This window comes from Cupressus sempervirens, chromosome 10, assembly GCF_028749045.1.
Source record: "Cupressus sempervirens isolate cs-2001-9-10 chromosome 10, ASM2874904v1, whole genome shotgun sequence".
In the NCBI taxonomy this organism is placed as follows: Eukaryota; Viridiplantae; Streptophyta; class Pinopsida; order Cupressales; family Cupressaceae; genus Cupressus; species Cupressus sempervirens.
In genome coordinates this window covers 24,861,513-24,933,601 of record NC_143127.1, presented here as the reverse complement: position 1 = coordinate 24,933,601, position 72,089 = coordinate 24,861,513, and the positions used below count along the sequence as shown (strand labels likewise).

At 34.3% G+C, this 72,089-nt stretch overlaps 1 protein-coding gene across 1 annotated transcript; it reads right to left on the bottom strand.

Moving 5' to 3' along the window:
• Positions 1–14,433: 14,433 nt before the first annotated feature.
• Positions 14,434–56,560, bottom strand: DPE2 (disproportionating enzyme 2). The gene is made up of 22 exons (XM_089807427.1): positions 55,692–56,560; positions 30,108–30,252; positions 29,854–29,909; positions 29,556–29,683; positions 29,087–29,216; positions 28,778–28,974; positions 28,489–28,567; positions 28,318–28,356; positions 28,077–28,196; positions 27,573–27,674; positions 24,394–24,477; positions 24,017–24,259; positions 23,744–23,869; positions 23,188–23,262; positions 22,873–22,944; positions 17,750–17,869; positions 17,312–17,409; positions 16,935–17,094; positions 16,714–16,812; positions 16,382–16,579; positions 16,123–16,216; positions 14,434–15,372 (listed from the first exon to the last, which is right to left on the bottom strand). The coding sequence occupies exons 1-22, from the start codon at positions 56,043–56,045 to the stop codon at positions 15,116–15,118; spliced, it is 2,976 nt and encodes a 991-aa protein (XP_089663553.1). The 5' UTR covers positions 56,046–56,560; the 3' UTR covers positions 14,434–15,115.
• Positions 56,561–72,089: the final 15,529 nt, after the last annotated feature.

Sequence of the window (72,089 nt, the reverse complement as noted above, 5' to 3'; positions counted from 1 at the left end):
TGAAAGTGTTTGGTGCATTGGTTAGCCGAAAAGGCATGACTAACCACTCGCACAATCCTTCCCTTGTCTTGAAGGTATTCTTCCACTCATCTCCTTATTTGATGTGAATCTAATGGTACCCACTCTTCAAACCTATCTTTGCGAAATACACAACTCCACTCAAACAATCCATAATATCATCCATCCTTGGCAATGGAAATCTGTACTTGATTGTGATCTTGTTGATAGCCCGTGAATCTATGCACATCCTCCATTCTCCATTCTTCTTTGGTGCTAATACTATTGGTACAACACATGGACTCTAACTCTCTCAAGTCAGCCCCTCTTGCAATAACTCATGCACTTGTTTGTTTAACTCTTCACTTTCTGTTGATGTCATTCTATGCACATCCTTATTTGGAAAATTGGCTCTTGGAATCAAATCCATTTGGTGGTTTATCTTCTTCACTAGGGGTAATCCATTAAGTACATTATTTGACACAATATCAGGAAGCTCTCCCAAAAAATTTGCAACTTCTGCAAGTACCTCCTCTACTTCTTCCTTAACATCATTTGGGATTACAACAAAACACATATGCTCATGCTTCATTCCTTGGAGAAACTCCTTTCCATCAACAAAACATATTCTGGTAGCATTACATACATTTTCTTCTTTCTCTTTCAATGGCTTCAATTTATGTTTCACTCCATCATTTGTCAGACTATAGGTATTTTATCACTCATCATGTACAACACACATGTCAAACTGCCCCGTCTTACTTAGCAACATATGACATCTATCCATAGGTATGATATCACAAAGCACCCCATCTTAGTAGCTTCCAATCTTGAACTTCACTAGGCACTGCTCATTGACCATGACCTTGTGGTCATCCTACACCTAGGAAATACAATATGGATGCGAATGTTTCTACCTCTTGAGATTTAATTTGGTGACCATCTTTTCTAACACCAAAATTTCAGTACTTCCACCATCAATGATCATATCACAACACTTATCTTTACATTTGCACTTGGTGCAAAATAAACTCCTCCTTTGATCTGGTTTATTCTCACCACTCAACAAGACTATCCTATTAACTAGAACTTCTCCTCTTTCAACATCTTTAGAAAGGGATGATTTGGAATCTTCATCAACATGTGCAACTCTGGCCTGGCCTTCGATTGTTTGTTCTATCATTCCTTAGCGTTGGGAACATTCAAATGCTATATGCCCTTCCTCTCCTCAATGAAAATATTTTCCACGAAAACCTCTTGTTTCAGATCCTTGCCCTATTCCTCTTCCTCTTCCTCTCTAATCTTTGTTGTTTTGTTCATGGAAGTGATTGGAATTATTTCCTCCTTGGTTTTGACTACTACTATTTGCCTCATCCTTGTTCTTTTGATCATCATTTCAACCTCCATATAATGCCCTGCTGGGAGATCCTTGGAACAAGCATAAATAAAAGCCAATACATTTTTTTAAAGGCAACAAGCATGGATCCGAACAACATCAACATGCAATCGATCAAAAGATCATAACAATAGACTTAACCAAGCATCTCAAGCCACCAACAATCTCCAAGTGTCACTACTTACTGATGAGATCAATAACTAACTATGAAAATTTAAGCAAACAAGAAAAGTCTAATCTTTGATCTGTCAAGACCTAGGAAGGTGTGCAATCTAATAAGATGTCCACGACACCCAAACACACTTCCCAAAGATGCACAAAAAGGCTCTCTATCTTTCGTGCGAGGAAGTACAAAAGTCATACTCGTGCGAGTGAACACATATTCGCATGAGTGAACATCACACCTTGTGCGAGCAAGTATCACGCCCAGTGCGAGGAAACTATCCTTTACACGAGTGGCCACACGGTAATATAAGAGAGTACCTAGCCACACGAGCTAGTACTTTCTCACGCAAGAAAACACTAAGCCTCGCATGAGAGAATGATTTCCTCGCACGAGGAAACACATCTCTGATGCGAAAGAGGATGACAACAAACATAAAATGCATAAATGGAAACATGGTAAGAATCATTCCTCCACACTGGGGAGTACCGAAAATACATAAGTTGAGGCTCAGACACTCAATAAAATAGAATGAAAACGATGTGTACATGAAGGAGAATTAAATATCTAACCATCTACTCCATAGCATCAAGTGTAATCATGCAAAAAAGTAACATCGCATCAAACATATATGTGCATAAATCAACTATCTCAATAAATTGAAATAACATAAACCACATGGAAACATGCTCCAGAAGATACGAAGAACCATTTGAATATCCAACCAGTGGTAAAGGTAGCTACGCCTTCCAACCACATGGAACTCGTAAGCCCACTCTCATCGTGTTGATGGAGATAGTGATCTGACCTCAAACACACACAAAACAATCATACAGTGCTAACACTCGCACCAAACAATATAGAGAACTAAAACCAAGATCATGAGACAATGTAATACAACGGGTCTTCATCAAACACTTTGTGAGTCTACTATGTAGGGACTCTAGTGGAGAGTAGATCACTTGGCATCACAGAGCCCAAGCTAAACACCATATGGAAACTCTCCCTCGAGAGGCCATAGTGCTATGTCCTTGGATGAACCACGTAGACATTTGGCCCTCAGATAAATTAATAGGCACATACCTTCGGGTGAGTCGTCTAGGTACATAGTATTTTCTTATCTTAGTTTATTACCTATGAATTCATTTAGTTATCTCTTATTAGAAACTTCTTCATGCATACCATGTCAGGAACACGACTCAGGGTTATGAAAGAAGCCCCTCCACTTGCCTACCCTACATACCCATGCTCATCACATGATGAGTGCCCATTGGTAATGCAGTTTCCCAACCCAACCCTAATGAATATAACTCAACCAAAAGCAATCGACAGTTTGGGTCTCACAAGAACCCGACAAGTACATGCTCATGTGCTCCTCTGTGGGCACACCAACTACACGATGATCATAAACAACAAGGGCTAGATGAGAAACAAATAAAATACCAAGTATCAAATCACTCAACTGAACACATGGCCGAGAGTACAGATTCTACACAAATCACAATGCAAGAAGAAACATTTATGGTCAGATTGGATTCCTCGCAAATAATCTAGGTCCATGAATAATATCAGTGCCAAGAAACACCCAAGAAAATTGGGTGGTACACAAATTGAGGCGAAGTCAAAACCACTTAAAAATCAATGTTGATGAAAATCAACAGAATTAAAACCCTTTACGTAAGTGAGTATAAAAATGCCAAATATCCAAAAAAAATTGGGTTCGGAGTCCATATCGAAAAATGGCCAACATGACAATGGAAAACCCCCAAAGCAAAAAGCCATAAATGCTCATACCTGCCCAACTAGTTAGAGCTAGCATACGAAAACAAAGGGGAACACAAATTCTCTGCCTCCTAACATAATAGTACCAAAACCAAACTTAGAAATGGAATCAAAACAAGAAAACGAAAGAGCCCTACCTGGCAGCCAAAAGAGAAAAATTAGGAACGCTCATGATAAAATAATTACTCTATGAAAGCTGCCCAAAATCACGACAAACCAAGGTCTCCCCAAGCTGGATCCAACGAAATCAACCACGCGAGAATCACACACCCGTAGCTCCCATAATAAATAAAACAACAATTCCTCCTTACGAGTATTTGAGATTTTGCTCTCAAATTTCTAATTCGAAAAGTGAGAAGTGAGGAATAATCCCCTTTTTGGGGATATATATTCACTTTAAAAGTGGAATATTAAAATAGGGAAATAACAGGTTCACTAAAATAAATCCCTCTTTAGCCCAAACAAAATTAGATAATTCCAATTAAATGGAATTCAACTACAGCAAAATTGTCAGTAATTAAAATAATAAAATCAAAACCCAAAATACCCTTAAACATCAAATCGCAATTTTCCTTAATACTTTTTGTGACGAAATGCAAATATCTAAATGCACAGAAATAATACGGGTCTCGTCACAAATGCAAATGAATCTGGATTTATTAAATCCTTGGAGAGTTTAATTAACAATTAAACAAGATATGTCACTCATACAAGGATGACATTTGCTAGGTATAAACAACTGAATCACTAACTCTATGTGCCACTTGTTGGGTGGATATTTTGCAGTCGACAGTTTTGGGTAAAAATCTAGTCGTAAAATAGAATGACCAACCACAACGTGTGAGACAAAGTCTCTCCTGCCTTAAAGGGAAGGCTCCCCCTTCTCATCGTTCCTTAGATCAACTCAAGGTAAGCAAGAAGTCGAGAGATTTTATAAAATGGGTGTTACCAATATCCTTTCTTCTTATCTTTCAAAAAAGAATCCACTTATAGAGCGAGTAATAGGCAGGGTGAATTTCTAACTACACTTCTATCAAGAGCTGGAAATAGTGATACCGATAAAGCTTCACTAACTCAAAGGCTAGCTGTAAATGTACTAGTTTGGCTCTAAGTCCAATCGTATTTCTATATGGAAAAACTTTACAAGTAGGGCACAAAGACTCCTAAAAATAAGAAAAACTTAACTATTTTGCGAATTAAGAAAGAAGTATAAGCTATTGACAAAGCTTCTAGCTATATATTTCCACAACTGCTCTCAATCAAAGCTTCAGCTCTGATTGCTTCTTAAATCACTATGCTCTATTATTGAACACACAATAATAACATGAATAAAAAAAATAGACACAAGTTACAGTCAAAGCTTCTAATTTTCTCTATCACAATTGCTTCCAGTCAAAGCTTCGAATCCAATTGTTTCTTTTATTTACTTTTCTCCCAACTTTGTACTACACAATCAAATTTATGCTTGCACAAATGTGGCATAGCTTTCTTGCATACAACAAAAGATGATTTTTACAATGAGGGGGCACTCCTTTATATAAGCACAGGAGTTGAAAAAAAGGTGGAGGAAAAAGTGGGAGCAACTCAGCCAACTTTGACTTAGTCTAACTAAAAGAGAAAATATAGGATTACATGCAACTGCACATACAACTCGCATAACATCTTTTACATACACATGTAACTCGCATTACATGTAATTACACATCTTCATATAATACATCCTCTTCAAAACATAAAAGAGGAAGAAGAAAGAAGAAAAACAAAAGAGAATTGAAGCAATCTTAGGGATTGTCCTGAAAGACCTTACACTTGGCGATGCATTCTTGGATGATCACATGATTGGGAGTTCCTATATTTTGTGCTACTGCATTCACCTTGATAACCATGGTGTCATGTCTTTTGATAACCTCTGACTTTGATGAATTGTCTACTATCATGTGGAAACTTAATGTGATTGAGTTTTTCTTGCTCAAGTTGTCGTGAATTGTAGATCAACAAAAATTGGAGTCTTTGACACTTTGAAAACTTGCTCGATGGTGTTCAAATGTAAACTCGGAACAAATTTCTATCAACACCTTTAACTCTCTCTTTTTTAAAGTAAAGTGTTTGGCGCATGAGAATGCGTGCAAACGTAGATTGCCAATTTGTACAAAGTGATTTGGGCTTTCAAGATGTCATTGCACGAAAAATGAATTGCATGTAAATGCAACATGCAACAAGGGATGAAGGATGAGATTGAAAACGAAGGCAAATTGTAGATGAATTTCTACATGTAAGTGCAAATGGAAGATGAGGTGGAATGCATGGAAAGATGCAGAAACATGTAATTGCTCATGAAATTGCAAATGCATATGGAGGAATAGAAATAAAAAATGAGATTACATGCATATGCGGATGGTGAATGAGATGGAAAATATGTAATCACATTTGTCAAATGAGATGTGAAGTGTTGTGACATGGAAATTGAAAGTGAAATGTGATGATGCTTTCGCATGAAGTGAAGCAAAAACAAATTCTTAAGAAAGAACTTGTGACTTCTCCAAAGTGGAGAAAACCAACAAGTAAGCACAAAGCACAAAATAAACACATGCCTTTGGCAAAAGATTTAAACATGTCAACAAGGAAGCCTCTTCAACATGCAAGTTCGAATTTGGAGTTTGGAAACAATTTTAAAGTGTGAAAATGAGAATTTTCATCATTTTTAAATTAAAAATGCACTTTTCATGGCATATATATGGACAAATGTGCAATTTTAAGCTAAAATATGCATGGAAATAGCGAGATAAGCACAAATTGATGAGCAAGTTTGAAAATGTCCACTTACTTGGAGGTTAAAGAGCCAAAATAGCAAGTTTTATAGACTCGAAGACCAATTTTTTCTCAAATCCAAATTTTTAAACAACTTTTTAACTTTTTCCATTCTTGCATTTAACAAAAATTAATGAGCAATGAAGGGTCGAATTTGATATGAAAGTGTCAAATACATGGTCCCCAAAGACAATATCATGCACTTTAAACTCAAAAACAATCCCACTTGATCAAAGCCATGGGTTGGAAATGCATTTTTTTGAAGTTTTTGAACAAACACATGACTTTTTAATGCAAAAATCTGGGCGTTTTTGAAAAAACGTGGCCAAAAAATGCATGTTTTTAAGTCATTTTTTATTCGTGAATGCAAAAATGACTTCCCCAAATGCATATACATGTATCAAAATGCAAAAAAATGGCTTCAAAATGCATAAAAGTGGATTACAACCCCGATTTTTTGGATATTTTAAGCAAAAACGTGATTCATAAAAGGCATGAAATAAATTCATTTTCGGCTTCAAAATGCAAAAATGTGAGCTAAGATGTATTGCAAATGATTGAATATGCCAAAACTCCTTTTTCCCTTGCAAAAATGTCATTTAAATCACTCAAAATGATTTATTTAAAGATTTTTCCAAAAACATGCCCTTGGAAGGTTAGACAAATTATTTTTTAGCAACATAAATCCATTTTCAATATTGGAAAATCCATGGCCAAGCAAAATCGACCCTATTGGAGAAAATCTCATACAAAACCATCAAGTAAATCTCAAGTTATGATCAAAATCAGATTATTGGAGGGCAAGAGTATGTTCTTCAAAAATGAACTTTTGGAGGGTCAATGCATGTATTAAAACATGTTTTTTGATTTAAAAAAATGAATTTTTTTGAGTCACTTACATATTTTAAAATGTGCATTTCATCAAAATTGCACTTTTTGGGTGCCATTACATGTTTTAAAATATGCTCATAAACAAAACAGACCTTTTGGGGGAGGAAGCATATTTTAAAATGCATCTCACTTTCAAGATGTACAAGCATAAAAACTTCACTTTTGATGCAGTAGCATCAAAAAGGTCCACTTATGATAACCTTTTGATGTAATGACATCTAAAAGGTCCACCACAGTAAACTTTATATGCAATGACATGTAAAATGTTCACTTTTGATGAATTTTACATATTATTGCATATAAAATGTCCACTTATAAAGATTTTAAGTTATTTGATTCACTTAAAATTATAAAAATGTTATAAAATGGGTCATAAACAATATTTATTTGTCATATTTAGAAATATAACATATAAACATCATTTAAAAGTAACATTTAATTTTTTGAATCAAAAATTAAACTGAATTTATATATTATATAGTTACTTTAAGTGAAAAATTTAAAGTCAAAGTAACTTAAAAACATAACAAAAAGTAAATAAAAGTTATATTTTTCAAAAAAGTGAAAGTCAAATTGAAAATATAACATCATATTTTTAATTCGTGTTGTTGCATTCAAAAGGTCCACTTTTGAAGCACTAAAATGGGCATAACTCTTGACTAACAACTCTGATTGACCTCTAGGTTAGATCGAATCGAAGGAAAAAAAATGAAAGGCATGACATGAGTAAAACCAAAGGACTAAAAACAAACACAAACTCAAAAACAAAGAACGGACGATGAAGGCTTCAAAAACCAAGCAAAGGCTCGATGGAGAGCAAAACGAAAAAGACTTGACGAAAGCCTTTAGTAAAAAGATTCATTATATCAATTGGTACTGATTGATTGATCAATACTAACCAATTAAATAACAAACTAAACTCAGAGAAATGTGAAACTAAGCTTGAAAAAGTTTTGTGATGTTACCAACATTTTGTAGTGACAAAATGCATACCACCACTATGAAGGATATAAATCTTGCACATTAAACAAAATGATCAAATGCAATTGCAAATAATCATACAACTAAACTGATAAATACATTATACCATGTAATTAACCATTCATTTAATTACATCCAAATAATCTATTTATATCACTAATTGCATCATAAAACATCTCAAAAAAAGAATGAAGCAAACATATGTAGCATCAAATCATAGTATCCAAAATCCAATAAGTCCATCATATAATCATAAACAAAGTATATGTCCAAACACAAAATAACCAGATATCATCATAAAGCATCATGTCACTTCAATAAGCATCATCATACATATATGATTAAACTAAACAACATAGTATCTAACATCTATGATACTAGCAATCAAAATATAGTATTTGACCATCAGGTCATCTCGAATGTCATCCAACATGAGTATCAAGATATCTATTGAATCCAAAATATAACAAAGTACAAAATGCAAACACGGGAGGCAATACACTCCATAAAATCGACTGTCAAATCTTCTACCGCAACCTCTTCCACTATTCTTGTTATTGAACTTTTTGCTCAACTTCTCAACTCTTAGGAAAAATTGGTACACTTCCTCAATATTGATCATTCAAACTAGACTCAGCTCCTCCTAAATGCTTGGCCTCAACCCATTAAGATAACGGTAAACTTTTTCTTTATCAGCTTCCACATGGTTCTAATGAGAACTAGGTAGAATTCTTCAAGATACTCTTGAACAAATTTTCCCGCTTGCTTCAACCATTGCATTATCTTAAGTAGATCAAGCTCATAATCCACATGAATGAACTGTCACTTCATTTTAGCTATCATTCTATCTCATCTGGTAATTGTGTGTAATGCCTTACCCGAAGATCTTTGGAACAAGGATGAAATACAAGCCAAGAATTTTTCTTTTACAAGTATGGATGCACATGATATACAATATACGAGGAATTTTGTTTTTACAAGTATGGATGCACATGATATACAATATACGAGGATCACAACGGAAGACTAACCAAACATCCCGACACCAATAGATCTCCAAACACCACTACTGACCAAAATGACTGACTACAGAAGGCGCACAACTGAATTCAAATCGAAACATTATGAATTCAAAATGTAACACCAACAAATTGAAGAGCACCTAAGAGGGTAGCCAAAACACTTGCCAAAACGTTTGGGTCAAACTGAAAAGTGCCCATTGTCTGCTCGAACAAGTTTTTGCAAATACCAAGCGATACTTTAAATTAGCATTGGGTGATACTTTCCAGTATCGTACGACCTTCCCAAAAAGCGGTGCGACACTTTCAGCGTTTGGGTGACACTTCTCAAGAGGGCGTGCGATACTTTACTAGTATCATACAGGGGGTGTGATACTTTCTAATATCACACAACATTTCTCTAAGAGACGTGCAATACAATCAGGGATTGCATGACAAAACTCTCTTGGGCATACGACACCTTATTGCATCGCCCCATGCTAACACATGGTCGCCCAAGAAACCAAGAAAAACTCTCAAGGAAGAATTACGAGATAAAACAAGAACTTGAAAGCTCCACACTAGAGAGTACCAGATCCACAATTCAAGGCGTAAATACTCGAACACAATACGGAAAGACAAAAATTACATCTAAACATTTAATCAAGCAAAAAAGGGAAAGTACAGAAGGCAATAACTGAAATAACATCGCAATGAATGGTACAACCAAACTAAGTACGTGATTCCTCCCAACTATAATCACATCATAAGACCATTGTGGGCCCTAGCCATCCCCCATGCGTAACATCTCAGACTAATGATCAAATCATCGGTACTATCATATAAGGACATCACTACTCAAACATGCTACAACATAAGCATAAGGATATCTAACATGCTAAAAGTAAAGCATATGATAATCATATAAATACTGATAACATCATCCATCATATGTTAATCATCATCATAAGTAAATGCGTCAATAACTAACATCATCTAAACATGATAAACAAGCATTCTAATGAAAGCATAAATCACAAGAAAGCATACTCTGAAACCCAAAGTACCAAGTGAAAACATCCAACAACGATCACACTGGGATAGTAAACTGTCTCTATACACTGGTTCCCAACAGTGGTATAGGTAGCTATGCCTCCCAACCACATGGAACCCGTAGGCCCACTCCCGCCATGCTAATGGAGATAATGATCCAACCACAAACACACATAAAGCACAATGTCCATGGCTAACACTCATGCCAGACAGTATGATGATTGAAACCAAGAACATAGACAATGCATAAGCTACAGGTCAGACACTCAATGGGCTACTAAGTAGAGGTTGACATCATGGAGATTCATTTGGTATTGACAAGCCCAAGCCGGTACTGGTAGCTTTCCACTTCCCAACGAAAGGAGCACATCCTGAATCCTTTTTATTATCTTTAAGTTTTATTACCACCCAATATTTAAATTGAGTTATCACTTGTTTACAAAGCTTCTACATGCCAACCCTCAGGAAATAGACATCAGATTGCAAAGATAGAAACCTCCTTCATATGCTATCCTACCCTACCCATGCTCATCTAACGATGAGCGCCCGTAGGCATGCAAATTCCCAACTCAACCCCAATGATCATAACTTCTGGAAGTACCACGGAAGATCAAGCCTCGCAAGTCACCAGACAAATGTAGGCGCACATGCTCGTGTGTGGCGCACCACCATCACAAAGATCATAACACAAGGGCTGGATGAGAACATAAAGCAAGAAGTCACTCAACCGAAATCAGACTCGGGAGGACAGATGTGACATGCATCCCAATGCAACATAAAAGTGCAATAGTGGTTTGATTTACATCCAAATGGGTCATCCAAATCCACGACCAATATCATGCCAGGAAAACTCAAGAAAACAAGGCGATACACAAAACGAAGTAAAAATTCCAAAAATTAGAAAACTTCAAAATTAAAACCCATTTGGTCTTTGGGTACAAAAATCTTGAAAATCCAATAATATTTGGGTTCAAACATCATATGCAAAAATGGCTAGCATAACGGTGTGAAACCCCAAACCCCCATCCCAAAAAAAGGAAAAATGTTTAGACCCGACCAACTGGGCAGAACCAACAAATAGAAACGGAGGGGAACACTAGTTCTCAGGTTCTAAACAAACAGCTTCCAAAAACAAAACATGAAATAGAACTAAAAGAAGAAAATGGTAAGGCCCAACCTGACAGCAAAAGGTACAAAAACCGAAAACAACTCAATAAAATATATTGCTCGTTGAATATGCTGAAAATCACAGCAAAGCAAGATCTACTCGAGCCAGATCCAACAAGAGTGATCTCACAAAAATCTCACGCTCATAGCTCTCAAAACGAGCACAAAAGCAATCCTTCAGAAAGAGGATTGCAGAAAAGCTCTCCAATTTCTAAATTGTAAAATTGAAAAGTGAGAAAACAAGTCCTTTTTTCAATACTTATTTACTTTTCGAGTGAATAGTTGATTAGGGCAAATAGCCAATTAGACTAGCTAGAGTTCAAATTGACCCAAACGAAAAAATGTTATTCCTCGTAAGAAAATTTACCTAAAGCAAAGCTGCCAAAAATTAAATTCAATTAGATTTAAAGCCAAAAAATCCAAAATCACAAAAAATCCCTTAACTTTCACGACAATGCGAACCTTTTAAATGCACAAACACGCTCACTAGTCTAATCACATAATGCAGATGAGGTTAGATTTAATAATCACCGATAGGTTTAACATAAACAATTGAATAAGGATACGTCGACCATATAGAGACAACATTGGTAAAATATGAATAGCTGAATCACTAACTCCATATGTCACTGTCAAGGATATAATTTATGCACACTAAAACACACGATCAAGTGCACTTGCATTATAATATCATAGCCGAAGCAATAATGCATTAAATAACTAATTAATTCATTTACATCACTCACATTCGCATAAAGCATATAGATACAAGAATGAAATAAATAACCATAGCACAAAATCCAACACATGACATAATCAAAAAACATGTTCAAATAGAAGATAATAACATATCACCATAGATCTACTATCATCTCAAAATAGCATCAACATGCAAATATGATAAACTGAACAACACAATAGTATAACATCTATAATACTGAATCGAAGTATAACATTCGACCCTTAGGTCGTCTCAAGGTACATATAATAAGAGTATCAAGTATCTCTCGAATCAAAATAGACAAGGTACAGACTGCAAACATGAGAGGCACTACATTGTGTCCTTCCCTCTTCTATTTTGCTCCAATTCGATCTCCTTCCACCAGATCTTCGCATGACCTTTCAGTTTGGCCTTTGCAAACTTGACCCTAACCAAATCTTCAATATCTTCATATTCAAAGTATTCCTCCAATTCACTGATCCAATTGATAAATTTCTCTGGGTTAAAATTTTCTGAAAATGTGAGAACATCAAACTTAGGTCTTTTCCAATCTTGTAAATAGCCTTGAAAAGTCTCTCTTCCTCTGGGTTCAAAACTTCATCTACTACCATTTCATCATCATTCTTTAATTCTTCTCTTTCATCATCTCCTACAACAAGATTCATTCATATGCACACATGTTCTTGCAATGCTTGTATTTGCCTCTGAACGGCTCCAAAACCCTCAAGTGTAACACCTATGAGTCTCCCACCACGCTCTCTTCATGGAGGCACCTTCGTGCTTTCGTTGAATCCCTAGTGCAAATTACCTCACAATCGGCGATCTGTCTACACACAACTCAAACTACAATCCCAATGCAACTGCCTCACAGGCAGCAATCTGTTTACACACTTCAGAACTTTTGCTCTAATAACACTTGATGAAGAGTGCTCCCCTTAATATCACAACACATAAAAGAAACAAAGAAATAACAACAATTTGCAAGAACAAAATATGTGCTTATAATCGCCGCAAATATGGAATTATAGAATTTTGAAATACAATATGCAAACCCACATGGGTGCCTTCCTTACAATAATTTGCAACACAGAACTATGAACTATCACCCAAAGTTGTCCTAGAAAATGTGCGGACATTTCTTAAATAGGTATTTTTACACCACTCGAGAAGTTTCTAGACATAAAACCCTAACCCTTGAGACCGACTAACTCTAAAATTACATAGAGTCGATCTAATACACCTTTGACACTTATTTTGAAAATTTTGGTCAGCCCAACTTTGGAAGACCATAACTTTTGAACCGTTGCTCTAATTGGACTATTATAACCATTTTTATGAATTCTCAGTTTCCAATCTACAAAGTCCAACTCGCGCAAGCCCAGTAGACCCCATTTTAGAGCTCATTCGGGGCCTCTAAGGTCCTCAACAAGGAGCCTGAAGTTTTTATAGTAAAATTGCACGCTAAAAATCCGCAATAACTCCATGGATACTCATGATAGGCTGATATATCCAAGATGAACATCCACCTCTGAAATTAGGACATTGCAAGCTCGTATGACTGACTTACTAAGTAGCAAGCCTTTAGAAACAACTTTGCACTGAGACAACCCTTATTCAAGAAACAAAAAAGAAATATTTTTTATGTGATGCAAGATTGCTCTTACACCTAGGGTGCTCCTACATCAGTCTTTTGGCCCTGAAAGGCATTTTTTTCATGCTAGCAAATATTTTGTGATGAACTCTTGAACAAAAACATTTTAACTTCTGCCACTAAAACAAAGATTATTCTAATGCAGAGATTGTGCAATGCAAGAATTCCAATTTGCTGAATTTGATTTTTCAATGCATGCTTGATTTCTTTCTCTACCTCAAATTGAATTCAAATTGCCCTCCTCTCTCCCACTCTTTTCATCTTGTCTGGGTCTGCAATTCATTCATTTATGCTCTAGCTCTCTACTATCCTGATGATGGATCCTGAAGTGTTGCACAAAATGTTGATACTAATGAAAGCTTACACAGTTGAATCCAGAAATTGCATGTATTTAAACCACTCTAGCTTTAGGCATGGTTTAAAAGTTTGATGCAACCTGCCTCTTTTTTATCTGATAATCACAAATCATTTCAAAAAAAAATCTTTGTTTAAGCATATAAAGCAACCAATTACAAATGGTTAATTGTTATTGAAATTAAAAAGAACCTACCTTTTTTCCACTTAAGAACAGTCTGAAATTGAATGTGTCACGAGAAATTTATGCACAGAAATTTATATTCTGTTTAAAGCTTTACTAATAAAACTTCCTTTTAAATCACTTTTGACCATCTCAAATTTAATATTCCTGTTCCTGACGGTTAAAGTAAAAAAGCCCTGTTTGTGCATGAAAATTCAATACTCGTAAAACAATTAACCATGTATCTGTTCCTATCATTCTAGTAGAATAAAACAGCCACCAGGCACAAGCAACCATATTCAGGAGTCCTGCAAGATACGTTAATATAACATATTTATCAAGCCTTACAATTGCACTTAGCTTAAATTTTGGTGTCCAGTATATGCTCGTTAAACAGTCAAGCATATATCTCTTCCTAGCATTTTGGTAGAAAAAAACTGCTCAGGCACAGATAACTGCATACCCGAGTTGAACACCATAGGGTAAATAACATATTTATTAAGCATTGTGATTTGATGTGTAGTGCACTACACATGAATTTATTTGTTGTCCAGTTCACAATGAACTCAGCCACTGTAATTGAAATTGATGATCCAGGATCGCCATGGCATGATCTCAACAAACTTATTTTCTATCAGAATACGTACCATTTTTTGTGAACATAGCTTTAATAATGGTAGGTACCATCAACTCTCCCCAAGTGAAAGGAACTGAAAATTTTGAAAAGGTGAAGATCAGCAGAACCATTTTGAAGATTTGAACTGTTGGTTATTGAAGAAAAAGCATGTCCAAGACCACCTACTGGAACTGCTTTTCTCTGTCAGCATTGCCACATGTGGTAACCTCTCATGTACATGTACTTCTGAATGCATATGTGTTCATAATGAGCTTACATTGCAAATAACCATGCTCAAGTAATGTTTATGTTATTGAGACGATAAGCTGATTCAGATTGACAGGTTGACAATATAAATGCCTTCATGATTTTATTCAAAAAATGATTCCCTCCTTGTCATAAACTTGGTGGGTTTTTTGACCAGCCGTAAAATTCAAGCATGCATGACCATTTGCATGTGTATTTTCCATTGAATCGGCCACCCCTTTTGAGTTAACAATTTCATCTAGGTTACTTTGGAAATCGCATATTTTTTCTGTTGGGTATGATCTTCCACCACTCTTGATGAGGTCTTTAATAATTTTTTGAAAATTTTCATCTGCCTGGAGTGTCTCCAAATTGACATGGACACCTACAAAGAATTAGACCACAAGTAAGCTTCCTTAAGGACATCGACAAATTCTAGCTCCTCAAACAAAAAGCTTAGCTATTAATTCAACAAATTCAAGGGAAAAAGCTTCTTCCCTCATCATCTAAGCTTATCAATAAAAGTCAGATACCAAGGCACAAACAATGTTATCAAATCTGAAACATGTATGTCATTAGCAAAGAGAATGCATAGGACATATCTTCTCAATATAATGAAATACAGATAAACCAGTTCTGCAAAGATGCCTGCAGCTGAATGTAATCTTTAATCTTCCTTTGGCATGGACAGTACAACGGCCAACCAATCTTCTGGATATAACCGATTCTTGCAGTATGAAAATGTCTAATAATATGAACATAATTCTATGTAGGACATATATCTACTAGCCTATAAGAGTTGTAAACTTGTAATTTGTATCCAGAAGTTGATTCAAATGCTGGCTAATGTTGCCAAGGCTAAGGAAAAGGGTCACTTTCATGCACGGTCTAGACTTGTCCAACTACCAAATCCCACTTTCCCTAGATTTCCTGACTAGCATCTTCCCATTTCCATCTTCTCAGAATAGTTGTTAAATAATAACAGTCAATCTTCTGTAACTGGGTATTCCTATATTGGACTCAACTAAACATTACTTTTTCCTCTAAAAGATACATCCTCACCAGGCAGGGTAGGGCAGGACAGATAATACAAAGGTAAAAAAGAAACCTCACGAATATTGAACATTATACTTACGAAATCGCCAGTAATGTTTAGGATTTGTTGGGTCATTAATTGTCTCCTCTGCTGTAGGTCGTTTGGTGTATTCTTCCTTCAATGCTAGAATATCCTGAAAAAGAAGATTATTTACAGTACACTTACATGGAAGTATTGAATGTCAGGAGAAAGCTACAGATGCAATCCAACCCCATCTAACAACAAGGAGAGAAATAATTCATAAATGAAACAATTAATTTGTTCTTATGCCATAAATATGAAAAAGTTTTAGTTTTACCTGTAGTGGAAAAATTGCCCATATAGAGGGAGCTTCAACATGCTGCTGGATTATTGCAAGTGCTACTTTAGGATTACACTTAGCAGGTGGTGCTTCACTATATCCTAGCACGTTCCTAAAGAACCGAATGCGTCTTCCTTCATCTTCTTCCCACCAAGCACGTAATGTAGAACAATCATGACATGATGGCGCACACACCTAATGCATTATATTGCAGAATATCAACATTTTTGTAAGAAAAACACACCCCCATTTCAAATTTTCTCAACAAGCATGATTGACAATTCAGCATCCTTAAGTGTGGTTTGATATTCATATAGCCAATTTCTTACTGTCATATAAGGATAGTTTGCAGGGATACCAAACTCCAGATCAGGTTCACTAGGCATTCGTTGAATGCGTAAGCCAATCAACCCCAATTCTTGCATAACCTGGACAAGAAGCATAATAAATGGATTGATTCTAGACTTAAAAAGCAGGATAAATACGTCAAAGATAGTACTACTATTCTCTAAAGGCGCAAAACACAATATGCTAAATCATGATGACCTACAGGATGTACACAAGCTGGAATCAACCCAAGATCTTCTCCACATGCCAGCATGTCAGATGAATTTAATAGAGCAGGAAGGGTTTTCAATGCATTTTGTCGCCAAAGCTTCTCTTGCCGATGAAAATAGTAGTCATAATACAATCTTTTCAAAACATTTTTACTGAAACAGGAAGGAAGGATTTTCAGTCCCTAACTTAGACAAAATTCAAGTGATGAGTAAATTTCAAATTGTATCTAATAATAAATATTATTCCAAATCAAGAAATATGTCAATTTATCTGCTTGGGAAGAAAATGCCATGGAGAAACATAATAGGGAGCTGCGGCATCATTAAAGTAACTTCAATTTTAGATTGAAAGCCACAAGCTACAAAATACCTGTGATCATCTAATTCCATGAAACTGGTGGTTTCCTCAAGATTGAATCGAGGGTAGAATTTCCTTGGATCTTCTAGATCTGTAATCAGTACTATCTCCTGAATTTTTGAAACATACAGAAATGTGAACATTAATGGAGGGTTGTACAAAAAATGGCTTACATACACATACATATAGCATGTAGTATGCAAACAGAAAATGACTTTGTGCATGTAAACATGACAACAAACTAATGAGTAGAAGTGCCAATCTAGAAAGACAAATAATGTCGATAAAATGGAGTGACAGTGACAAGATGCTAAAATTTGAAAATAATTGGACCTAAAATCAATAATCGTTTGAACTTTCCAATTGTACATTCTTATTTATCTTTTCTGTACTCTATCGCCATTTATTTCGCATGTGTTATGCAATAAGGGATGTTATAAAATAACTTACATATAGTAGGTGAAACAGGCCTTTCCTTATTTGTTCAACTTTCTCCAACCCTTCTGTTGTCCCTTCGTTTGCCTTCAATTCAGCGAGGATCTTCTTTTCTGTATTATACTGTTCCTTAAACTGCAACAAAACAAATCTTAACAAATTTGTGTAGGTCTTCCTAATAAGTTACAACACAAACAATGGTTATAAGAACTATAATAGAAACCAACAACATAACATTCTCCCAAAGGGCTCCTCCAATTTGATCATACAAATGATAAAAGATAAACCAGCTGAAAACCAACACAGAAGCACCAGTTAGCACACTTTTGTAAACAATTACACTAGAAAGCTTGATATTGAAAAATGAAATCCGCTTACAAGGGATTCAATTGTCTAATTCAGCACTTTAAGGTTTCTTGATATTGTGTTGGAGGAAACTATGAATACAAAGCATGTCCTTTGTTTGAGGACACATTTCTTATACCATTTAACAACTACACACAACGAGTCTCTATGATTTTGAATCCCATGAGATATCCAGGTACAATACTCTAATTAATAGAGCCTAGATATGTTATATGCAGAAGAAAAGATAAAAAAGACTATATAAATGAAAAATAGCATTCACCATGTGACGCACAGGAAATGTAGCAGAGCTTTGAGAGAAACCTGTATCAATCAAGATTTTCTGTACATGGTGCACAACTTAAGAGATGTATGGCAGTCTGTCTTACTAGATGCCCTTTTTATAAGCTTAATACTAATCTAAATATGTATGCATAATTCAATTGTACATACTACAAAGGGCAGAAAACCTTTTCAGAAGATAATACAGTGGCATTCCCAGAGGTGACTGTTTTCCTTCCATCAATTGATGCTGAGTAATGTAAAAACATAATAGTGTACCCAATGTTGTATGGTGCCACTACAGATTTTTTCCCAAATGCCCAAATGCCACTCAAACAGTCGATTGCAAGTTATTAAAGACCTCTGGATGAACTTGTGTGTTACTGTCGATCATTAAGGATGTTTTTGCATTCCCACATTCCGTGGAAGATGGCTGGCTGTCACCATGATTTCAAATTCAACCAAATTCTATTCTAGACCATGTGAATGGGATTTGCAGCATCATTGTTGGTGTATTTCTGGCTGCTGCTAGGATCACAAGAATGTATGATATTTATGAGTGCCTTTCAGATATTATGAGTTGTTGAATTTAGATTTCACTACCATGTGGTTAAAATGTCTTCTTATGAGAAGAAACTTGAGCACCCAGAGATAAAACACTATGCTTGCAATCTATGTTTCACCTGAGTTTCCAGGATGGTAATATTATTGCAGATTTTGGGGATGGCCAGGGATAGCAAGTGGTATATATGTACCACAAGGTATGGGAAACATGATGGCAATGCCAACAAGACAGAACATGTGTTCGAGTGGTTTCCCATAGAAAACAAATTAGAAACAATACTCTGCAAACATTTTTTTCTAAACCCTGTTTTTAAAATTTCCAGAAAAAATTGAAACCATATCTACTGATTTCTCCAAACGTCAAGCAGAATTATAGAAATTTAAGATGACCGTGATCTCACCTTACAACATGGGCGACACCACCAAAAGTTTACTTTGACAAGGATGCAACAAAACTAGATCATGAGTTGTAAAGAAACCTGCTATTAGAAAAGAAATGACAAGGATGAAATTGTGCAAGATTTGGCTATGGAGATAGCCACTGTAGTTCTAGAGGCCTATGGGAAGAAACAAGATACTTGAAAGATCGTTATAACAAAAATTAATTGTTTAATTGTTTAATCTCATTGTCATCTCTCAATAGTTTGAACTCTTCCTTGAACATCTTAAGCACATCCCCATGCCATAGATTCTTCTTCTAGCTTTGTGAACCAACATATGGATAACCCTCTAGCATCACTAGAAATGCTCACAACCAATAGCCTGACTTCTTGGTCACTCGCTATCCAAATGGTTTTGCACATGTTGCAATTTCTCACAAGATTCTCAAACCCATTCCCTATAAACTCTGAGAAAAGAGAAGAGTTTATATCTTTCCACATTCGCACTCACCAAGGAAGTCAACATATTCCTTATCTAATTTTGTCCTCGAGAGTTGTACCTAGGTAGAAGATTTTCAAACCCATTCCCTATAAACTTTGAGAGTTTATATCTTTCCTCATTCACACTCACCAAGTCAACATTTTCCTTACCTAATTTTGTCCTTGAGTGTTGTACCTAGGTAGACTATCTTGATGTCTACATTCTAGAGCCTATCTTGCACTCTCGGCCACATGCGAGTCTTCTACAAATCCCCTTTAGTATCTCTTGGTGCACTACATATATCTTCAACCTTGTTCTTGCACTCCATTCCTCAATGAATATTTGGTTTGATTCCTCCAAGATGAATAGCCCCTCGATGTGCTGTACATTACCCTCAAATATCTCAAATTAGTATGGAGTTTCTTTCTTCATTGTCCTCATCTAATGTTGACTATATACATAGATTGTTTGCCCAGTTAGCAAAATATTGGTGTACTTCATCAAGAGTGCTAGGTGTCTAGCAATTTCCTCCCACTTGCTTTGTGTATATTGTGTATGTTCTTCATTGAATCTAATGCCCTTCTCCATACCTACAACTCTAGTTATTGCTTCACAATAGCAAAGCCTTGGCGTACATCAAGAGCACTAAATGTCTATCAATTTCCTCCCACTTTCTTTTTGTATGTTGTGTATGTTCTTCATTGAATCTATGCCCTTCTCCATACTTACAACTCTGGTTGTTGCTTCACCTCTTTCTTCTTGGCAAACTTGTGCTTTCAGATTCTTCATTAATTCTTCTCAATTGCCTTCACCATTCACTTTGCTCTCTCAATCAAAGAGATATTCTCATTGAGACCTCAATCACTTCGTGACCACTTCAAATTTGTGTCTAATCTTTCTTTGGCTATACGAGCATTTATTTTTAGGAGTATGTCTCCTACTATTATCGCATTTTTCTTCTTGCCATTGGTTCCTTTCCTCTTACCATTCCAATATTTGTTGCCTTTGCTAATCTTGATCATTCTACTTTAAGGCCTTGAAGTATGATGAAGTGTTTTGTGGTAAGACTTGACAATCTTTGCAACTAGCTATCAACCCCTTCATTAATGTTGAGGTTGCCCAAGATATCACCCTAAGGTACCTCAGTGGTGACAATTTCCTCCCAACAACTCTCTTTACAAGATATCCCAAAGATTTATCATCTTGTGTCAATTGATCCTCTCGTTCTTGGTTGGCTTGTATTGGTTTGTCAAGAAGTTGTCTCATTAAATTGCCATGATTCTTGTCCATGAGCTATAATTCTCATCAATGAGTTATATTATGCCAAAGTTCAAATCGGTAATGGCACAAAATGTTTACTCACCATTTCTACTTTAACAAGTTTACTAAGAACACAAGAATTCAAAATTATAATAATGCAGTAAATTAATTAAGTTGCAACATATTCAGAAAGATAAAGCTTTATTATAATTTTTTATATATGCAATGAGTACAAGATATCATAAGAGTGGTCCCAAATTATGAATAACAAATAAAAATATATAGTAGATTGATGTTAGTTGAAAATACCAATTGTCAGCAACAACCAATTGACAAATAACAACCAATTAGGAGCTTAGACACATCAATACAAAACATAATTATTAACCACATAGCCAATGATAACATATTTATTCGTTCCTTGCTTACTACACCTACCATTGACAACAAGTTGGATGTCCTCATTTCAAGAATAGGATTTAATAATAAATATTAAAATTAAATTAATAAGCAAATTAAAATATTAATATAGTAATAATTAGCAATATCATAATAACATATTATGAACAATATATAAAATAATGTATTCTATTATTTATTAATATAATAATTATTAACAATATAATATAGTATAATTACAAAATATTAAATTCAATAAAATTAATTTAAAAAATATTAAGGATATTCTAAAAGGTTGCAACCATGTTCACAACTCGTCAAGGCATATTGAAGGGAAGTTTTATTCTAATATAAAATTGAGATTTAAGCTCAAGTTGGAGCCGCAAACTTATATTATTTTTGGCGTCAGAAGTAGACACAAGCATGAAACATTTGAAAGGGAAATAACCATCAGCATTTGTTTGTGTGGCTTATTTCCAACACCCCAGCCCGCTTAAACCACAATGTATGTGCTTGGGGCTCTTAGCTTGGCTTTAACACCCCATGTTGAACTACAGCCCATATGGACCAGCTAAGACTCAAACCTGGGTCACTTCCACCTGTTGGTAAAGTGCTCTACAAACTGAGCTAATGGCCCCTCTTTGGGCAGCCCATTGTCAGTCCAGGTGTGGTTTATTTTGAACAATTTTGTGCTCATATCCAATTTTTTGCTTTCGTTCTGAATTGTGCAAAATTTTATTTTGAACCATTTTATCAATTTGGCAACTTTTCCCTTCCATTTACTTTATTCACCATTTTAGCAATAATGATAAAAGGCACCTATAGAGAAAAGAGACCTATAAGTAAGGAGATGGTCGCCATAGTAAATTACATTATAAAATTAACAGCAGAAACAACTGACATTCACAGGGTAAAAAGGAATCAGCAAACAATTGCCTTATGAATGCTATTTGATTGCAAGCCTATCTGTAGTTTCCAGAATTTAAGAACCTGAGATACAACATTTCAGTTTTCACATTGATAAAGAAATAAATATACAAATGATAAAGAAGGCATCCTTTACGAAGAAGCCAGCCCAAGAATGAACAAGGGGTTAGGTGAAAAAGGTTACAAGAAGACAGTCAATCAAAAAGCAAAAGGAAATAGCTTCCAAATGATTAAGACAACATTTTAAATAGTAAGTTTAAAGAGAACTAGCAGTCACTTTAGTTGAACAATTATTGATGCATTTGTGGAATTCAGAATCCACTTTCTTTCTACAAGTCTACACATGAATATTCAGGTGCAACTCTTACAACAAGATTAGATGTTTTGAATTTTTCCAAAATGCTTGTATTGTCTCTTTCCTACAATCACATACTATTCATAATAAATTATCAAATCTTCAAATTCATTAACCACAATTGAAAATTATTATGTCATCTCACCTCATAGCGTTGATATTGATTTTTGTTAAGGTATTTTGAAGCAACATCTGCCCAAGTGCTTCCAAATTTATCCTGGATAGTTGCATTTAACAAACACAATGAATTTGTAACTAAAAAACCTATAATCTAATTGTAAAACAATAGCACCAACAAGAAATCCCTCAACCATAAAGCTTTGGACCAGAATAGAATTCAACTTTGCAATAAATAGAGAAGTTCGTACAAAACATTCAACAGTCTATGTAGTAAACACTGGTCTTTTGGTGACCATCCATTACGCAAAAACCAAATAAATTTTTTAACCTCAATGCATACCTGCAGTATATGATCTACTATATAAGGTTGACTCAGCCTATAGAGATCCCAAATACCCTCCTTTTCGAGCTCCTCCTGCACAGCCATAGAAATGGATACATGAGAGCGCAAATTTATGTGATATAGAAATGGATACATGAGAGCGCAAATTTATGTGATATATAAATGGAAGCTACCTCAATGTTAAAAAATTTAAATGTGATCTCATTTGAAATGTCCTATTTTCCTTAAACATGTAGCAGGAAATGCTAACAGGCTAAAAAATAACAAGTTTCAAAAGAAAAAATCAAACAATGAAAATCATATTGGAAAGTAAATTAGTACATTCAAAGATAAAAATTTCTGAAAATAATATTCAAATGAAATCCTTCTATGCTGCAAAAATGAAAATACTTCAAGTGTAGTTGTGCCTATAGAAACTAATATCTACTTCCCCAAAAGTAGTTTTTATTTCAGATTCACATGCTGCATCTGAAATTATCACTTCAAGAGACCTTATCCTGAAGAAAAGGTTATTTTTCAAAGGATAGATTTATGCCAATACAACTGGAGATACCTGACTAAGAGGAATTGAAGGGCGGAACTTCCCCATAAGTCCAGTTACTGCATGTTCGGGAAGTTCCCAAATCCTGAAAAACCCCAGAATATGATCTATTCTGTATGCTGTGAAATATTTCCCCATCTGCAAGAAGACATGTTCAGCAACAATTTAAATGCAAGGTATATATTTCCAGATAGAATTAAAAGAAAATCACTACATAGATCATGATCACGATCATTATGACATTCTTTATGTTTCTTTATATTAAAACACGAAAAAACATGCAACCTGTGTTAGCCGTGACTGCCACCAAGCATAATTATCCTTTGACATTTCCTCCCAGTTGTAAGTTGGAAAGCCCCAGTTCTGTCCATTCTTATCAAAATAGTCTGGTGGTGCACCTGTTGATGTGTTCATTCTAAACAGATTTGGGTAAACCCATGTATCCACACTATTCCGGTCCACTCCAATAGGAAGATCTCCTTTCAAAACTACATGTTTCCTTCTAGCATACTCTGCAGCTTCTGAAAGCTGCAACAGCCAAGGTAGATGTCATGATAATAGCAGAAAGAACACACACCACAACAGCAATGAAATATTTGCATCCTGTTCCATTGCAACTAAATTTTGTAGATGGTTAAAAAAATTCAGAAATTGGGACTAACCTGCAAGTGCAAGTGGAACTGGAGATAAAAATGAAAAGCAATCTTGTTATAATGGTCACTCTCCTTTGATACCAACTTTTCCAACTGTAATGCAAATCAATTTATTTAGATTTCAAGCTTCCCCAGCCAGAAGAATACTGGAAGATGGTTACTGGATAACATGCATAATATATTTTTTGAGGTTATCAAGCTTTTATCCAGAAACAATCTTCACACAATAAATCATTTGCATGAAAGGTCGTCAAGTCCACAAATAAATTCTGTTAAGAAATCATCATAGAATTTAAAACAATAACTACGGTGTACATTGCAGAAAATATAAATAATGATACAACCTAGATTGCATTTTCACAATAAAGGTTAGAAACAATAAAAGAAGAGACTATCATTTGAGGGTTAGCTTCAAAGAGTTGTACAGGAAAGAAGACGGGACGATATGGTATACCTGTACAACAGAACTAGAGACACTTTGAAATGAAGCATGACTGTACATGCAAAGAAAGTGAGACAATTGAGCGCATAAAAAGACTTAGTTTGAGAAGTTATATTGTTAGCACACAAGAAAACAACAGAAGACAAGAAAGATAATTCTTTCACAACTGTGGGTACGGCTTAGAACTTAAGAGGTTTACTAAAAACCAACTGAAGTAAAATACTATTAAGTATATTGACTAACTCAAGTAATCTCTCTCAGCATTTTTAACATATTTGAGATATCTATGTTTCTTGATACACTAGTGATACATGCTGTTAAAGAGCATGTAAACAAGGAATGCATTCTTGAATATTGCTAAAGAACTAAGTTTATGGTTTGCTTAAACGACATCTATGCTATATACTCATAAGGTGATAAAACTAAAATAAGATTATGGGAATCAAATAGTATAGTGATGATGGATACTCCCCTTATCAACACACACACACACACAACAGAACAGAGATTGGATTCTTATTATCTCCAATAAAATGGAATTACAATATTCAAAAATATGACATGCAAAGCCACATCGGTGTTTTCCTTGCAATATTTTGCAAGCCAAAACCATTGTCTACATCTGCCAAACTGTCCTAGACAGCCCTAGTCACCTTCTTTATATAGACATTTTTTAACCGCCCAATAAGGTGCTAGAAATTTTAACCCCAAACCTTAAGGTCGACCAAACCTAAGATATTATTATTCATATTTTATCACATTAGAATGGGCCCCAAACATATTTGGAACTCAAAAGAAATTTTGAAAGAATTTCATTTTTCTCTATTTCAGGTAGCGCAACTTCTAGAGACCATAATTGAAAGCCAGTTGGCCCTGATTGGCCATTATGACCCCATTTTGGAAATGGCGCAAACTGATCTATAGCATGAGACTCAACAAATCAAAGTTTGACCAATTTTCAGAGCCTCTAAAGCCTTCAAAACTGAGTTCAAAGTTTTTGTACCCTGCTGACAATAACGAATTTTTTCAATACCTTCAAAACTAGATTTGGTCTTTACAATGAAACTTTATTGACAGGCTAACATATCCAAAGTGAACCTTTAGGAAAGAAATCAGAACATTCAGAACTCAAATGCCCAACTTACTAAAAATAGTACACTTACAAATAGCAACTCTGCATTGAGATATCCCTTGTTGACAAGACAAACCAAATAATATTTTTGGGTAATGCAACATTGCTCTTACACCTGGGAAGCTCTTACATCATATAGAGATGTGAATCCCACAAATCACTACACATGGAGAATGATGCCAGAGAAGAACACCAATAAGAAAAAACATGGAGTATTAGACTTAGCACATAATAGTTATAAGTTTCCTGAGAGTGCATTTACAATAAAGGATGGCTTCTTTAAGGCATTCTAGGGTAAAGAGTAAAGATCTTGATTGCTTACTTCTCATTTCAGTGACTTTTATTTGAAAAAATTTAGCCATTGTTTATTGGGTAGAAGCAAGAAAACAAAGCTATGCTGAAGCAGAGCAGGCTTCCAAAACTTGAGAAAGGTCAATAACAGAATGGTTGATCAGATTGTGTCCAATCCATATCAACTAATTTCCAAAAGACCAACATCAATAACAAAAACTCCAAATATAGGCTTTAAGACCCTTTCCTTCTTGTGAACAGATATCAATGGAAGAGACCCATATGCCTAGAAAGTCATTTGATAACCATATTATACTTTTCATCATGGCATTGAATGGATATTTTTACCAAAAACTCGTAACAATTCAGTTACAGATAATCTTAGCCAATAAAAATACCCATCTTGAGAATCATACGGACAGATCTTATTGGGCCTCATGATTCTGAAGATAAAATAAATCATTAAGCAATATTTAATTAATTTTGAGGGGCATAATCGTAGAGTTATGAGAGCAAAACTATAAATTCTTGTTATACCATATATAATACTTATTGAAGGGTGTGCTGCAGAGTTGTCTTTCAGATGTTGTATTCATAAAAGAGAATTATATTATAATACAGTAGTGTGTTCCAAAGGAAGATTAGACACCCATTAGTATATGGCACAGGATGTCAGCCTTGTTTACTATTCCTCTGATAAAATTTATACTTAAAGAAGTAAGAAATAACAATGCATACCAGACAAAGGAGTAAAATTGAGTTTTTATCAGCATATTAAGTTATTACAGAAGTACACCAAAAATGGTCAACCAAGGATTAGACTACTTTCCTTGACAATGTTAAGGCCATTCCAAGGACTACAAGTTTGTCACTAGAACAAAACTGTGTAGCAACCAACTCGCATAACTACCCAAAATAAACAAACAACTAATACATAGTCAGATACAATAATATTAAGAAAATATAATAGTCATTGTATGCTGACTACAAGCCTCACCAGCATCAATACATATCATTGCAGAAAGCATATTAACTCTATATTATTTATTAACATGCAAGTTCATAAGTACAGTACTTCTGTCTTCCATTTATACTATACCCGTAATCACTGCAAAGAGATCATGAACAAAGACAAGATAGTCTTACAACTCTGAAGAAACTGTTTAACACCTTTTATGTACCATCCAAAAGTTATAGCCTCAAATGAAATAATTTTGAAACACAAAAAAGCAAACAATAGTCTTGATTAGAAAAAACTAGAAGAGAACCATCTGTAAACTGAGTTAATATTGAAATACTTTGTATTCAATGCAAATAAATCACCTTTTCTTTTGAAAATTTAGAGAAGCGTCCCCATTGACTATGATCTGATGTCTCAAAAAAATCTCGAAGAAAACAAAAAGCAGCATATGGTTTCAGCCAGGCCTGTTCATTCAGCCAAAGAATTGAAAACAATGAATTGAGTACAATAATGAAAAGTTTAAGCGACCAACATTATCTTGAAAAAAATAATATCATAAATAGTCCCTCTAAATTCATATTTGTAATGCCACCTATAATCAGATGAAAAACAAGTTACATTCGCCACAGTAAATAAATATATATGAAAGGCCCACCAAATCTCTTCAAGTAGAATGCTCAACCATAGGAGAGTGAGGGCTTTACATTATTGAGATAATTCAAGGTAGATACTCCATAATATGTTTATATTAATAGGTTTTATAAGACCAAAAGATTAAACACCATTACAAATAGACATGCTTTATTTTTACACAACTTGCTTATCATTAATCAACATATTTTGAACTCGTTCCTTCATTTATTCACCTCATTTTCCTGGAAAAACTTCTGGAAAGCATCTGAACTAAGCACTTCATCCTTCTCTAAATAGAAAACCTTTTTGGCAATTGCTAATTTAGCAGCCATTGTACCATCATAATCTACATCCTGTGGATATTCATTGAAAAAATACAGGTTACAATGATACAGAATTGCCCCAGAAATCAAATATTAAAAATCTGCAACAACAGTGATGTCCCAGCAAGGCAACACTATTAGCTAAACCAACCTTCAAGTCAAGGCACTCTCTAGCTTTCTCAATCTCTTGCTGCAAACATGAGAAAGTGCATGTTATTTCTATAATTAATAATACAATAAGCAATTGCATGCCAAGGGTTGTTCATGCAAAGGAATTTCAGAATAATCAGGAGTTTCAGTAGCAAGTCATGTGAACATTCACCTTAATGTCTTTTGGTATTTTTTGTGACAGTGCTTGCAACCTCAAATACAAAGGGTGCAAGGCAAATACAGAAAGAGAGCTGCAAGCACCACCAAGTCAGAACCCATACAAAGTGCCAAAAAAGATAATCAAATTTTTGTATTAAAATTTTGTTTTCTAGTAGTCATCATGTCATTGTCTGATTTAGCAGCAAAGTCTGAGCAATGATTTTAGTAGCATAGAATTCTAATGAAAACATATTACCGTATAACTCAACATAACCCTAAATATTATTTCCAAGCCATTGTACCTGTATGGATAAGAATCCCACCACATCCCATGAACAGAAGTATCATTTACAGGAAGCAGCTGAATCAAGTGAAAGCCAGTCTTGACTGACAGGTCAACAAGCAGTTTTAGGTCCAGAAATTCGCCTACTCCTATGCCATCATTTGTTCTAAGTGCAAAAACTGGAATTGCAACTCCAGCACCACGCCATGGCATTTCCTGCAATGATAATTGAAACGTTGTCTCCAGTAAATTTACATAATTCTCTTCCAAATGGATTTTAAGTATTAACGGAAAACCAATTGTTCCAAAGAAGTTCTAAAAACCTTACCCTGAAGCTTCCATCTGATAGAAAAATCATTGTAGCAGATTTCCTTGGAGTAGAATCCCAGCTAAGCTCTCTATCAGCACCAATTTCAGGAACAATCTTTGAGCTTTTGTCCTGGACAAAATACTTATATGTGCACACCTCATAATTAAGAAAAACATTTAGGTGAAGAATTGAACAATACAAAAGCAGCACCAATCATATGATGTGATATGTATAGCAAAATAGCTCAACAACTCTATTGCCAGGAAATTTTCAGATTTAAAACTGCCAACAGATACTTAAACAATAGGCAATAGTCTCTCATCAATCATGTTTTGAAAATGCCATATAAAAAATGATATGCACCGAATCAAAAACATATTTCTCTGCTTAAGGTATATTCAATGGTGACAACAAAAATGATTATAATTTTATATACCAACACTTTCTTCAAAATAAGAAAAAAGAACTAGTACTAATCAAAGGATATCTTATTGGAAATTCATCCTTTCTAATTATGCAATCAGCCTGCCAGTAAGTATCTGCACAAAATGAGAGTCGAACAGACTCCTTAAAATTCCAGTTTCCTAATGCTGATGCACTCCCGGTCAAGAATGCCTGCAGCACTCAAAATTCAGTTTTAAAATACAATCAAATCCTTAACTTACAGGCCCCTAAAAATGAATAATTTACCTAGTATGCACATGCTTTAATATTTTGGTGAAATCTAATTAGAACACGATGAAAACCCGACCAGCATAGCATATGCTATATACAACACAACTTACAATTTTTCCACTTCCCATTTTTGGACAGCAAAGTGTGAAGCGGACAAGGACAGAATCTGCACAATCTCAACACAATGTTGTCAGATACAGCTGCCACAATAATATAAAATAACAATAATCTGGTAATCTAGGTCCAGAGAACATATAAACATCAACATTACCCTATGATTTGAAATGTCTCTAGATCTATTTAAATCCAAATTTTAAATGTCACTGAAGAAATATAAAAGTTAGGAGAAAAAAATAAAACTAACCTTGCATGTTGAAAGTCTCTACATGGACATCATCTTGTTGAATGGTTGCTTTGAAATCCTCGAGCTTCTCTTTGTTCTCATCTTGGTGAAAGATGGCCTTCTGAAAGGCACTTTTAGAAAGGAGGGATGCAGGGGCTGATCCATCCTGGAATAGATTGAAATTCAAAAAGCATACTTTTCTTTCAGGATCAATACACAATAAATGTGTCTAGCCAATGTTATTTATTTAACAGCCACAAATCTGTTAAGACAAATTAAGCTTCCAGTCATTTGGGAATAAATTTATGTTCCATGGGGTCACATCCCCTAAAATTTATTATTTCAGTGACATGGGGAGGGAAAGGAAAACGTTTCAGAAACTTCAAGGAAAAGGTAGGAGGTGGCTAGGATATGATTAGACATCACCCAACTGTCTCAGGGATGGCCAGCCAAGAAAAAGTCATTAAAAAGAATTCAAGCACAAAAATAAGAAAAGAAAAAAGATCAGTTTGGTGGAGAATTTGATTCAAGTACATCATTTTGTGGACGAAATTCTGGCACTTATAACTATCACATTATTTCTGCCCTTGACAATGGTAGTTAAGTTTTAACATATAAACAGATGATAAAAAAGGGATTGTCAGCCTACTAGTCAAACCTGACATAAACTTGGCAAGTCATTTTTTAAGACTCCTTTAATTTCCAGAGTCGATTAGTTATATAATTACCTTTCTGGATTAAACTGTGTATGATTTTTTTCATCTTTTCGGATCATACTACATGATCCATCATTAGGATGAAGCAATAGATAGAGAAGAAACAAAAGTGAGATAACTGCAGACTTAGGAGTATAAATAGAGGCAGGGAGGAGGTAAGGGGGGAAAAAACTAAAGACTAAGAAAAAACAAATAAAATAGGGGATAAAATAAAATAAGTCATTTTTTGCCTAATAGAGACTCAACAAAACTCCACCAATTGAGAAAATGATGAAAAATATATAAGTTTAGTTGGAAAAACTTATTATCTCGTATTTTATTTTTAATTAGCAAAAAATACGCACAAATAATTAATTAGATATACTGTTAACATGTTTAAACAGCAAAACAAGTAAAATATGCATCAGAGTTCACCTTTGAATCCAATGAAAAAGAATATTTACTTCAAAGTAATTAATGTTCTTTTTAGACAAAGTTAAAAGTTAAAACGATCAGTTTTTTAATGTTGAAAACAAAACAAACAAGAAAGTAATTTTAAAACATTTGAACATTCAAATAACCTTAAATGCACCTGTTACGTTTGTTGTTTGACAAAACAAATCTGTTTCATGCAAATTAATTATTGTTTTGCCATTTTTACGTTTTGGAAATTTGCTTGTATTTTTTTAGAGGAGAACGCTAGTGCTAGGGGGACTAATCTAGCATATTGCACAAAGGACTTCTATTGATCTAATGTAAATAGTTTAATCAATTCTTCCATTTTTTAAAGAAAACTTTTTGAGTTGAAAAGGAAAAACAAGTGTCAAAATGTTTTCTGGTGTTTGCTTTAAAATTTTATTAGTTTATACATATTTTAGGATTGCATTTTATTTTATTTTTAATTTTGTAATTTCTTATAACAGCAAACTATTTGAAATGGCCATTAGTTCAAATTCCATGAAATAAATAATCAACTTAAATATGATGAAGTATCTCCTCTAGTGAAAGATGTTACAATGCTCAAACAATAAATAGAAGATGGGGATTTATTTAAAATTGCAATTAGTGTGGGATCCAATCTAAGTGCTCATGTAGTCAAGTGGAAGGTCTCACATGTTATGAGTGCGCAAAGAATCACAATATGTGAAGAGAAAAACAAGAAAGGTTAGCCAAAAGAACAAATTAGGGGATCATTGGAGAATTAGAAGAGAAGTTGATATTGTGAGTGAAAGCAAAATTAGCAAAAACACTGTCAAAAATCTCTTCTAATACAATCTTCTTATGTTCTCCCAATGAAAGAAGCTACTGACATTGAAAGATTTGGATAAAATTGGCATAGCTTGAGGACAAGCAATTTTGGGATGGGCGGACTGAAATGTTCCCTCTTTGAAATAGGATTTAATAATAAACAATAATAATACAATCAAAATATTAAAGAATAAAAAAACAATTAAGACTTAAAATGCATATAGTACTTAAATTGTTACTTATGAAAAGATGTATAAGACTACTAAGAAGTAATATAGTAGAATTGCAAATGCCAAATACTAAATACTTGAACATTGAACATCAAATTACTAATTAGAAATTAAAATACTAAATAAAAGTTCAATTTGGCAAATGAAATTGTCAAAATGAATAATAAAAGATAGTATTATCATAAAGATGATTACAACAGTAAATATAAAAATAAGTACAAAATGTCCTTCAATCAGCTTATCATTTAAATGCCTTAGGGCTGCAAATGATCGACAAATGATCTTCAATCAGCCAAAAATATACATATATTTCTGATTTTCTTAAAATTATTTATATATATATAAGAAATGAAATTTAATAAAAATACACTTCGTAAATGTCGAAGGATAGGAGAATTCCAAATGTCCCCAATACATTCAAGGGACTCCTAGGCATCCCTCAAACACTCAAGGGACTCTTGGGCATCCCCGCGTTCCAATGGAGATTAAGCGGCAATGAGGGAAGATGGGCACAAGGTCCCCTTATCCCAAGGATGTCCCCATCCCCAAAACATAGGGATCCACAGGCGGGGATGTATCCTTGTGTAACACTAGTTATTGTTGGAATTGTTGTAAATAAAAACAAACAAACTCTAATTTGGGAACATTACACCTATGGCTGAGTCAATAAAGTTGGTTACTCTACACTTGGATGGTGTTGCACATGAGTGGTGGTAACATGACCTTATCACCTTGGGTGATAGACCTATCACTACATATGATGACATTGAAAGATTTGATAAAAGGAAGTTGAGTTAATAAACTACCTATGGCTGAGGATGAGTCATAAAGTTGGTCACTCTACACTTGGATGGTGTTGCACATGAGTGGTGGTACCATGGCCTTATAACCTTGGGTGATAGACCTATCACTACATATGATGACATTGAAAGATTTGATAAAGGGATCTTGAGTTACACTTCAGGGAGTTGGCACAATTGAAACAGATGGTTCGATGGATGCTCACATAAAAGAAATTCAAAGGTTTTTCAATTATGGTTTTTGGGATTATAGAGAGGAGATTAGTAGTCTTGTTCAATGAGGGACTCATGGAGGCAATAAAGGGGTAGATCAAGGCATTTAAGCCACCATTCTCAAAGAGCTCCAATCAGCTAAATAAATAAATTACAAGACTTCATAGGGAGGCACTAAATGACCTGAGAAAGAAAAAGTTATGCTTCAAATGCAAAGTACCTTGGGCCCCTAAACATAAGTGTACAACTAAAGGGAAGGTGAACCAAATAGGATACTATTCAGCTGAAGAATCAGAAGAAGAAAAACCAAAATAGCAATCTGATTAGGATGAAAAAAGAAGTGTTTGAAAAGAGAAGAGGGGAGTACAAGAGCACTTGCCCAACTCCATCGCTTTAGAAGAATTGAGACCCTCCACATTTGAGGAGTATTAGGTGGGCCGTGATCGGTAGCTACACATAATTTCCTGGATGAGGTGCTTGTAGCACATCGAGAACCTTAGATTCCAGACACAAGATGTAGATGGTTTCAAAGTGATTGTTGTAGATAGGGGGTGAAAGCACAAACCTATGTCACCATTTGTGATATTTGGAGGGGTTACGGCCGAAACTATTCCGGCCGTAATGGTTACGGCCGAACATGTTGTGGCCGTACATACGTGGCAAGTTTCCCCGTCAACGTGGCATGCAAGGTTACGGCCGAAACACTTCTGGCCGAAAGGGTTCCAGCCATAACCCCTGTTAGAATTGGTAATCTTTCCTTGGTTGTATTTATTAAATGGGATAAACCAAGGTATCCCTTATGTTGTTTGTCCTCTAGTCCACATGTGAGGACAAGTCTATTTTGTAATTCCTTTATTAAGGAAAATAGTTATTCCTCCTTAAGAAGATTATGACACTTGTTATGCACACACTTATGAATGTGGCAATCATTCACTTGGGAGTTACAAATAACTCCTCTTCTCATCTCTTTATAAGAGATGCTTCTCTCTCATTCACAACGCACAATCACTATGTAGTTCTTGTAATGAGCCAGTGGCTCCATTTTCTCTCTTCTCTCTCCTTCTTTCATTCTTTAGGCATTTGCCTCATTCATATTATTCACAAGGGGTTTTCTTTGCTTTCCCCTTTCAAATCTTTGTCTCCTCTTGTTGATTCATTGGTGATTGTTCATTCTTTCACTCTCTTGTTGGAACCAAGTTTATGGTAACTATTTTCACAAACTCTCTTGGATTAATTGTTAATTCTTTTATTTTAGTTCATTTCGATGTTATTATTTCTAACATGGTATCAGAGCCTACTAATCCTTGTTTTGAGTTTATGTGATTATGGTTGTCATTCATTAGAAACACGTCTTATTGAATAATCTGCATCTAGGTATCTCTATTAAAAATTTAATTAAAAAAATCTTGCTCTTGTTTTTTAACAAGTAGCATTTATTAATTTTAGTTTAATAGTATTTATTAATTTTTTATTGTTAAACATTTTATATTTATATACATTATTATTTTCCTAACATTTAATTGGAGGCAACATTTAAATAATAATAATTAGGATTTACATTATAATTGATTAAATTTATTTCTATTCATATTATTATTTTGAAAAAATTATTATTTACTTTCATCTATTTTTAATATTTAATATCTATATTTTTTTTAAGAACTTATGTAAATTTTTATTATTTTAAAATCTTATTATATACAATCTTAATTTATATGTCATACCTATTTCAGTTTTTATATATATATATTATTGTTGTCCCTTCATATATTTAACTTATTTTAGTTCTTTTAGAAATTATGAACAATTTCTAATATGAACTTATCTTATATATTAGTTTTTTTTACTTTTTTTTAGAAATTTCTTTATTATGTTCTCCTCTTTTGTTTTAGAAACTTTCCTTTAATCTCTTGATTTATTTCCTTTTTTGGCAAACTAAAAGCTATTTACTCTATTGATTTCCTTCATTGTGCATTTTTTCATTTCACCTTCTTGTTTTAGGATCAAATTTAAGTTTTTTTACTTGGTCTGCAATTTTTTTTGGTGGATTCGATCCTGTGGAGTTACAATGCATCTATAATATTTTGTGATAAGTAATAGAAGATTTTCATGAATTTGTTTTTGGGCTTCTGGTCTCTCCGTTCAGATCTGCTCCTTGCATTTTCTTTTGCTATCTGTCAAGCTTTTTTGCCATTTCCAACCTACTCATATAAACCTTTATCTTCTATTCAATGTGTAACTTCTCCGATGGCGTTTAACTGCAAATAGAAAATAATAAAGAGGTGTGATCTCTTTTACATTGTGGTTGCTTTAACCCTCTGCAGTATTTATGTAATCATCTCATAAGGTTTGTTTGCAAAACTCTCGTTGCCAAGCAATGCTCTTTACCGCATGCAAAAACATTGCTGTACCATGCTATTCGAGTCGTTTTTCTCTGTGCTTTTCTCCTCCCCAATTTCTATGACTTTTGCCGTTCATTATCCTAATTTAATGATGAGAGGCAAAAGCTGAGGCAGATGAGACGCAGATGAGGCTCTGCCATTGTGGAAATGTCGAATGCGAGAAATTAAGAGAATTAAGATAATGAAGGTCGAAAACGAGATGGCAGCAGAGAGAATCAAGGTAAAGATTGTTATAAGCCGTAGAAGTTTTCTCATGCAAGAGATCATCGCGGAACGCAAACAATTGAAGCAAAGAGGCGGGATTCTTTTCTCAGACAGGCTTCTTGTGTCAAGAACGCCCGAGAAGTTCAATTCACCCATAGTCTTGCGCCACTCTCTCTTCTTAAAATTGAAACAAAATTCAAACGCCATACCAAAACCCATCAAGCCCAAGTCTTTTAAAATTGAAACAAAATTCAACTTGCGGCCTGCTTTCTATATTTGAGGTCATACTCTTTTTTTTATTTAAAGTTTCAAGTTTAATTTTTAATAATTGTTCTTTAATATAGTTTTTATGTGCATGTAAGGTTTAAAATAGCCTTTTTTTAAGTTTATCATTACTCTAAGAAAGGTTTTCTTAATAAATCTTGAGCAGTTACTTTATTAATCAAGTTGCAGTATTAATCTTTGTTTTCTTTTATTAAATTATTTATCAGTTTCAAATGGTCATAGTGTAGGTTATAAAACTAATTTATAATCTCTAGACTTGGCCTTTGATAACATTTAGAACTCTATTGTAAGTTTAATTTATAAGTTTGATTATTTACTTTAGACTAATTCATTTTTTATAAATTATTACATTACAAGTTATAAAATTCATTTATAACTTGGTATAGAATTCATAGATTTTTAAAAATAGTTTTCATTAAAGGGATATTTGCAGATTCCTTAGTAACGGTTCTGCATGTTGCAGGATTATTATTCTTCTAACGTTTTCTTGCAGGTCTGCATCATTATTCACCTATTACAACATCTATTCTAAGATATTCTCTGACAACTTTTTATAACTCTTGATTATTATTTTTAGAATATTATTCTAAGTCTTCCATTTGTAGCATTACATGATTAAGAGAAATCATTACTAAAAAAAAAAAAAAAAAAGGTTGTTGCTAATTAACCACGTTATCTGTTCATGTAAGATGTTTTTTCAGCTTTTATCATTCTGAAAATTCAATTTTTTTTACAAAAAAGCACTCTATTTTGGCAATCATTCCTAATAATTGTGATTAGATTCTGTTATCTAAAAGTACTATTTAAGAAGATTTTGTCTTTATTCAAAATGTTCATTCTACTTGATATATATATATATATATATATATATATATATATATATATATTTTAAGGATCCTTTCAATATTGTGACTTATCATATATTTATTTAAGTATATATGGGTGCACACATATATACCCAGAGAAATATATAATTTTATGACTATAATAATTCAGAATTTGATTTATACCTTCACAAAATGAATTAAGTACTCATGTTTACCTTCAATGGAGTTTTATACCTGATAAACATATTTTGTTTATTTTGATCATCCTTGGATCTCTGCATTTTGAAAATAAAGTTTAATTCATTTTGATTGGATTATGAGTTATCTTACACATTTGCCTTCGACTTTATTGTGATATTTTGATCATTCTATGTCCATGTTGGCACTTTATGGTGTTATACCATTGATATGCATGATTTATATGATATTTGTTTTGAGTTGCATAGGGAGCCAATTTTTTCAAGGATAACTATGTAGGTCCCCTCAATATAACTGATACATAGTTTCCTTATCTGGCCCATGGAGTATACCTTCATCCTATATTGGTGTGCACTCATTTTATATGGAGTTTCCCTCCATTTGGTTCTATTGATTCCACTTTGAAATATTAATATTTATATGGAGTTTCCCTCCATTTGATTCTATATGCTCTACTTTTAAAGGTTGATATTTATGGAGTTTCTCTCCATGTTGTTCCATTTTGTTCCTCAATGCGAGGATGATATTTTATGGGGATTTCCCATTTCCATCTCTTTATCTCCTTGGTGTATGCTCCTAGTTTTGATTTAGTCATGGTATGACTTCCTACACCTTGCTCATTTTTGAGTGTATAGGTGACGAGGCTACCACATCTTGGAGCACTCCAATATTGGAGACTCTATTTGAGAAAGTTATTTTGACCCATGATGATTTTTTGTGGCAATGAAGTTGCTTGTCCATGATGGATTCCAATTTGAAGGCAATATGTTGTTACACCCTCATAATCCATTTGTTTGAGTATCCTAACAAATCATGATAATACTAATTTGATCAACATGTCTCTCTTTTTACTTTATTTTTATATATTAATGTGATAATGATCTGCATACTTTATTGCTTAGATCATGAGTCATGCATGTTATGGATTGATCACCCATTAACTTGCAGTGGGATGATTCATTAAGTGGACTGTCTATATCCATGTGATTGATGCAATGTTGATGCACGTATCATTAGTTGGCCTTGTCTGTGGTCATTAGTACATTAGTATAATATCTCGTTCATGAGAATTCTGATCAAACTTTTTTGATAATATTTTGAGCATATACTTCATTTTTTATATCAGGTTATCTCCATTGCTTTGTGGTAACATAATTGTATTTTCCTCATTGTTTCTCTATGAGAGTTTTATTATCCTTATTCAAAGGATTTCTAATATGCATATAAGATGAAATACTTCTTGTGGATAGTTGTCTTGTTTCTTATGTCTATGTTTTTCAGGTAATCCATCCAGCACATACAAGATTTGGTGTACTTTAATGACCTATCCACTTCTCTCTTGGCTCTACGAAGATCTACATACACTCACAAGAGACCTTTTGCATCATTGAAGATCAAGATTGCTGCTATTTAGAATTTCATTGTAAAAATTTGGGTTTAATACCCTTTGATGTAAGTTCCCCAAGTAAAGATTAAAGGGGGGTGTTAGAATTGGTAATCTTTCCTTGGTTGTATTTATTAAATGGGATAAACCAAGGTATCCCTTATGTTGTTTGTCCTCTAGTCCACATGTGAGGACAAGTCTATTTTGTAATTTCTTTATTAAGGAAAATAGTTATTCCTCCTTAAGAGGATTATGACACTTGTTATGCACACACTTATGAATGTGGCAATGTGGCAATCATTCACTTGGGAGTTACAAATAACTCCTCTTCTCATCTCTTTATAAGAGATGCTTCTCTCTCATTCACAACACACAATCACTATGTAGTTCTTGTAATGAGCCAGTGGCTCCATTTTCTCTCTTCTCTCTCCTTCTTTCATTCTTTAGGCATTTGCCTCATTCATATTATTCACAAGGGGTTTTCTTTGCTTTCCCCTTTCAAATCTTTGTCTCCTCTTGTTGATTCATTGGTGATTGTTCATTCTTTCACTCTCTTGTTGGATACAAGTTTATGGTAACTATTTTCACAAACTCTCTTGGATTAATTGCTAATTCTTTTATTTTAGTTCATTTCGATGTTATTATTTCTAACAACCCCCATGTATCAAATGACTCAAAATATCATAAAAAATAGCCAAAAAGTGAGTGATGACAATTTTATAAGCCTAGGTGTTTCGGCTGTAACCCTTCCAGCCGAAACAGTTACGACCGAAAGGGTTTCGGCCGGAACTACTTATGTGGCATCCTAGGTGGCAGCCACACAAGCAAAAATAAGAACTGCAAACTTCTCACTTTGAAGGCCAATTTGACTTACCAAATTGAAATTTTTTTAAAACTAAAAATACAGTTTTTTAAGTCTTGGAGTCAAGATTATGATCATATAATTTTTTTATTATTTTGAGTATGCATAATATGTTATAATTTGAAAATATTACAAGTAGGTATTTTAAGATTAAGGAAGATGTCTATTCAAAAATAAGAAAAAAATAGTAAATCATGTTCAAAAATTATTATTTTTTAATGCTGCACTAGAGGAGAGAGTCTTCTTCAAGAATATGTAATTTGTTTTAAAAAATATGTAAATTTGATGGAAAAAGTTTGACAGGAGAAAAATACTATCAATTTCTGATAACTTTGACTTTGACCAGTTGTAACTTGAAAAATATTAGCCGAATTTCAATTTTTTTTTTTTGGTGCACTAGGTATACATGTCGACTCAAACATATTCCAAAATCAAACCAAAATATGAACATTTGCATATATTTGTTTGACGGGAAAAAAAACTCTATATTTTCAGCATTTTAAAAAATTATAAAATAGACTTTAAAAATTAAAAAATAGGTAAAATTTTCACTCAATTTTTTTTTTAAAATTACAAACATAAACTTCATCTAATTTTACACATTTCATTAATTTACATCATCTTCAAATTCTAAGCACAAATGCCACTTTTATGTCGTTAAAGTTGAAGACTTTAAATTCTGATATCACTTTTCCTTTATAAAAGTTGACACAGGTTTGTGCTTTTACCCTAGGTTCATTATTACATGCACATTCCACAAATGAATCTATAGTTGGGAAACTACAAAATCAAGGATGACTTTTGTGTGTTGAGCATTGGTGACACGGATGCAATGTTGGGGATAAGTGGCTACATTCCATTGGAGAGGGTATACTCAATTTCAGGCTGTGGAGCTGAAATTCAAATCAAAAGGTTAGAATGTGGTGTTCAAGGGAATGTCTGATGGAGAGTCGTAGGTAGCTACTTTCAAACACATGGAGAAATTCTTTAAACATGAGCAAGTAGAGTGGGTAACAAGGTGTGTAGTGATGCATATGAATACAGAAGAGGAGAAGAGATCCTACTATCTTGACATTCAAGATATGCTATTCAAGCGAAGCAAGGTTTTAAGTAGCATTCCTCTATATTTGTCTCCTAGTAGAGACATTAAGCATATGATTGAGTTAGAAAAAAGGGGCCAAACCAATTATTACCACATTATACAAGAATCTTTAGATACACAAAGATGAGATTGAGAAAGCAATTAAGGAGCTTTTGGTGATGGAGTGCATCAGCTAAAGAGTTCATTTGTTTCTTTTGTTTTGTTGGTGAAGAAGAGTCAAATAATGCATATGTGCATAGATTATAGGGCATTAAACAAATAAAATATTAAGAACAAGTACCCAGTAGCATGGATAGATGAGCTCATCGATGAGCTAGCTGCATGGAGCAGCCTAGTTTTGCAAGATATACTTGAGATATAGATACCATCAAATTAGGGTTATAGAGAAGCACATAGGGAAAACAATATTTAGATGTAGCCACTTCGAGCTTCTTGTTGTGCCTTCCAGTTTGACCGATGCATTGACTACTTGTAACAAACAAATTTTCCTAACCAATTTAAAACACCTAATTAACTAGTAACTGATTCCATTTCACATGATAATGACTTCCATTAACTAATTATAACTAGAAGAAGTAATTGCTTCCTATTCTATTTGCAATTTTTATTCAACTGTTGCAATGAAATAAATAAATGAAAACATTGCTAACATTTTAATCATTCTAACTAATAACATGTTCAGCTGAAAGTAAAGTAACAACTATCTTCTTTATCAACTAATATATTCATGCTTTTAGAATCTAAACTATCTATTTATTTTTCTATAAATCTAAAGGTAAATGTGCAAAAGAAAACATATAGAAATAATGGAGAAATCCCTTTGTCATGTTGTTCAAGCCTCGGCATTGGTGAGAGGAGAAACATTGACATAGGTTTAACCTCCCAACCTCGGACCATACTTATCCTCACACGTCCTAACTTAATAGAACGGCCTTCCCTACCTTGGGATCGGGCTTGGGATGTTCTTAAGTCCAGCCATCTGAGCTACCCGATGGTTTGAGGAATAACTGAAGCTTATGGACAAACAAAAAAGATCTCATGATTGGCACATATGCCTTTAACTACCTTGGCCAAGGATTTCAATTTGGGTTAATAAACCCGATCTCCACCACTTGACTTGACAACAGATTTCATTATCAGGACATGCATGAGCTATTATGTATTTTTAATTACATAGTTATCTGATTTGATTCTTGATTCTTCTAGGTTATCTTCACCATTCATGGCTTCTTTGTTGGTGAATCCTAGGTGCTTGAGAGATTATATCCATTCTATTTTATTTACACCTCTTCACCATTAATGGCGTCTTTGCCAGTGAATTCCTCGATATTTGAGCATCATGACATTATTTACAACTCTGCATGAAGTGTGAAAAGAAATAGTGATAATACAAACATGATTATTGACTCATGGATTTCATTATAGTTTCCATCTTCCATATCCTTAACCAAGACCAACTCATGGTTATTTGGTAGTAAAACAGGGTACAAAATATCAAACCCTATGAAGTTCCGACTAAGGAAGCTAAGGTTTTATATAATGCACATTCCATTCAGAATCGTCTTTAAATCCGACAGTAGGATAACATCAATAAAGGTTGACGAACAAAATAGAGCATAGACCTTTGGTGTAACAATGAGAAAAGAAGAAAAATAGATCAGACAAGCATCAGATTGAACTTAGCAAGACTCACATGACCTGTAGCAAGATATTTTCTTCCTCCCGCGGCCAGAATTGATGATCACCCACAGTATCCTTTGCTCTATACTCGTTGATGGATGAAGAAGGGAAGAAGGAATCAAATCGAGATGGTAAGTTCTGAACTGATATCGTTCTAAGAATCACTCGGCTTGCTAAGACGTAGTAATAAGTGTATGTAATGGTAGAGGTAATGCAGTAAGGAAAAGAGTTGTATCTAACACGATTCATGATGTTCTTTTAAATGGTCGGCCTCGACTTCTCGGCTACCTTCGGTTATCAAGAAGGCCATTCGAATGCATCACAAATTCGAATTATAAAAGAAAGAAATAAAGAGGGAAAAGGAATAAGGAGTTGAAGAGTTTTTAATTTTTTAATTTTTTTATTATTATACACTCTTATATACGTTCATGTGTATATATTGGTGAAATGACATCATCAGATTATAAAATTATAATTTATTGATGTCACTTCATATGTGTGTGTGTGTGTGTGTGTGTGTGTGTGTTCGTATTTAAAAATTTATAATAATGATTAAATAAGAAATTTCAATAATAAATTTTCAAAGGTATGAATTATATTTTTAATTTAAATTATTTTGAGTTTTTATTATGTTGTTTTTCTAATAGCTCATGCGGTCCCATAATGTAACCTGTGGTCAAATCTTCGTATCCTTTCCAAGGTAGTCTTAGGTCATACCTGTCAATCCTAATTACTAAACCAATCGACCATCCCCTTCTGATGATCCCATTTAGCAATGCTTCCCCCCTTCTTAAGTCTTCTGCTTGCAATCACTCAGACAAAAATTCTCACCAAGACATTAATTCAAAAATATATTGATCGTTAATTCCAATCAAACATTTGTTAGTCATCTAATGACAGTTATAGGTTACTTTATTATTTTCATCAACATCTATAATAACTAACTCATTTCACATGATCATTAAAGAAATAATTCGTTATCAGTTGGTACAACGTATATAATTAACTAACTCACTTCACATGGTCAGGAAAGAAATAAATTGATACAACGTCTATAATTAACTAACTTGTTTCACATGATCAGGAAAATAAATAATTTGTTAAACCAACGGCTATGATCAAATTTAAAACATAGGGCAAAATTTGGGATGTAACACTACTTTTCAATCTACCATGAACTAGGTCTTCAATAAGTAATTATGCAGCTTTGTGTTGATTTTTCCTTATGAAATACTTATTTTCAGCAAATCACAGGAAGAACACTTAGGCATTTGGATGAGGTTTTGTGTTATTCTTAGGTTCTAAGTCATTTTTAGTCAAAGATTCAAAGTTTGAATTTGGAATGACAAAGTTATTACATATCTTGGGCACATAATCAGCACCAAAGGAGTTAGTGTAGAGTCTAGACTCTAAAAAAATCAAAGCCACACTTAGATTAGCCTCCACCCACTAATCTCACACAGATGAAGGATTTTCTTTGGGCTATGTGGTTTATGCAAGACATTTGTCAAAGAGTTTTCAAAATTGACTACCCTACTCACAAAATTGACTAAAAAGGTGTAATGTCCCCTTATTAGGATAATACCTGATTTTGCCCAAAGTAACAATTCTACAAGTTGTTTAATAAATAGTATTCTATAATTATATCATACAACACCTATTGAATTTTCTCAAGTAAATAAGCAATTAATATCACATAGTTAGATGAAGATCCATAGCTTCATTTCCAATAGTCAACTATTTTCAGGATTCGTGGCAAATTCAAAACAGGGGTCTTGGAACATTTGCTGCAACTAAGCACATGGGCATGATAGCACCCCTTGGCCCAAAAGTGGTAGGAATCTCTCTTCATCCAACATTAGGGTGGCTTACTTAGTGGGAAAACTTCCCAATCATGTATCCTTACTAACCCATACATGATTGCTTCTTTAGTTTCACTGCCAACAACCAACCATCTTAGAGTTTGGAGAGGAACATGCAATAGGGCACTTAGAACATTCGTTGCACATAACCTCAAGGACATGATATAATACCCCTTAGCCCACGAATGTCAAGAATCTTTCTTCATCCAACATTGGTGTGGCCTACTTGAAGGGGAACACATATCTTCGCTCCCAATCATGTCTCCTTACTAACCCACACATGATTACTTCTATTCTTTAGTTTCACTTCCAACAGTCAAAGAGAGTGGAGAGCAATGCATGATAGGGCACTCAGAACATTTCTTGCAACTAAGCCCAAGGGATATAACACCCCTTGGCCCACAAGTGGTAGTAACTTCATCCAGCATTGGGTGGAGTATTTGCTCTCTCACTCGTGTCTCCTTATTAAATCATACATGATTGCTTGTAGGAGAATAAATAAATAAAAATAATTAAAGAATGTAGATAGTTTAGTAATTCTCCTTGTTGAATATATTAAAATATATATTATGTGCAAATATATACTGAACATTAATAACATTACATCGCATACCACAATTCTTGTTAGTTCACAAATTTGTTGTTTTTTTAATGTAGATTTCTTATATCACACCTAATCCTCCTCGATTGTATAATTTGAGGTATTAGTGAGATATGATTAAATGATTATTAATTAGATGATTGATGAGTGATGATGTAATGAATTTGGTTTTATACATTGGTGAATGATGATTGAATGAATGCTGATTTAATAGAGATATTTAAGTTTCTTTGGCATTTAGTACTTTAATTATTTGAGTCCTCTTTACTACACTAGTGTCTTGATCCCCTAGCTCACCAAAGGGTTAATAGAAGTGTAGTGGCGCAAGGGGAAGTTCATCCCTCAAGATCTTAATTTGTCTGTTGGTCAATAACTTTTCCTTTACCACATTTTGGTGACCCTAATGTGAACTAACAATTGCTATATCAAACCTTCCCTTATCCGAGTGACAATCCCTTCATAGAGATGGTGATAATCACTCCTAACTTACCACCTACCTGGAGAGTGCCTGAGACGACTGTCACCTTTACCCTACTAGATGAGTCATTCAATAGAGAGCCCTCTCTATATCTTGAGGTTAATCAACAGAATCTTTGTCAAAGGCGTCATGGTTGACCCTACGTGCCAAGTTGACTTATCATGGAGGAGGTCCTCTTTGTCAAAAGGCTAAATCGTGCAAGATATCATGAGTGTGCCACCACTATCAAGATACATGATGGGTTGTTGCTTCCCCTTTGGGGTCCACCACCTTGGCGGTTAAAGTCATACCTAAGGTAGTCTTTTCAACATTTGTCATTCCCGAATCAGCCCTCTTTAGGATTAAGTTGGGTATCCCCTAGCTAGCATCCATGGGAGCCATTCCTGCAATCGTGCATAAGTGCTTAAAGTGTCCCCAAAAGGGCACCATTCACATAGTCCAAGACATTGTTTATTACCCCTTAGTGTCTCGCAAAGGCTTTCTTCTTGACCATATCTAGCCTACTCCAATAAGGCCATTATGTCCCCAACAAGATGCTTCATTTCTTGCCTACCAAAAGTATAAGACCAAGGAATTGAACTTCAAATCTATATCCCCACTCCTCTTGTCTACCCCTCTCATGAGGCTTATTGTGTTCATCCTCTACTCCATCAACAACTTATTAGGGCAAGTGCATGCCCCATAGGAAGCCTCCTCATCCACCTTGGGTTTTGAAGTCTTCAATAGTGCCTTATAATCCCGTGTCTACACCTAGTTCAAAAAAAAGAAAGCCCTTGTATTATTATCAATGTCATTGTCATAAATTTGCACCCCTGAGTAAATTACCATTACGCCATACCTCTACCCTCACCTAAAACATGAAATTCAATGTCACCCTCTGCACTCACTCATTTTGCCTTATTGCCAACTGAGTCTTGGCAATGCAGCTTGGATGACCTAGGACATGTGCACACTACCAAGGCATCCTTGCGACACACACTCTTGTGTGAATCTACATATGTACAAAGTGTCGTTGGGGCATTACAAATTGCCACCCTCCAATGTAATGCCCAAATCCACTACCACTGACACAAGATGACTCCCAACCATTATATCTCCATTTTAAACATTCTTTTGGCGCTTCTTCACTCGCTTTTGGCTCTCTAACTCCATTTTCTTGATCTTCAACACACTTCATTAATTCTACATTGTGTCTACAATCCACACAATCATCTCATCAAACTTTGAAGCTTCTTGTTGAATTGGGACAACTTGTTATTGAGCTTTGGCTTTGTAATTGTAAAGGGAGGTCACTTACATTGTTTTATTTTATATATTGTTTATCATATCACACTTCTTTATTATTAACTTGCAATACTGTCATTTGGTTATTTTATCTTAACAATTATCTATCACTATTATCTCATCTATCAGGCTATTATGGAGGTGGAAACACCAAAGAAAGGAGCTTACTATGGAAGGTCCCAAACAAAACCAACATTTTCCATCGTATGCATGTGTGCAAATTTGACAAAAGAAGAAGATAGTGGAGCAATTTCTTAGCTTCGCCAACTTCCCTTTGAGGTTTTAAGTTCTTCATTGTCCTTCTCCTTATATTTCCACTAAAATAATGGGCTACTTATTTCCTTTGCATTATGTTGCTAGTTTACTTTGTGTTTTGTTATTCTATTAGTTTCCTTGTTTTTAGTATCATCCATATTCTATCTATACAAGACATATCCGGGTTGCATTGGCATCCTTGACCTATGCATGCTTCTTAGGCATTGAGCTCACGAAGTTCAAAATTTTGCCTCTGTAGTGTACTTTTATGGTCTTTGTAGTAAAGATATCATTCCAAATTAGCACTTAGCAGATACTTAAGTTTCTCTTGCATTTAGTAATTTAATACATTAAGTCCTCTTTATTACATTAGTGTCTTGATCCCCTGGTTCACCAGAGCGCTAGTAGAAGTGAGGAGGTGCGAGGGATAGTTTACCCCTCCAGATTTTAATTAATCTTCAGGTAGGTAATCTTTTCCTTCTCCACAATACATATAGATTAAACCACGTAAAGCTCCTTTACCCCTAATAGATATAATTTTTGTAAATTAATTTTTACTTCATGGATAGTTGCCAGCATTATAAATAACAATTGAAATCATTTTTCTGATTCCTTTTTCATATCAGCTATATTAACCATTTCTGATCTGATTACATCCATTAATTGTAAGCATGCAATTACAATCCTTAATGTCAAACAAGCAATTTCTCTATTGAATAGATACCAAAAAGTGATAAAGAAGAGATATGTTTCCCAAAGTGATCCTTCAATGATCAGTATTCGTCTATTTTATAGTATCTACTCTTCCACTATCTTCCAAGTTGATGCCTTGCTTAGGTGAGACCAAGCCTTATAATATAGCCTTCAAGACTAAAAGCTAGTGCCTTCTAGAATTTAAAAGATATTGGTTTATAACTTAATTTGTACCCTTCTAAATGCTGGCGTTTAATTATATTAAATTGCGCCTTTCTAAAAACACTCCACATTACATCCCTTGATGTATTCTCCACAAGAATTGTATTAGTATTGGCCATAGTTACCCCACGCATCAAGGACAAGGGGGCAATTTTTTGGGATGGGGGAGACAAAGGACCTTAAGTTTGGGGATGACAATAATGGGGAGGTGGGGGAAGGGGAGTGGGGAGGTGTGCCATAGACCTAATACATATAGTACTTGGTGCCATATACCTAATACATATAGTACTTGAAATGCTACTTATGAAAAGATGTATAAGATATTAGGAAGTAGAACAGCAAAATTGCATTTTCATTTTTCTCATGTTCCCTTTTTAGCTCACAAAGGGCCTTAAGTTTGGGGATTCCAATAATGGGGAGGTGGGGGAAGGGGAGTGGGGAGGTGTGCCATAGACCTCATACAAATAGTACTTGGTGCCATATACCTAATACATATAGTACTTGAAATGCTACTTATGAAAAGATGTATAAGATATTAGGAAGTAGAACAGCAAAATTGCATTTTCATGTTCTCATGTTCCCTTTTTAGCTCGCAAAGGGCCTTAAGTTTGGGGATTCCAATAATGGGGAGGTGGGGGAAGGGGAGTGGTGAGGTGTGCCATAGACCTAATACAAATAGTACTTGGTGCCATATACCTAATACATATAGTACTTGAAATGCTACTTATGAAAAGATGTATAAGATATTAGGAAGTAGAACAGAAAAATTGCATATTCATGTTCTCATGTCCCAATTTTAGCTCACCATGGTTTGTGGCTTGGATTGGCCTATTAGTGGCCCTTCTGGGCTAAGTGAGTTCATTAGAGGATCTTTTGCCTTTAGCTAGACCCCATGTGAGTCCTCAAGGCTGGGCATTTGCCCTCTAGCAATGTTTGATCAGCATTTGTGTTTCATTATACCTCTATATTGGGTATCTAGCAGAAGATTTTCACTGTATGGTGTTTGGAAAGGCATTATGGCAATTCTCTATAGGCTTTGTATGATCTCTAGGTTCTCTTTTAATTATTACAAGTACAAACTCAATATCAATAATTGCATTAGTATACCTATTATTGTGCACCAATGAAATGTGAAATCTCTGTTCCAAATTGTAGTATTTGGATTTCATTCTTAGGCATTGCCAATTATTTTCAAAAACTCATACAGCATAAAACTTAAAAACACTGCAAACTATCAAAAACTTGTCAAATGCTATAGTTACTAGAGGTAGAGCCAACAGGGCTCATCAAACATGTAAACATTCAACAATAATACTAAATACTTGAACATTGCAATGAATATTGATACAATTAGAATACTAAATAAAATTTCAATTTGACAAATGAAATTATTGAATCGGCGAATGGAAGACTTATCATATTCATAAAGATGATTACGATGAGTAGCATGATATAAAAACAAGTACAAAGTGTCCAAATGTAGTGAAGAGAGGCCTTTAATCATCCCTCGAGGCAAACTCTACATCTATCGCGTTCTAGCATTTCGACAGCTAAGTGGCAGTGGTGGGGAGCATAGGAACGACATTCTCCTATTATGGGAAGAGAGGTTTTAGGGTCAGGAAAATGTCCCCAATTATGTTGGACTTGGCTAAAGTCAAATGGTGAGCTTAACAATTCTTTAAGCTCGAGTTGATTTCACTTTTGATTAAATTCACTATCCCTAATTATTATCAATTAGACTCCACTATCTATTACCTTCATATAAAGTAATATCTATTGGTTATAATAGCGATATCATTTAGATGTGTTTTATTTTTTTCTATATATGAAAATGATGCTCAATCTCTTTTTCTTAGTTGTTCATGTGATCGTCAATTATGAAACTTTGACAAATACTTACTCTGTAACATAATTCAATATTAGGTGTTGACTTTGACTATCTAGTGTTTTGAATAATTAGATGACTCTCATTAATCTCCATATTTAATCATTCACAAGACTATTAATTGCATTTGTAGAATTAGATGACTTTCATTAATCTCCATATTTAATCATCCATAAGACTATTAAGTGTAGTTGTAGTCCTCTTAGTCGATGTTTGGATATCCTTTATCCATTAGATATGGTCCTTGATAACATATCTAACTCTTATGTAGGATCTTTACTGCAATTTTGTCTCCTTTAGAGACTGTGATATTGCTATCAGGATTTAACTGTGTAGTTTTTGAGTCAAACTCACTCATTGACTCATGTTCGATGAGTAGTGATTCACATGAATCTATCTCTCATGACAATAAATGGAACACTAAGCACTCATTGGATCTAGGTGATGCTCACAGAGGTGAAGCACTGGGACTTCCTGGAAGGTCGCCCATCCCAGTACTACTCCAACTCGAGCGCACTTAACTACGGAGTTTCCTCCATGGTTAAACCCACTTTACTTGCAACCCCATTTAAGAAAACAAAGTGGGTTTGCAAGCAAAGTGGGTTTAACAATGGAGGAAACTCTATAGTTAAGCGCACTCAAGCTGTAGTACTAGGATGGGTGACCTACTGAGAAGTCTTTGTGCTTTACCTCTGTGAACATCTCCTAGATCCAATGAGTGCTAAGTATTCCATTTATTGTCAAGAGCGATGGATTCGTGTGAATCACTACTCATGAAATATAAGTCAATGAGTTTGACTCAAAAACTACATAGTTAAATCCTAATAGTAATATCAAAATTTGACTTGCTTTGGAAAACATATCTCCTTTAGAGACTTCACAAAACTGAAAATTATATTGTATTATTATAATATTATTTATTGGTTTTAGTATTAGTGTTATTTAATATTAAATCTTATTTCAAAGAGGGGGGCATTATATGCTAGTTCTTAAATCTAGGCTTAAATTGAAGGTTCTTAAGACATTTCGTGGGACTCCTATAGTTGGCCACCCTAGATATTATAAGACAAACATGCAAATTTATGAAAGAGTTTCATGAAAAGGAATGAAAGATGAAATTCTTAAGCATGTTCTTAGGTACCAGGTTTGCCCACTAAACACAAATGAACGTACTTACCTGCTAGTCTACTTACTGATTTCCAATTCTGTTGATTGTACTTGAGTGATTACAAGATTTGATCAAATAAATTCTTTTGATTGTATGATTTGATGTATTGGTGTGATAACAAGGGATTTGCTGATTAGACAAGTGATGATTAAGAGATTGTTGGTTAAATGAGTGATAATTAAGTAAATGTTGATTAGATGACTAATGAATTATGTAATGAGTGGTGGTTTGAGATATTTGTGAATTGAATGTATGTTGTTTTAATAGAGTGCTTTGCTGATTTATTATATGATTGATCTGATTAATAATGATTGCTTCTGTGAATTCATAAGTGAACCTTGAATGACTGGGATAATTGAGTCACCACCCTCCTCGTTGCTCTTTGAGAGCAATAAATTTATTTCTCAACTGATGTCCCTTGAGTGTCCTCCTTGAATGAAACCTTCCTCCCTTAATATCTTCCAATGTAAGGAAGAAGTCACATCTCTTCATAATTTATGTCCTTTGAAGAAGTCACAACCTTTCCCATTAAGCACCCTTTACAAGAGTATAACTCTTCATAATTTTTGTCCTTCCAAAATTACATCTTCCTTATTTACTTCCCATTCCTTTATTAATCCTTCCTCGTGTCACATACTCCTTTATTTACTTTTTTCTTAATCCATTAAATCTTTCTTGATTTACATCTTCAAACAATGCCTTTTCTTGACACTTCTCCTTTGAGTTGGCATATACTTTCCTTCTCAATTTGCATCAGTACATTTTTTTATATTTGCACCTACTCTTTTAACAATTCTACTATAATCTCATCTTGCAATTATGCCTTCAACCTTGTTAGAAATAGATAATACTGAGAGGGGGGGGTGAATCAGTATTCTACAAACTTTTGCCCACAACTAAATATTGTTAATTACTTTATAACTTGCATATGAAAATAAATCAACAATGTTGAACAGTAAATATAACCATGCACAAAGAGAACTCATAACACCATTACTTGTTAACTAGGAAAACCTTGGCCAAGGGAAAACCCCGATGGGGATGACACCCACTAGATGATCCACTAAACAAAACAATCTTGTTAAGCATATTGACCCTATTAGGAGTCTATGAAGTACATATAGTGTTTCGAGTCCTTGTTAGAGGACTTGGCCTTGTTAGAAGCCTCAACCCTATTAGGAGTTGGTAGAACAAATACAATGTATGCAAGAAGAGCCCACTGCCCTAACATGCAATTATACAATTAAGTTCTTCACTAGTATAAGTATACATACAATACTTTCTCACTGCTGTAATCGCACTTTCTCTGATTATACATCAGATCTCGCATCACATAAGGCTCATATATCTTTCAAGCTGTTTGTACAATAGTTCACATGTCATACAACTTCACATCAACTTCCTCATTCTTTACGCAAGATAAGATCTTTACTTATACCTCGAACATTAATAATTCTCTGCTCAGTTGGCCTTCATGTCTTCACACGCTTGAAATAATATAAAATTACTTATAGATTAATATCCACAAAGTTGGCTCATCGTGATTTCGTAATTCTTTTGTTACCAAAATAATTCCTTGAGTCGTACAACTCATTTCTCCGATATACTCTGTTCTGTTCTGTCAAATACCTGAACTAGTATTTAGTCTGTAACTTGGGTCATACTGCCCGTACACATCTACGCACTTACCTACCTCATCATGACATTGTCATAAAGCTATCATCAACTGCACATGAGCTAACTCGAAGTGTGTCTTACGTACACATCACATTTGCCTCTGTACTACTGCAAACTGTCTAACACTTAGACAATTTTCTATCTGTAAATGCATAAATGAAATGCTGAATACATGTTGCCATAAATGACAACTCATATCTCTGATATACTCTGTTTTGTTCTGTCAAATACCTGAATTTGTATTTAGTTTGTAATTTGCGTCGTACTGCCCGTACACATCTACCCACTTACCTACATCATCATGACATTGTCATAAAGCTATCATCAACTGCACGTGAGCTAACTCGAAGTGTGTCTTACGTACACATCACATTTGTCTCTGTACTACTGCAAACTGTCTAACACTTAGACAATTTTCTATCTGTAAATGCATAAATGAATTGCTGAATACATGTTGCCATAAATGACAACTCACTAGACATCTAACTGACCATATTGCCAGCAAACCTTTCTTTAAAGATCTTCCTTTTATCTTGTCATTTACAGATCTGCAAATGTAAGTCCAATATAAACTCTTCCTCCCCTCAAATGCACTCTACAACTTCTTAATAGATCTTCCCAAGACTAGTGTTTCTTTCACTTTCTTAATTGCTCATTAACTAATTTTAGTTGTTCTTTATTTCTATCTTCTTCTCCAATTCCAACTTGATTATTTCACATTTCATTTTCAAAGTTTCCTTTGTCCAACCATGTCCCCTTTCAAATGAACTCTTCTCCTTTTTATATCATGTTTTGGGAGTCACACCTCTTCATTACATTGTGATATTGCTATCAGGACTCAACTACGTAGTTTTTGAGTCAAACTCATTGACCTATGTGTAGATTGACTCAAAAACTACATAGTTGAATCCTGATAGCAACATCACAATTTGACTTGCCATGGAGAATATCTCCTACTTATCTTCATAACATGCCTCTTGACCTTGCATTAAACTTACTTACCTAGTAATTACTTTATTATTATTATTTTATATTTAAATTTTATTAATTATTATCTATTATCAAATCCTACTTTAGAAAGGGGACAATACATATACTACATATGCTGTCCACTATATGAAACAAGATAATTCTTGATTATGGGTTTGAATCTGTAAATTGTAGCATGCAAGTTTCTTGATTAGATTGTGTCAAAAAAAATTGTATCAACATTTCAGATCACACTCCATGATCCATCATTAGGATAGAGTAGAGAGCCAATAGTGTCAAAAAAAATTGTATCAACATTTTGGATCACTACGTCATCAGCATAGAGTAGAAAGGGTACTCTATCGTGATGACGAGTCACAAAATGTGATCCGAAACATTGATACAAAAATATTTGACACAATCAAATCTAGAAACTTGCATGCTACAAGAAATAAAAGATAAGTTAGTCCAAACCAAAAAACTACAAAATCTTAGATATATGATTTTGTGTTGTAAAGATCCCAAAGGTAGGGCAAATATCCCAGCTAGTCTAGTGTAGTTGCCGAGCTTGAGGTCGTGGGTTACCCCATGGTCACAAGTTCAAGACCGCCCTAGGTTTCAACAGTGCACAATGGCTATGAGCATGTGCACGTGCCTCAAGGGGACCTAGTTCCACCCCGCTCACCCCAAAATGGGCTGCTGGGCAAGTAACAGAGACACCCCCTTGGGTTTTTTTTAAAAATCCCAAAGTGAGTCCAAACAGAGAACTACGTGGCATATAGTAAAATAAAGAATTCAATTACTTTGTTTCCAGTCTGTAGTATTCATGCACCGGAGCTGTGATCCCATACGTAGTGCCTCTTATCTTAGAAGAAATAGTATGAGTTTGTGCCTTAGTAAATACTTTTGGGTATTTTACGTAAAGTTTATAAGTTGTCCAAGGAACGACAAATTTAGATTCGAGTAGAACAGAATTTTGTCCAAACCACCAAATTATCTTATTCAGAGGTGTTGACATAGACCAGAGCATGCAGATTCTTCTTGGTTATGGATTGCAATCATCATCTTTAAGGATCTCGTGTTCTGAAAACTGAAATTATTTGTACCTTTGCATTTCTTGGGGAATCTAGATCAAGATCAAAAGATCACAAAGGCAGAGGAAAAATTAAAATTTTATAAAAAATGACTGTTCAACCCAAATCATTAAATTTAAAATTACTCTTTTTGAGCTTGTTGACATAAAAGAACACAGAGTTTTATCTTTCCACTTGTTGGCATAGAATAACAGAGAGTTTGAGCCCAACCAGCGTAACTAACTTGTTTCCGTTTTTCTGAAAAAGTTAGGAATTGCAGTACTATTCTCAATCAATATATTAAAGAGGAATCAGAAAACCTGCTTTGATTCCATTTATTAACATTATCCTAACTGCAACTGATATTCTAATGGTTGCATTCTATGAAAGGGTTATTTTGCTGTCAAAAAGCAGAGAGATTCGTCCACGCCGCAGAAACTTTATTAACTTGTTAAGACAAAATAAGGCAGGTCCAAGCTCATCCCGTCATTAAAAGAATATGCCGGATTAAAATCTACGCCTTGTAATAAGAAAATACAACTCTGGAGGAGATGGGATGAGACTGTGCAGCAATACCGACGGGCGATGTTTCTCGAGTGTGATTCATGTCACCCCACAACTACAGGCAGTTAAATGACTCCAGCAGATGTATGGGAATGTCATAATAGAATTGTAATTGGGAACATTCATAAAAGCGTGACCTCATGTTCGAACCCCCTGTGGCCATAGGGAAAGGGAGATGTGGCACCGTAATGATGTAAAAATGATGAGACTCTGTCGAATGGTCAATATTTACAAATAATGAGTACGCAATATAACTTTAGACCCCACCGTATAAAAGGAGGAAAGCTAAGAAATATAGAATGATGCATATTTTCGTGGAAACCAGCAAATAAGACTTGTCCAATTTATTAATGGACCGCAAAGCGGATCTTATGAAGGCAAATAGTATACTGGAAATGTCCTCGAGAATTCCTTCGCATTCGAAAAAGAGTCTCTAATCCCACAGACACACCAAATTAATCAGAACAAACTGTACATTAAGTCAACTCGAATGGAAAGCATCAATAAAGAAGGAAAGAAACGTGACAGGAAAAACCCTAAATTCACACCAAAAAATCGCAATTTACCCTAAGTAAAGTTTCAACTGTTGAAAGAATACCCTTCCATATAAACGAGGTTTAACATAATCTCCGACAAAACTCTTAACTCTAAGACATTTTTCTCTTACGCAGATTCTGCTCTATGAACAATTCATTTGCAGAAACAAAAACACTTCAAGATTCTGATAAAAATAATAATACTTACCAGCCACAGATCGTAAACGTCGACAGACGCTCCGTCGGGAAGACTCTGAGGCAAAGCAAAAGTTTGTCGCTTGCTAGATTCCCGCTTGAGAACATTGCGCTGATCATCCACAACGAAATAATTATAGTCGCAGGAGAAGTCGTGTGCAACGGTGAGGGTCGCATGCCAGTAAAGAATGTCCCCTTGATGATACGGTACCATCCGCACCGCCTTATTTACGTCCCAACCTCCAACCGACGGATCCGAACCACACACCACCAAATTTTCTCCCCATTGCGTGTAGTAGGGAATTCTGAACCTCAAATTTATCTTGCGAATGCGCTTGAACGGGGCTTCTATTCCTGCGCCCGCCATTGTTGAATAACAGTAACCAGTCAGGCAAAATGAGGGATATTTTGTATTGAAGGGACTGAAAGAATGAAGCCGCGAGACTCAGAGCGCGGTGTCAATGGCAGCTAACTGAGAGAAGTTGAAGAGATGTCTATATATAACAGCAGCAGCAGGAGGAGGAAGAATGCTCAGAAACCCACAATAGACCATTTGCGAAAACGTAAAGAAGTGAATTTTGATGATTAATTCATGTGAGGACACATGGCCAGCGTATGCCCCGCCCGAAATATTTGATTTTGACGCACCTTTTTCAGCAGATCATCAGCTTAACTATGATCATGACGCAGTAACTTCCTTCTTTTTTCCCTTCCCGGTATGACTGACAAATTGACGAAGAGACAAATGCGTGATATTCTGCAACTTTGTCTGTAATCGCCTCGAAATATCAGGCGGACGAAAGGTGAATCTAATCGCACGTCATCAGCGGCTACGTCGTTTCGTGAAACTCTGGTAGTCGATAAATATGGACGGTTAAAACTAATGGGAGGGAGACGTTCAATTGGAAGATTTATAAGCAACAGACTTCGTTATCAGATGATATTTATATAATTAAGCACAATTAGAACGAGGAGAATAATTGGACTGCATTTTTCTTTAATTATTATGTAAAATCAGCAACGCTTTTAATATACTGGTGGTGAGGGCTAACTTCATCAACATGTAGCTTCTATATGGATATCGTAAGACTTTCGTTTTTTTTTTTAAAATGTAAAATAGACATTGAACTACCTACAACTAAGGTTTGAAGGTGTGATTCATCACGCAACTGTTAAAATAGTACACCTAGTGAAATGTGTCTAAAAAATGACTTTTTGAATATTGGACCAAAGGTTAATCTAAAAATCTCTACTAATTGAATTTAAAATTATCATTTGTTGTTAATAAAGTATTGTATAACTCTATGAAATGTAACATATATGCAACTTATATGGACCAAATAGTTATTATTAATCATAAATATTTGTTATATATAACTTTTATATATAACACAAATAGACAAATACTTCAACGTAAAAAGATTATTTGTTGTTATAAAAATAACACATTATTATATAAAATACAACCTATATCCAACACATAGGGACCATTACCAGGACACTAATTTTTTTTTGACAATCTCACACATTTCATTAGAAAATACAGGGCATTTATTGGTATTCACCTTTTATATTTGTGATGATACATATTATTGATATGGTTTACTTTATGCATATACATTTCTACCCCAATAGTGGCACACATAAGAATAGTATGTGTACACTAAGATATCAATGTTTATTTAAGTGAGCATGTTATGTTTCGAGTGACATACATATATTAGAGAGCTATGATATTTTGTTTGAGACAAAAAGTTATTTATTTCACTCATTAATGAATTCATTTATTTATTTTTCTATAACATTTATAAGTTTTCATGTGTTCAAGAATTGGTGTATTTTTTATCAACATTTTGATTTTTTTATTTACAAATAGATCAAATAATTACAATATATAGTAAAAATGTGTTGAAAGATTGGAATCTATGTTCACCATAGGGTGATCCGCTACTGGACCCTACTCCACTATTGGGTCCTCTCCCCTAATTACCAGCATTAATTAGAAAAAGAAAGAGTGCACTAAAAGGTAGATATGACATTTCTATTGATATTATGCAAAGTGAGAATCTATTGCACGCTATTTTAGAAACCTTAAATACAAACAAAAGATTTCAATTAAAAAGAGAAAAAGAGTATAGGGGAACACGACTCATTAGTCATTTAGGTTAACTTTGTGCACCTAAAGGTCCAACTCTATATATCAAAATTTGCTAATTTTTTTGGTGAACCTCTACAGGTGAGTGAAGAGCTTAAAGCTAACTTTTCAGCTTTCTCGCATTTATGGAGCTCTTTGTAGAACTCATTGAGTGCGCGATGGTCTAAAAAAGCTTAAAATCTTCACCCAAAACCCACCACTAAGAACACCAAATAGCCGCTCACCCAAAAAATAGTACTTTTTGCACAAATGAACCTATCAACAACCAAGAAAACTAAAAAATGATCAACTATTAGCACATGTGTGATCGGTTATTAGTACACATGTGATCATTTTTTGGGGTTTTTTATGATCGGTAATTTTGGGGGGGTGGGAGGGAGTTAGCGACAAACGTGATGGTAATACAAACATGGGGTGGCAACTGGCTTGTTTCACCTAGGGGAGACAATTCAGAGGTCATAATCTAACTTCACACATGCAAAACTCTTAAATCGTAAGTTGGATTTTGTCAACAACAAAAAAATCTTGTATCTTGGTAGGTGAATTAAGCGTTTAAAGCCAAGGTTTCAGCCTTTGGGTATTCATGGATCTCTCTATAGAGATTGTCAAGCACAAAGTCGTTAAAAAGTGGCATTTCAAAAGTTTTGTTGACACCCATTATGTTCTTGCACCAATAGTACTTATGGCCAAATGTCTCAATAGTTGTACACAAATGGGCCAATCAGTAACCAAAATAGCTAAAAATCAATTGATATTAGTACATGTGTGATCGTCTATTAGTACACATGTTTTCATTTTTGGTGCTATTTTAATAGTAGTAATTGGGTGGTAAACATGACAAAAAGATAATAGTTACTAGATCACTTCACCTAGTTTCCCAACAATTTTTTGGTGCAATGAAGAATAGAAAGGGAAAAAAATGTATGAACAATAAAATGAATTTTTTATTAAGGAAAAAATAGTTTTTGGAGGGACTCGAAACCCTTTATAAGTAGATTTTAAATGGATATGGAACCCTTAACTAAGACGTCAAAAGATAGGAAGTTGGAATCGACAAACAACTAGAAGCAAAAGAGCCTACAAAACAACCAAAGGAAAAACCAACTGACTCCCACATAAAAGTTGCAAACAAATACCTAGAAAGCAAGCAAAAATAAAGAAAAGACCAAAAAATTCCCGTCCAAGCTCAGTCCACCTAGAGCCTTTGAGATTTACCTTTAAGTTACTACCCTTTTGGGATTGAAGAGTCTTGTCAAATGAGGGCTTAAAAGATTTAATTTCTTGCCCTTTATAAAAATCCAACCATTTTTCACTTTTGCAAATGCATCCTTTCATACCGACAGAGGAGACAACACAAGCAAAGCTATTATTCCCCATAATAGGTAAAGCACAACCACAAGGATTGATAGCACTTTCACAAGCAATAACATCCTCGATCACATTCAAACACACCTATGGGGAGTCATCGAGAGGAACAAACACTTAAATGTCCTCAACAACCCCCCATCATAAATTGGAATAGTTGAAGAAGCAACAAGATCTTGAGAATCTATTGCAAGCATTTGTGAGAAACTCCTTTAAGTTTAAAATTTCTTCAAAGTATATAATGTTGAACAAAAGCACCATTCCACCATATAGTAGATATTTTATGTTCTTTTTTTCTAAATCACATTGAGCATCTACATGACCCATTGTAAAACACCTTCTACACCAAAAAGGAATCCCTTCATAGTTCAAAGTTTGAACCCAACTACCCTTTCAAGGCTTGATCAAGATCTCAATAGGAAAAGCCTTTGACATGTCAATATCAACTAGGATATGAGAAAAGGTGGAATGATATATGCTAGATGATTCATCATTAACCATATGAAAATCCTCATGTGCTTACCCCACTTCCTCTAAAAGAGAGTCCACCCAATGATGAAGGTGGAGATAGTGAAGATGAACCCTAATAGAAATCTTATTAAATAGTTCAAAAGATGGATTGAAATTTGAGTGTCATGGTTTTATCATTAACATAAATCTATCCTCCCAGCTAAAGAAATGATCATGCATAATTTTATTTTTGTCTTCAACAATGTCAAATTTTACAATAGAAAAAATCCCTAGCCATAGGGAAAATATATATTGTACCAAAAAGGAGAGGCTCCTAGTATTGTGAGATTAAAGCATGCAATTGAGGGAGGCTCGGACAAAATCCCCTAAAATGATAGATCACACCATGCATGGAGAAAATAGATATATTGTGGTCAATTTCCTCCTCTATTTATGCATTTAGATCAATGGAAACACCCTTATAAATAGGAATAACCTTAGAATTAACATGGAGTCTCTTCAACCCAAGTGATCACCCAATACCCAAGACCATACTAGTGGCTCAAGGAACCATAATAGAGGCAATAAGAGACCCCATGGCCAAATTAAAGCATCCTCACCAAACATAGCAACAACAATTGTAGGTCGAGTATTAGATTCACCCAGAGTAAGACAAGCAACTTGAATAGTATCATCCACATTATTCTTAGGGATCTTGTTGATCACAACAAACACACCTCCAGAATTAGACTAATGACAACTACCACTCCACTAGCATAAGAAAACCTAGTGACAGATGACAATAAACCCTCGTATTAGCAAATGAAGGAGTATGTTGGGATGACCCACTCGCCAAAGATAGATCTTGGTTAGAAATTGTTGAAGAATCCTAAGTAGCATATACAACACAAGGTACATTCTTCTCATATGGCATTAATAGAATAAGAGATGATTTGGGGGAGAGGACCTAGTAGTTGATCACCTTAACTTTGTGCTTCTCAAAATCATGTATGGAAATTTTTAATTTCACTCTCATTTTTTTAGAGCAATTTACGTGGCAAGTCCCCTCCTTATAACTAAGGTTTCAAAGCCAAATCAACATTGCCATGATATCCAAAACACCACCCCCCCCCCCCCCCCCCCCAAAAAAAAAAAAAGTGAGACCAATCATAGTACATTAGAGACCCCCATACTTATGCATCTAACGTGGCATCACACTATTGTTTTCTTTTTTGGGAAAAGGAACACATTTCATTCAATTATGGGTGGTCATCACTAGCAATAACAACTTTAAAGTCACAACTATTAGTACAATCTTGTAAAAAATGTTGGATATTAAATCAGCAAGTGTGGGTATTAAGTTAACATCTACTAACACAACCATTGGAACGTGTTCAGGTACTGGGTCCTCTCCACTAGAACAAGCAACTACCACAAGAGAAGTGATGGAAAGCAACTTATGACAACTTGACAACAAGGTTCACTTAACCAAACTTGCTTACATAACCATCCAATGGTTAACAAACTAAGAGCATTCCCAAGGTCTCTCAAATCCTTGTTCTACCTTCCCAAGGTATTTCCTATAACAAGTTTATTTCCTTCCTAAGAATCCAATAGTATGGATGAGCACTTTACCCTCTTCAATTGACCAATCACCATAATTGCCCTACCAAACAAGATTCCAAGTCACTTAACACTTCACTATCTTCATATAGGTGGATTAGATACCACATGATCATTTGAACAATGGGTATTGTCCACAATTCCAAGAATCAACTAGTTCCACTAGATGTCTTAGTAGGCCTAATCAAATTAGCCCTCATATTTGAGTTTTTCGCCTTCAACTTTCAAAAATCCTAAACAACCCTAAGATCTTTTCACCATTTTAGATACCCATTTGGAGGTTCCTTAGAATATCACAAATTTGGACATGAGTTTTGTTTCTAAGTTATGTAACCCAAATTGGGCTCTTTTTAGGCTTATTATGCCTTCTAGGACAACATCTTCTTCTCGGGATTCAATCTTTCTAGCAAGATAACAACTTGTCATTCCAAAACATGGAAAAGGTATGTGACCAACACCAAAGTCCACCATTCAATCCTATTTCTCACTCTATTGGTAACTTTACCAGTGTTCCCTAGCTCAACACTACCATGTGAATAGCCTAGGGCTTCATGGTAAAAATAGAAAATCAACAAGGACAAGGCCAACACTAACAAAAATGAAAATTATATATCCTAACCTAACATTCTACCTAGTCATTTGAGATTTTAACAGTGGAATGTGAGGCTAGAGCCATTTTGGTGACAAAACCCTGGTTTAAGGGTTTGTGACCAATTACACTACAAACTCACAACTCTTTCAATAGATAGCACTTCTAGACCTACAACTAGGTGCAAGTTAAAAGCTAAAACAAAATACTACAATCCCTAATCACTAATCTTGCAAAATGTCACAATGCAATATAGAAGTATGTATAGAAAATATAGGAAACATAGCAAATTCTTTGAAAATCTTGCCTTAATTTATTTAACTAACTCCAAAATTAATTTTCCAAGGCTTATATGCATTTTTGGATCTTTTAGGACCATTCTTAACTATTTGTTGGGTCAGATGTTGCATTCTTGACACATTTTGCATAATTTCTTGTCTTCGTGACCCAAAACTTGTCCAAGATAGTACAAAACATCTAGGAACCACCCTAAAGCCTTATTTGACATCGAACAACCCTATGTATATCATATTTCACCCTTTACCACCCATGGTGGTTTTATACCTAAAGTTGCTCATATGCAACTTTTAGGATTTATAACCCAAAATTGGACTCCAATAAGCTCAATCTCACTAGATTTGTTGCCATTGAGTCTTATTATAGCTAAAACACTCATAAAACACTTAGGCACATCCAAAATGTTTTAGGTGTTCCTACACTATACTTATGATGTACAAATAAACTCAAGTCACTTAAATTTTTAGATCCTTTAGTATCTTACCATGCTTGAGGATGTTTGACTATATCATCCAAGTGGCTTCTGCCACAGGTAGATTGACCCACTTGACCAAATATTTTTATACACAACTTTGATTATCCTTTTAATCGCTTTTGTATCAATAATGCAGTCTAATTGCAAAGGTTTAGAAGGTAGTATATTTGTAACCAATTTGTCTCCTTTGTTTGATTGCTATATTTCTAGTTACTATCTAAGGGTTTTCCCTTATAGGCATACATTTCACTAACATTGAAAATGGGTGAGATTCCTAGATCAGGAGGCAACTCTACCTCATAATCATTATCTCCAAATTTATGAACAATCTTGAGTGGTCCAATCTTTTTCATAAGTAATTTGGTTGGTAGTCCCTTAGGAAGACTCTATTTCCTCATAAAGGCCATGACTAAGTCTCCTACTTTGAACTTCAATTCTCTTTTGGATTTCACTGTTGTGTCTTATATTTGTTTGCACTCTATTGTAAAGCCTTTCTAATCTGCCCATGAATGCCATTCACATTTTATACAAAGTTTTCCCCTAGAGCACTCCCCTTAGCCATGACTCCTATGTATGTTATTTCCATGATACCCCTAGGATGGTATGCATATATTATTTCAAATGGGCTTTTACCAGTACTTCAGTTTACTGAACCATTATAAGAATACTTTGTTTGTCCAATCACCAAATCCCAAGCTTGACCATGTTGTTTAGTTAAGATCCTTAACAAGTTTCCTAATGATCTATTAACAACTTCATGTTAGAATAATTGGAAAGTTAGGATGTTGAGGAGGGGGGAGGATCAATATCCTCTAGAAATTTGATCTTTAATAAATTCAATAATGTCCTTATCCTTTTCACAACTTTGAAACCACATAACACTAACCATAATACTTATAAATACTCTATCAAGAGTATACAATCATATTTGCTACTACCTACCTTCTTTAAGAATTTTACAACACTGTGCTAAGTGTGTACTCAGTTAATAGATTTACATAAAGACTATAAGGTCTACCTTATGAAAGGTTTGGTTTCCTACAATGATTAGAAAATAGTTGTAAACTGATATGTATAATGCAACTTACTTTGCCAATCAAATCTCTCTTCTACACAACTATCTATCACCTTTTATGGGAAATCTTCAATTTCTTTCAAGACTGCTTGAATCTCTAATCTCTCATATGCTCGACACTTTACTCTTCTACTGTAAAAACTTCTCAACAATAGTAGCAATACCCTTCTCACTCACTTCAACAACAACTTCAAAAGATTCCTTATAGGTCCTTTTATAGTTTTATTTTCCCTCTTTGATCTTTGATCTAATTAGGGTTTAGGAACTCTCTAGAATGTATCACTGATCAAAATAAATGTTCTTGAATAGTCCACGCTCCATACTTTTCCCTTCTACATTTTCATTGGTCTGCTCCACCTTGAAACTAGACAACAATCAATGCACTCTTACAAATAAATCTTTTTAAATCTATGACTTGATCGGTGAGAATCTTCTTTCCTGCTTGATATGATCGTTACACATAGTATTTTGTGCCGATTCAAACATTTAAGTAACCTTTATTCCACTTGGTAAATATAATGCTCCTTCATAGTAGAAATGATGTCTCTTGGTGATGTTTATGCTCAGATATATCTGTGTTGTTTGATGAATATATAAATAACTGGTAAGTATTGAGTTTGAGTATATCTACAAACTCATACATCTTTGTTGATCTTAGATTGGTTTTGACTAATGAGTGTCTACACACTTAAGTCATTTACTTAGTTCATGTTGAACAAGTAGTACATGTCAAGCACAACATGTATATTATAGAGCATGCTGAGTCCATAGTGAGTGTCGAGCCACTCATGTGCCGAGTCACTCAAGTGCCAAGAAAATAGTGTATGTCGAATGATTCAGGAGCCGAGCAAGCAGTGCATGCCGAGTGACACAAATGTCGAGTCACAGTATAGAGATTAGTATATGCTAAGCATCAAAGACTTCAGATGCCAAGTGAGACAGTTTTGACATAGTTGTTTATAAAGGCACAAACTGCTATGTAAACCATTTTTGAGCTCACTAGAGATTGAATTAAGATATTTTGGAGATAAGGCTGAATCTTATGTTGGATTCCCAATGCAAATACATGTAGCCAATCAAAAAAAGGGAAGGTTTAAGCACAAAAATGGATGAATCACAATCATTGATTCATACCTAACCCTAAGTCACCTAAGTCCTTAAGGAGGATGTAATGCCCTGCCAAGAGATCCAAAGAATTAACCTAAATTTTCACTAAGTTTGGTAGCATTTTTTTTTAATAAAAAATCACAAAAGTAATTACAACTTATACATAGTAACGGAAGCAATAGCAACAATACAAGTGAAAGTAAACATACATAACAGGTTACATTCCTTAAGGGTCCCTTAACATTGAGTCACATTTAATCTAATTAATACTAAGTCTAACCACTACCACATCCACATGAAAGAATAAATAGAAAGTCCAATGTCCATATTACACATTTGTTCTGAATGCCTCTTGGCAATTAAATTCGGAATGCTCAATCATCCATTGTACATGACACAGGGTATGAAAGGCTTAAAAGAATATACATCCATGTAAATAAACTACATCATCATACTAACTATAATCCATGATGCAATAACATAAATGAAACCACAAACCATACATGATACATCATCATAACCATAAATCATCAAACATAATTAACTAAGTGCACAGTTCCTCCCAACCATAAATAGCATCACTAGACCATCGTGGATCCTAGCCATCCCTCTGTGTGTAACATTCCAAATTACCAAAGAGATCATCGGTATTAACATAGTAGGAATGTCACTCCTAAATCATACTACATCATATGTAGAAAGTAATCTAACATTTAAGTAACCTTTATTCCACTTGGTAAATATAATGCTCCTTCATAGTAGAAATGATGTCTCTTGGTGATGTTTATGCTCTGTGTTGTTTGATGAATATATAAATAACTAGTAAGTATTGAGTTTGAGTATATCTACAAACTCATACATCTTTGTTGATCTTAGATTGGTTTTGACTAATGAGTGTCTACACACTTAAGTCATTTACTTAGTTCATGCTGAACAAGTAGTACATGTCAAGCACAACATGTATATTATAGAGCATGCTGAGTCCATAGTGAGTGTCGAGCCACTCATGTGCCGAGTCACTCAAGTGCCAAGAAAATAGTGTATGTCGAATGATTCAGGAGCCGAGCAAGCAGTGCATGCCGAGTGACACAAATGTCGAGTCACAGTATAGAGATTAGTATATGCTAAGCATCAAAGACTTCAGATGCCAAGTGAGACAGTTTTGACATAGTTGTTTATAAAGGCACAAACTGCTATGTAAACCATTTTTGAGCTAACTAGAGATTGAATTAAGATATTTTGGAGATAAGGCTGAATCTTATGTTGGATTCCCAATGCAAATACATGCAGCCAATCAAAAAAAGGGAAGGTTTAAGCACAAAAATGGATGAATCACAATCATTGATTCATACCTAACCCTAAGTCACCTAAGTCCTTAAGGAGGATGTAATGCCCTGCCAAGAGATCCAAAGAATTAACCTAAATTTTCACTAAGTTTGGTAGCATTTTTTTTTAATAAAAAATCACAAAAGTAATTACAACTTATACATAGTAACGGAAGCAATAGTAACAATACAAGTGAAAGTAAACATACATAACAGGTTACATTCCTTAAGGGTCCCTTAACATTGAGTCACATTTAATCTAATTAATACTAAGTCTAACCACTACCACATCCACATGAAAGAATAAATAGAAAGTCCAATGTCCATATTACACATTTGTTCTAAATGCCTCTTGGCAATTAAATTCGGAATGCTCAATCATCCATTGTACATGACACAGGGTATGAAAGGCTTAAAAGAATATACATCCATGTAAATAAACTACATCATCATACTAACTATAATCCATGATGCAATAACATAAATGAAACCACAAACCATACATGATACATCATCATAACCATAAATCATCAAACATAATTAACTAAGTGCACAGTTCCTCCCAACCATAAATAGCATCACTAGACCATCGTGGATCCTAGCCATCCATCTGTGTGTAACATTCCAAATTACCAAAGAGATCATCGGTATTAACATAGTAGGAATGTCACTCCTAAATCATACTACATCATATGCAGAAAGTAATCTAACATGCAAAGTAAAGCATAAGATAACATCATCTAACATATGCAAATCATCAATATGAGGATACATGTCCACCATCATAAAGAATGCATCAGCCACAGTGTCTCAAACGGATCTCAAATGTTAAGAGTGATAAAGCACTACCACCCGATCACGTGGAACCTAAATGGTCCACTCCCACCGCGCTGAGGATACAATCTCAAGTCCCAAACAGGTTATCAAAATCACATAGCATAAATACTCTCTAAGTCCATGAATCCTAAAAGTATACTAACTCAAAGGTTCCAATCACAAAATCAACATCTAATCCCAAAGGCACACAAAGACATGTAGGAAACCTACTATGCAAGCGGGAAAGTGTCATCGCACGGATCACGCTAGAGTTACCCTGGTAGTCTCTCAATAGACCCTAGCCCCCTAGTGATCCTTGTACGGCCACTAGTATCCTCTCATACTGACGAGGCATACTACAGAATGCAAGGTCGCAACCAAGCATTCTCTCTAGTCCCATCCTAGTCTGTACAAGCACTCGAGGCATGGGCGAGAACATACAATTATCTTATTAGGTTCATTTAATCTCCATTTAGTGTAAAGTTTTTCACTTATTAAAACAACTTACAATGAGTTACCCTGGTAGCCACTTAGGGCCCCGGCCCCAATTGCAAGCCACTTCTTGACACTACAAGTAGATAACATACCCTAAGCTCATGGAATCATAAATCACAAAATCACCACAGTCCTATACAAGCGACTAGAAAAATACCAAAAGATAATCCACAATAAGAACATCAAATCTCCATGAGCAACTGAAAAGCATCCATTGATAATCATGACCACAACAGTTCTCTATTGGCAACTGAAGGTTTCAATGATAATCACAATATCCATTGGTTCTCAACAAGCAACCAAAAAGGCATCTCAAAATAAATAATATTGATCGAAGACTCCAAAAATGGTCGAGTCAAAACATGTCACAACATGACATCATCAAGATCAAACAAATATTTCAGTCCCATCAAGACGACCAGAAAGTAACCCAAGTATAACTGATAGATGACTCAAAAATGGTTAAGTCAAGTGTCTCAAATACATACACCTCAGCTTCACACAAGAAGACTGGAAAACAATAACAATTAGTAAATATAAACATCTCATAGAGCATACCATCATGGTTGGGTTTTAAAAAGATCGAGACCAAATAACATCAACATGCCATCACATTCACATAACTCCCAAGCCTCTAGTAAACATCCTAACTAGTCAACACTCTAGGATGACCCAAACCCCAAACATGGATAGCATAAAGAACAAGATACAAACACATATTTTAGTTTACTTTTAGAAATCACATGGTTAAACCAAATATGAGGTTTCAGTTTTCATTTTCAAGTACATTTCAAGTGTATAAGATTCTTCATTTAGTCTACAACTCATCCCATTTATCTTTTCGAATAAAACATAGAATTATCCATCCATTATTTTAAAACAATTTTCTAAATTAGTTAGAAGATAACTATTTACTTATTTAAATCATTGAACTAGTTCCCATTGACTTTTAGATAAAATCATTCACATTATTCAAAACATTAGAATAATAATTATCAACTTTCTAATAATTAGTTTACAATTTCCTTTAAACACTTCAAGGACAATCATTTATTTAAAATAATCCTCATTGATTTTAAGTAAAATCAATCTCATTAATAATTCAATTATTTAATTCCACTTATTAATATCTCTTTTCTTTTAATTTGCCCTCATTTAAAAATCCATTTACTTAAATTGACTAATAATTAATTACACTTCTTCTACTATTAACTGGTGCAGGAGCACCAGGGCCAAGGACAAAAGGCCTAGAGGAACTAGGGTAACTAAATAGATCCTAGGGGAATCAAAGGATGAACATGACCTCGAAGGGTCATTTGATTGTAATAGGTCCACAATGGTCACTTAAAAATGTTTTGTTTATGTTTTAAATGTTTTGATTGATCACTTTGTAAAAGGATCAATGATGTAGCCTTAATGGCATTTTGGGACTTAGTGTACCTAGGGTTCACTTCGGGATTCTAAGGTAGATGAGTTATTTAAAGGCCTTCAAAGGACCAATTTATTTTAATATGGAAAGTAGAGCCATTATATGGTGTCAAATGCACTTGAAGTGCCTAAAAATGTAAACTGCCAAAAATTGGCCAAAATGAAGCCTAGAAGGCTCATAGAGGGTTTATAGGATTTAAGAGTGGTTTGAGGATTTAAAGTTGGGATAAAACTCTTGAAAGTACTTCGGAATATTAAAATTTCATTAATATATATATATATATATATGTATGTATGTATGTATGTATGTATGTATACACACACACACACACACACACACACACACACACACATATATATAATAACTATATAACAATTTTAATACTATTAACAACTTATAACATAACATATAAATTTTAACAAAGTAAGCGAATTAAATTCGTTGTCGTCCTTTTAATTAAATGGGGTCTGTTGATCGCAGGTACCCTACAATGATGCAGGTACTCTGCAGCCACGTAGACCCTGTGCTTAATCGCCACCGGTATGAGGAGAGTGGGGGTGCGGTGGGTATAAACCCCACCCACCCCAAATGTTTATATATATATATATTTTAAAACAATTTCATCAATGCGCTACAAATGTTATAACGTTTTTTTTTATTATAACATTTTTCAAAATGTTTTTCCAAATCGCATTTTTTTAAAATGTTTTCATTTAAGCATTATTTCAACTGCAATTTAACAAGCAACATTTTACTATATATATATATATACATATATATACATACATATATACATACATATATATATATATATATACATGTATGTATGTATGTATATATATGTATATATATGTATGCATATGTATGTATGTATATATACATATGTATGTATGTATGCATATGTATGTATATATACATATGTATGTATATATACATGTATATATATACATATATATACATGTATATATATATGTATATATACATACATATATACATACATATATATATATATATATATATGAATGTGTGCAGATTTGTAACATAAAAGTATATCTATATATACATATATATATATATACATACATATATATATATATATATATGTATGTATATATATATGTATGTATATATATGTATGTGTATATATATATATATGTATGTATGTGTATATATATATATATATATATATATATATATGTATGTATATATATATATGTATGTGTATATATATATATACACATACATACATATATATATATATATATATACACATACATATACACATACATATATATATATATATATACACATACATATATATATATATATATATATACACATACATATATATATATATATATATATATATATATAAGTATATCTATATTTTTAAATAAAAAGGACTTTTCAATTCTATCAATAGGAATTCTACTCATAATGATCGTTCCTCAAATTTACACATACATACATATATATATATATATATATATATATATACACATACATATACACATACATATATATATATATACACATACATATATATATATATATATATATATATATATATATATATATATATATATATATATATATATATATAAGTATATCTATATTTTTAAATAAAAAGGACTTTTCAATTCTATCAATAGGAATTCTACTCATAATGATCGTTCCTCAAATTTACCTATTAACTCTTCTAATAGGTTTGATCATTAACAACTGAATCCTAGTTTCAGAGATTATTCAGATCTACGCATGTAGGGGTTTTCTCACATAGAAAATTAAATATCCCTTACAAGATTTAAACAATTGGAACATTCGCACATAAAATCCTCAGAAAGCATTCAGAAGACACGAAGAAGACAAGAAGTGCATGAAGCGAAATATCTTAAGCCAAAATCACAAGTGTCTACTTGGACACTGATGCTAAATCACTTCCCCTCAGAATCTGCAGAGCAAGCTCCTTCCTTCTCCCACATTCTCGGGTCCTCCAAACGCACCCCAAATGCTCTCCCTATACTTCTAGGAGTGCCTGAATATAAAGAACTCTCAGGAAGCACCTAGAATGTCTCTAGAAACAACTAGAAGGTGTTGACAACTAAGCATGAGTCTTTTCCAACCTTCTAGATGAGTCATAAGGTTGTAGACACCATGTGCTTAATTTGTGCGCTAACTCCTGTGTTGTTGACAACACGTGCATAATTAGAGTGCAAACTCCTATGTTGTCTACATGACAACTCCCGAGAATTTGCAAACTCCTATGTGAATGAATATTAGAATAATGCACATTAATTAATTTAATTTTCACTTAACTCGTTTCAAGTTTAATTTATTAATTTTTAAATCCCATGCACTCACTTTAATAAATCCACTTGTTTTATCTTAATATATTTATATTTTAATCACATGCACACATCATGCAATCTAGAATCTTTTAATAATTTTAATATCTTTTCCACTTTTAAATTCATTTTCGAAACTTAATTGCTAAAATATTTATTAACTTAAATAAATATTATCACATTCCAACTTTAAAATTATAACTTTTATTTTCAAATTTAATTATTTTATTTAATTAATTTACTAATTAATTAAATAAAATAAATATTAAAATACCATATTAATTTTCCATTAAATTAAACCATTAATTAAATCTTTTAATTAGGCTTAATCAATAGAAAATACACCAAAGACTCATAAAATAAAATACAAAAAACCCACTATAGCAAAACACATACAAAATCAAACCAAAAAGGGTTAATATCACGAATTACGTCATCTGACGCATTCAGAGGGTACTCAACTCAAATACTTGTCCTAATTTCCAATTAGGACAAATGGCTTAAAAGGTTGGGATTTGGACTTGAGAATTTATCTCCCCTCTCTTACCATTGAGATAATGTGATAGGGTATGCTCATCCTAACAATTTAGGGAAGTCGATACCCGGTACCTGCAACCTACATAAAATCCATGCATGTACAAGCACAATATATACTAAGCTAAACAGGCAATGGCAGGAAGTGGTGCATCGTGTAGATCTCGACTAGCAAGTGACTACGACTCCCTTCCTTAACCACATCATAAATGCCATATAGAAAGGAAACAAACACGCACACCATACATATGCAAGTATGGGGTAAGTATCCATGAAAAAACACTTATGATAATAAATCATCTAACTAATCAATAACTGAAAATAATGTAAT

Coding starts and splice junctions, on each gene's coding strand:
- DPE2 (XM_089807427.1), bottom strand. CDS start 56,045: ATGGCGGGCGCAGGAATAGAAGCCCCGTTCAAGCGCATTCGCAAGATA. Junction 24,260..24,393: donor AGTTCCACTTGCACTTGCAG/GTTAGTCCCAAT, acceptor TGGCTGTTGCAG/CTTTCAGAAGCTGCAGAGTA. Junction 17,095..17,311: donor ATGGAATTAGATGATCACAG/GTATTTTGTAGC, acceptor TTCCTGTTTCAG/TAAAAATGTTTTGAAAAGAT.